The sequence below is a fragment of the Pyrus communis genome, chromosome 13, assembly GCF_963583255.1.
Source record: "Pyrus communis chromosome 13, drPyrComm1.1, whole genome shotgun sequence".
NCBI lineage: Eukaryota > Viridiplantae > Streptophyta > Magnoliopsida > Rosales > Rosaceae > Pyrus > Pyrus communis.
In genome coordinates this window covers 15454817-15524755 of record NC_084815.1, presented here as the reverse complement: position 1 = coordinate 15524755, position 69939 = coordinate 15454817, and the positions used below count along the sequence as shown (strand labels likewise).

At 37.1% G+C, this 69939-nt stretch overlaps 7 protein-coding genes across 8 annotated transcripts; 4 read left to right on the top strand and 3 right to left on the bottom strand.

Annotated features, from left to right (window-relative positions):
• The first annotated feature begins 19285 nt into the window (after nucleotides 1-19285).
• On the top strand, nucleotides 19286-21458 carry LOC137712977 (meiotic recombination protein SPO11-2). Of its 2 annotated transcripts, none has more exons than XM_068452195.1 (10): nucleotides 19286-19450; nucleotides 19552-19681; nucleotides 19779-19916; nucleotides 20016-20104; nucleotides 20199-20327; nucleotides 20430-20524; nucleotides 20732-20794; nucleotides 20879-20955; nucleotides 21049-21176; nucleotides 21284-21458. In XM_068452195.1, exons 1-10 carry the CDS (start codon nucleotides 19286-19288, stop codon nucleotides 21416-21418), a joined length of 1149 nt encoding a protein of 382 aa, XP_068308296.1. In that variant the 3' UTR covers nucleotides 21419-21458. The 2 variants fall into 2 exon arrangements, with proteins under 2 accessions (XP_068308296.1, XP_068308295.1); XM_068452194.1 differs by having other exon boundaries at nucleotides 21260-21458.
• Nucleotides 21459-21544: 86 nt separating this feature from the next.
• On the bottom strand, nucleotides 21545-25449 carry LOC137712976 (G-patch domain-containing protein 1). The gene is made up of 11 exons (XM_068452193.1): nucleotides 25204-25449; nucleotides 24990-25074; nucleotides 24718-24794; nucleotides 24578-24602; nucleotides 24386-24479; nucleotides 24230-24296; nucleotides 23988-24081; nucleotides 22965-23137; nucleotides 22638-22865; nucleotides 22453-22569; nucleotides 21545-21895 (listed from the first exon to the last, which is right to left on the bottom strand). Exons 1-11 carry the CDS (start codon nucleotides 25279-25281, stop codon nucleotides 21830-21832), a joined length of 1104 nt encoding a protein of 367 aa, XP_068308294.1. The 5' UTR covers nucleotides 25282-25449; the 3' UTR covers nucleotides 21545-21829.
• A 4115-nt stretch (nucleotides 25450-29564) lies between these two features.
• LOC137713576 (DET1- and DDB1-associated protein 1-like) lies at nucleotides 29565-32544 on the top strand. The gene is made up of 4 exons (XM_068452890.1): nucleotides 29565-29793; nucleotides 31675-31735; nucleotides 32007-32068; nucleotides 32202-32544. Exons 1-4 carry the CDS (start codon nucleotides 29710-29712, stop codon nucleotides 32286-32288), a joined length of 294 nt encoding a protein of 97 aa, XP_068308991.1. The 5' UTR covers nucleotides 29565-29709; the 3' UTR covers nucleotides 32289-32544.
• A 1266-nt stretch (nucleotides 32545-33810) lies between these two features.
• Nucleotides 33811-35927, top strand: LOC137712873 (2-C-methyl-D-erythritol 2,4-cyclodiphosphate synthase, chloroplastic). Its single transcript, XM_068452051.1, has 3 exons — nucleotides 33811-34266; nucleotides 34374-34504; nucleotides 35524-35927. Exons 1-3 carry the CDS (start codon nucleotides 33912-33914, stop codon nucleotides 35755-35757), a joined length of 720 nt encoding a protein of 239 aa, XP_068308152.1. The 5' UTR covers nucleotides 33811-33911; the 3' UTR covers nucleotides 35758-35927.
• Nucleotides 35928-41939: 6012 nt separating this feature from the next.
• Nucleotides 41940-44797, top strand: LOC137713441 (1-aminocyclopropane-1-carboxylate synthase-like). The gene is made up of 4 exons (XM_068452736.1): nucleotides 41940-42339; nucleotides 42446-42577; nucleotides 42673-42833; nucleotides 43417-44797. Exons 1-4 carry the CDS (start codon nucleotides 42169-42171, stop codon nucleotides 44414-44416), a joined length of 1464 nt encoding a protein of 487 aa, XP_068308837.1. The 5' UTR covers nucleotides 41940-42168; the 3' UTR covers nucleotides 44417-44797.
• A 6172-nt stretch (nucleotides 44798-50969) lies between these two features.
• LOC137713716 (heavy metal-associated isoprenylated plant protein 39-like) lies at nucleotides 50970-52331 on the bottom strand. Its single transcript, XM_068453058.1, has 3 exons — nucleotides 52126-52331; nucleotides 51699-51774; nucleotides 50970-51468 (listed from the first exon to the last, which is right to left on the bottom strand). Exons 1-3 carry the CDS (start codon nucleotides 52129-52131, stop codon nucleotides 51152-51154), a joined length of 399 nt encoding a protein of 132 aa, XP_068309159.1. The 5' UTR covers nucleotides 52132-52331; the 3' UTR covers nucleotides 50970-51151.
• A 1883-nt stretch (nucleotides 52332-54214) lies between these two features.
• Nucleotides 54215-58880, bottom strand: LOC137712941 (monodehydroascorbate reductase, chloroplastic/mitochondrial). Its single transcript, XM_068452147.1, has 17 exons — nucleotides 58705-58880; nucleotides 58424-58574; nucleotides 58223-58322; nucleotides 58037-58114; nucleotides 57875-57946; nucleotides 57646-57764; nucleotides 57448-57532; nucleotides 56718-56807; nucleotides 56468-56569; nucleotides 56251-56340; nucleotides 55980-56060; nucleotides 55559-55630; nucleotides 55386-55480; nucleotides 55173-55261; nucleotides 55000-55062; nucleotides 54850-54890; nucleotides 54215-54661 (listed from the first exon to the last, which is right to left on the bottom strand). Exons 1-17 carry the CDS (start codon nucleotides 58712-58714, stop codon nucleotides 54548-54550), a joined length of 1452 nt encoding a protein of 483 aa, XP_068308248.1. The 5' UTR covers nucleotides 58715-58880; the 3' UTR covers nucleotides 54215-54547.
• Between the last annotated feature and the right edge of the window lie 11059 nt (nucleotides 58881-69939).

Below are 69939 nucleotides of genomic sequence, written 5' to 3'. Positions count from 1 at the left end.
AAATATGATGAGAAGAAATCTGCAAGGCTTGCTCCTATATATTAAGGAGGAGACTCAGATTGTCTGAAACCCAAAGTGCTTTCTCACTGGGTTGACTTTTGGACAAAGTCAAAAAACAAATTTGTGCACGCTATTTAACCATTTGACAACTGGGCACCTTTGACTTTTGGCATCACCAGCAGCCAATAAGGAACTAATTAAGAAATTATAGATGTCAAAACTGAGCGAGTACGTACGTTTTGTGTGGGGCGTATGTGCGACTGCGTTTAGTAGTTATCATCTCATATTTTCAGGAGCAATAATTTGGATTTTTTTTGGGATATCTACAAGCTCGTCACTCTTTCGTCTGTCGGCCGCGAAGGCTGACAAATTGGCATAAAATTTTGTTAACTTGCCTGTTATAAAGTGGGAATTTTCCACAAATACGAAAATTAAGCTTTTCTTTATGTGCAAGTTGCTGCCAATGCACCTCTCATAATTGAGTGAAATTCTTTTGGTTTTTCCGGTGAGATTGGGTGAAGTTCTTAATAAGTTAGTTTGCGAACTTTGTGTCATATCCATTTAGTACTATGTGCATATAATACAGACGGTTCGAGTTTTGAAATACATTATGTAGTGAGCCTAAAAGAATATGTCAAAAATATTTTCCATGATTCTAACAGTGTATACTATATGGTATCATTAGTAGAAAAAACTATTTATGCGATAGAATTTTGCTCGACAAAGTAAAATCCGTCGCGCAAAGACATTTTACACAAAAAAAAAATCTTTGTTTTGCACAACGAGAACTTTGCAACGCAACAATGTTTGCACGACCGAAAAAAGATGTTCATCGTGCAAAGCCAGTAAGAACACCGAGGGTGATTTTTTTTTGGAGCGAAAATAAATGCGCGACGAAGATTTTCCCGGGAAACCTTTGCTTGACAAAGTCTTCATCGTGCAAAGCTCGTTCAATTTTTGGGGCAGAGCATTCAACGCATGGGAATTAGAGGAACATTTGCGCGACAAAGGCTTCATCACACAAGTTACAATCAGTTTTGAGTCAGACCATTCAGTGCATGTGAATCAAAGGAATCTACATTGTATATAGTGCGGGTCTTTGTGCGACAAAGCCTTCGTCGCGCAAAGGCTCTAACCTTCCTATAAATATGCGATTCTGTTCTCCTTGTTTTTCATAATTTTGTTCTCCTTATTATTCACAATTCTGTTCCTTTTAGGATGGAGGATAAAAATAAGGATCAGAGCATGCTTGCCAACCCGTATGATTTGAGGCAACATGTGGAATTCACGTATGCGATTGGTGTAGCCATGCGAAATAATTGTCCTACTGCTGAGTGGCGTTCTTGGAAATATATGCCCAAGAATGTGAAGAATGCGGTGATGGATAAATTATTAGTAAGTATACTGTTAATAGATCAATAATTAATTTTGTGAAATTTTTCGTTATATGTTGGAATTAATTATTTGCATATATGTGTAACAGTGTAAGTATACTCTTGATGACGATACGAACGAAGAGTTGATGAAGTTGATGGAGGTGGGGTTGAAGGGACGGTACAAGTGGTGTCGTTATGACGTCGAGCAGAATGGAGGACCATTGAAATAATAGTTTTAAATTTATGTTTTTTAGGACAATATTTAAATTTAAGGTTTTTTTGATAAGTTATGTATTTGGACTTAATTAGGCTTTAATTCATGTTTAGTTGTTTAAATAATTGAATAGAATATAATATTAATTTATTTAAGGTTTTAATTATTTTTAGAATAACTATTATAACTAAAAATTTGTTTGTAATTATGAAATTTACGTAAACATAGTTGTTTAAATAATTGAATGGAATATAATATCAATTGATTTAAGGTTTTAATTATTTTTAGAATAAATATTATAACTGAAAATTTGTTTGTAATTATGAACTTTACGTAAATATAGATATCCATGTTTACATAAACTTCATAATTACAATCGATCACATTTGTCGCTAAAACATTTGTGCGACAAAGGATGTCATTGTGCAAAACCTTGCGCGACAAAGCTTTCGTCGCACAAATGGCGTTCAGTTTTAGGTCAGCGTATTTGGTGCATCTGAATCAAAGAAATCAATACCTTATTTACTGCAAATGTTTGCACGACAAAGTCTTCGTCGCACAAAGTCCCTAACCTTCCTATAAATGTGCGCTTTTGTTCTCCTATTCTTCACAATTTGTTTAGGAAATGCTTACCAAGTCTGCAAATTATAATCAATTCGTTCTTTGATTGTTGGTACGATGGCCGACAGTGGTGCGCGTTCTTCAAAGACAACGGATGGCGAAGGTTACGGAAAAGATTTGTGTTGTAATTTTGCATTTTGTATAAATTTTTTATTTAGCTTTAGTATTATGAGAATATATTTTGTTGATAGACAAGAAGAAATTTATTGCGGTACGGGTCCGACACACTTATGGCCATAACCGTTACCGAATCACTGCTGACGAAGTAATAAGGGTTGTGAAGTCAGAACAACGTGCCAGCTTTTGGTCTGATGTTGGAGCATTGGTGCGCACCAAATGTGCTTCAGATTGGGAGTCTCGGAGAGCCATCCCCGAGGAGCTAAAGATGCACATGATTTATGAGTTAGCTGTATGCGTTAATTTTATTAGTTAAATAATAATGTTTGTTAAATATAATATAATAGTGAGCTTGTAATTTATTAATTTTTGCATGACAGCCTAATTGGGACATTGACAAAAGTGATCCAAATCTAATGAAGGCTATCGACAACATGTTCAAGTCGTTTTCCAGGAGTGGAAGTTTGACAATCAAAGCACGGTAGAACTACCGGCGGATGAGTAGAATGGGGTTTTTTATTTTTATTTTATTACTTATTTAATAATTATACCTGAATTTTAAGTTTTTTTAGGATGAAGAGCTTAATTAAATATGTACTTAATGTTTATTATGAATAAAATTAATGCATTTTAATAAAGGGAATTGTTATTAGCACTCCAAAAATCACATTCTACACTCCAAACTTTCTATATTAGGAAAGAAAAATATACTTGTGAGGAGTGTAGAATGAGATTTTTGGAGCGTCAATAACACTTCCCTTAATAAATATGTATATTAATTAATTATGCACAAATGGTATAATGAAATAAGTTCTTTATTTATTAAGTATTTATGTGGTTTGAAAAAAATTGAAGAGTGAATGGAAAAATAAAATGTTTTTTTCAAAAAACGAACGTTAAAAAAAAATAAAAAAAAGTAATGCGCGACGAACTATGGTTCATGTGACATCTCGTCCCGAAATTATTTAAAACGCACGTGTGAAATGACCCTTTTACCCCTAGCTTGTGTTCGTTATATTTTTGGTTGCTTGGTGTGGTGTTGGCAGGTGCTGGGCCACACACACACTCTCACTATCTCTATCTCTTTCTCTGTCTTTTTCCCTATCTCTCTCTCTCCCGAGCTCTCTTCTTTCTTCTTCTTCCTTCGAACTCGTACGGACACACACACAACTACACTAAATCATCACAGATCGAGGAAACTAAGGGCACAGTCGAGATCGTGAAGTTCGTGGAAGCACAATCGTACCATTTTCAGGTAAGAAATCCGTCGTTTTCACGTCGATTCGACAATGGCAGATTTGTGTACTGTTCATGCAAACATTAATCTAGCACATTTTTGGAATTTTGAAGCTCGTAGATGTCTTAGTGAGGTTCCCAGGAGTCCCGAAGTAACTCGTTGGACAAATTTGGACGTCGGAATAGCCTGGTTCAAAGTTGGCCGGTTTTGGTTTGTGTGGACAGGTATGATCTAGTGGTTTTTAGCCCTTAAAATTTGTTTGGACGTGTTCTACTAGTCTAGGGCTTCAATTTGGTGTTAAAATCGTGAAAAATGGTTGAGAATCGAGCGAGAAAACACGAGTTGTAGGTTTCCCAGTTTTTCGGCGCCGGCGACGGCACCGGAGGTTCGCCGGGGAAGGAGACGGAATATTCCGTCAGACTTGACAGAATATTCCTGACGCCGTTGACGGAATCTATTAGAAATAACGGAATATTCCTCACGGCGTCGATTGACGCCGTCAGCGTGCCAGGCACGTGCGTGCGCGTGGCCGGCGCGTGCGGTTGTGTAGAGCACGTTGGTATATTCAATTGTCCATTTTGAGCAATGTATGAGAAGTTATTACGAGAAGTTGCTTATGTGCTTTAAAGTTAACGTTTTTATAGTTATTTCGCATATAGGTGATACGTACCCCGAGGACGAGCGTGGTCACTTGAGGCAAGGGGGCTACGACCCTTCCACTTACCAGTGAGTGGGCTTTTGGTTTTCCGTATATACCTATATACATTTATATTCCCAGAAATGGTTTAAAAAGGGTTATTTGTGTTATGCCATGCACCATATTATCATCATCACATACATTAGTAGTTGCATATATATACACATATGCATATTGGGTGTTGTGGACGCACAGGTAAGTGCCAGGTAAGTGTTGTTCATATTTACATTCAGTAGAAGTTTGAGATGCTTAGAGAGCTCATAACCTGCACCCCCGGTGTTAGTGCTCCCGCTCAGAGTAGGGCACAGTCCTTCACGTGATGTTCACCTCCCGCACCACACGCTCAGCTTGGATCCAAGTTAGGTGCACAGTCTTGTCGTACAGACCACTTTAGGTGGTTCCGACTCGTAGGTGACCCGCGATTATTCGCACAGCCTTCACGTGATCGTAGCACTAGAGCGTACATATGTATTACACCCAGGCCTGTCGTACAGACCACTTTAGGTGGTTCCGACTCGTGGGAAGGTTCAGTTATTGAGTTTGAGATTTGAGCTCTATATGCAGCCGTACAGGTCACGTTAGGTGACTCCGGCTGCCAGATTATTTGTTATTGATATGATTTATACCTGAGCACTTGCATTTCATTATGAGGTTCCGACATGGCATATTTTTTTTAGCATGATTGGCATACCCTTGAGCATGTTTGGCACATCTATATACATACGTATATATGTTTATTTTCTAGGAAGTATACATGTTTTACGGCGAGGGGTTAGAATGTATTTTACTAATTGGTTTTCAAAGAGCTTTGTTTTTGCCCACTCACGCTTTTGTTTTGCGCCCCTCCAGGTTCTAGTTGCTTAGCAGTTTCGATGGTCTCCCAGAGGGTTCTTCCGACTTTTCTGACAGATACTCACCAGCGTAGGGTCACCTTCGGGTGTACTTTTATCGTAACTTTTCTTTTGGACTGCTGTAGTCTTGCTCTGAATTTGTATTACACTTACGCTAGCACTTGTTTTAGTACTTTGTATGCTAGTTTTTAATTATTCGTACTTTTATATTACTACTCTATTAGCTTCCGCACGTGCACATGGTTACGTCACCTTCGTGTGACGGCCAGCACGCCCTGATCTCGGTCGGGGTGTGTCAATTCATCACACAATGTGTTATAAAAACACAACAAAGCGTAGTTGGATGGCACCAAAAAGTTAAAGTGCAAAGTTTTTCACTTTACTGAACTTAACCCGAATGCAGAAGGGCAGAAGCTACAAAACAATTGCAGCAGCTGCCTTTCCTCTGCTGGAATTTCCAGCCGTCGAGATTGTCATTTGTCTTGGAGGTATAATTATTCTTAACTAACTTATTTAATTTCCATTCATTTAAATTGTGTTGTATGTAGTTTATAGGTATTGTGAGTTTACGTATTTGTATGCAAACATTTTTGTATGGATGTACAAAAAATGGTTTGCAATGTTCATATGAGCTTAGTTTCTTGTTTGAGAATTAGTTGGATTTCGCAAATGGATGTAAAAGCATGACTGTCATCCAATTAATTCTTGAATTGTCCCAAAATTTTGGGCAGTTGGAGAATGCATAGTTACATGTTTACAATTATTCTCAGTCTAAGGAATTGTTTATTCTATTTTTTCTTTAGGGATAAAAATGTTGTATGCCCAAAAGTGTTTGAAGATTATTGATTTGATAATATGTTGGTTTTAACCTTGTCATGGCATGCATTTGATAATTAGTTGGAATTAATTTCATCATGTCATTTTAAGAATGCTTTTGCTCTAAGTTCTCATTTTATTTGGTGGCTGGCAAATGAGCTTTGTGTTTAACCATAGTTATCCCATTCGCTCAGACATTGAGCAACTATATTACACATTCTAGCCTCATTCACATTTGCATTACACATGTTAGGTATGCAACAAGTTTTGTAACTGTCATGGTACTAGTTGCTATTAGTTTGTTCAAGTTTAGTAACTATCTTCCATTCATAATTTGTACAAGTTTTGTAACTTAGGAATGTATTTGGAACTTTGTTTACAATTTTATTTATTTATTTCCTATTTGATCATTAAGACCTTCAAGGATTTTTCATGACAAACGTGAGTTTTCTCTCAATTATTCTTAGTGGATTCTAGGGTTTGCTAATGGATTCTACCTTGAGGTTATCATTCGATTTCCCTTCAATATATTTGTTGCATCATATATGTCACTATAGATGGGTCAATTTGTATGTTTGTTTTTATGAATAAACTTGTTCCTTGCAATACTCTTTTTTATTCCTATCTCATGTTTTCATTCACCTTATCTGTGTGAAATGAAATGCATATAATAAGATGATATCTGAACAGATTCATGATTGTTTTTTTCTTTTTCGAACTTTGTCTACAATTGCTCAACAAAACTTGATTCATATGTGGAGATGTGGGTTGTCTGCCCCTCCATTTGTCCAAGTCATGAATATGATACATAAGTACACACACACGTATATTCATCCTACCTTCAGCTAGAATAAGTACATGCTTGCCCTCTTCCATCATTCATCGATTCCTTACAAGTTGCATTGTCTTGCAAACTGTTTTGTCCTTTTAAATTTTCTTTTTCATGTTTATCATATAGGTTTTCATAAGGCATGTAAATAGATTATAGATATAGGCATGTGGGATACTATAAATGCTCCTATAGTGCATGAATACATAGTTTGCGATTGTATGGGTAATTTGATAATTCGATTCCTTCTTTAATGGTATTAATGAAATTAAAGATATATCTTATTTTGCTTCAAGGTTAGGATATTTTTTAGTATATCCAAACCATACTAAAGTAGTGGAATGTAACTTTTCTATTAATTGTTTTTGTAGATGTCGAACTTAATATCAAACCGGTAGGCAGCTAGTAGGGGTAGTCAGACACCTTCTCCAAAAGATAGTGTTGTTGCCACCTCCACACCTGATATGGGCATGACAGGTGTCCCTCAGGTCATGCCTTTGGGGCCAACGGTGTCTACAACTTCTGCATCATCGACTTCTTCAGTGACGCATCCTGTACGTTAGCCTGGCGGACTCATCGACGGGCCCAGAGTTCTGAGGAAGCTCAACAGTCTGGTTAGGCTTCCTCTGTCCATAGAGAAGGGTCCCATACAGGTAAGCTTGCTTTGTCTATTGATAAGCTTGCTTTTGGTTTCATGATGGTCAAAGCAACATTGACATTAGTCTATAGGCATGCTTGAACCTTCAAAACTGTCACATTCCCATTAATTAGAACGAACTTACCCAGAACTTCACTTTGAGTGCTTTGCCTCTATTGTTGTCAGTTCGTGTAATCCCACAAACATATGTTTGCTATATTAGTAGAATCATTACTGTAAACAATTTAAGTTGGCACACTTGGCCTTGGAAGCCAAAACTTGTTGTAGACTCGTAGTGTGAAGTCGTATCAATAAGTTGTAAATTTTGTTTTAACGTCCCCAATTGGTATAAATTGTTTGAATTGTTGGGTGGATGTATTTTTTTTTTTTTGTTGTTATATTGTCAACAGGTTTTAGGAAATGTTATAGTTTTAGGGGAGGTTCTGCTGAATATTCAGTAGAAAATAGAATTCATCTAATGTTTACTTTGTTTGTTTGGTAGTTCAAAAAGAAAAAAAAACGAAAGGCCCTTGCAGACTACTTAAGACATCACAGACCACTCGCACCATGACCGAGAAGATTACCATTACATGGGATCCTTGACATCATGTGGCTACAACAAAGGAGCAGCACAGTGCGTTGGCCACCGACATTGGCTCGATTATCAAGAACCATTGCCCCCTCATGTGGGAGTCATGGAAAGTAATCCCACTTGAAGTCAAGGAAGTCGTTCTTCATGAATTATCGGTAAGTATTTTCAACCTTAAATACTAAATTTTTATTAAAGTATACAAAGATTTTAAATTTTAAATACTATTTATTTGTTGAGTTTTGTAGCATCACTATAAGCTCTCCAACCTCGATGCCAATCAAATGCAGTACATCAACGACCTTTGCTCTGATAGGTTCACTCAATGGAAGAGCAACCTCCACAAGCATTATGAGCTATATGACGGTCCGAAGGTCGCTCTAGCAGTTATGTGCCCAATAGAGTTGGCGGATCGCCGGGATGAATGGGAGTGGCTCTGTAGCCATTTTCAAGACGAGAAATACCTCGTACATATAAAATTTTCATTTTTTCATTCATTTGTTATAAATATCTAAACTAACACATTTTTTTTAATTCAACGGAAAAAAGTGAACGCAAACTCAATTAATCGGTTGAAGAAAAAACTTCACCGATTTGGCTCACAACACTTCTCTTATAGGTTGGAGGACTGACCTAAGGTAACCGTATATTTATTTTAAGTTTTCAATCTGTTTACTCTTTATTACACAATTGGTAATCTATGTTAACACTTCTTAAATTTTTTCAGGGGGTGTAAGTTTCTTGAAATTGACATGTTCAAGGAGGTGTACGTTTGGCCCAGGGATAAGATGACGGAGCAGCTTTATGTAAGTTATTTCAATTTTTTAATATTCAATTAGTATTAATATTAATTACATCTATATTCAAATTAATTAATTTATTTCATTTTTCTAGTCCACCATGCATGGTAGAGAAGGACTAGATCGTTCTGGAGGAGGTGGCTTCCCATCTTCCCCTAGAGACCCCAATCAAGGAGGTGTTTCCCCTTAAGGATGCTGGTTTTCAAATCATGACAAACACACTCGATCAGACCCTTGGTCATCGGCCTAGGAAAGTTCACCGGGGGCATGGGAAAGCCCGTCTTCAGGACCCGTCTACCTCATCCTCCAGGCAGAGAACAGAAGAGGTCGAAACGCTAACATTTGAAGTGGCAGACCTAAAGGAGTGGATTGCCGCCCAACAGTCTCAGATTGCGGCCCAAAACAATTGGATGAACCAAATTTGTCGCGCACTTCAAATCTCTGGCATTCAAATGTAGTTTGTTTAATTTTTTTTTTTTTTTTTTCAAGAGTGGCCATTGGAATTTCTGCCTCTTATCTTAATATTCACTCATCAGATGGATGTTATTTATTGGAATATAGTAAACTTTTCATAATAAATGTGCTACGAATAGCATCATTATTTTCTTACAAATTATTGTTCGATGAAACAAGATAAGCTACAGATTACTGTGTATAAAAAAAATTAAAATTTAAAAAAATTGTAGCTATTGTGCTTTAAAAATAATCAGTTGTAAAATAAAACAAATGAGCTTCTAATAAATTGTATTTTAAAAGTGTTTGGAGTATGAAAAGTTGTGCGAAAATGTTTGGTAAATCTTAATGTAAAAGTGATATAATTGTATATAATAATAAAAAGTAAGGGTGGTGATGACGACAGCGATGTCTTGGGCAGTGCTGGTAGCACCAATGGGGGGGGAGGTCCGTGGGTAGTACCAATAGTGGGATGTGGTGGTGGCGGTTGTGGTCGTGGTGACAGTGGAGCCAATGATGTCGGTGGTGGCAGTTGTGGTTGTGGTGGTAGTGGTGGGGTTGTGGTTAAGGCGGTGGTGGTATAAGGTTAAAATTTATGTAGAATGATAAATAATGTCATTTAAAAAAAAAAAACAAACAAACAAACAAATGAAGAGATTACATGAATTGAAAATATTCATTAAAGGCTCAACTCAGCTTTTTACAAAGGATAAATATTGATAAATTTTTCACTAAAAGGATTTACAGTAGACAAACTCATGGACTACTTTGCCGATTTTTATTGTCAATAACTAAAGTTGAGAGTTAAGATAATCTCAATAATCATTTTGGATAAAAAGTCCTCTCTTTTTTCAAAATTATTTAGGTCTAATGGGAAGTGAACACGCAGTACACGCAAACACGATACGTCCCGAAGTCATCAAAACAAGAAAATTAAGCCACTGCTCACAACTTGTAGCAGCACTGTGATACGTATACACGCGCCTTCCAGGCAACAGGCATGGGCGTTCGAGTATCAATCATACAAAAGATCTCCACAAAGTAACAAGAGACTGATGGACGACAGAAAAGAAATAGCATGCAGAAAGAGAGATAGTCTTATCACTAATTCATCAGTCAACAAAAAAGGCAATAAAACTGTATTTTAATTGCTTTAAAGAGCATCTCTCCAAGTGATATGGCTAGTAGCAACTGGCTAATATGACGTTAAGCGGAGGGAAGATAGCTCGAGAATATTGGCTACTTGTAATTTGGACCACCATCACCGATTCACTGTATATGACCACCGTCAGGATCATATCATTTCATTGTTACGAAATTCTACTTTTCGCTTTTATTATATATCATACAGGGTCATCCTTTTCCAACCAAACTACCAGCTACCCAGGAAGTTACGAATTTAGTTCGAAATACCGCTCTTGGTTTTGGGGTTCGTGGACTATATTTACGCGTATCACGCGGGATTGGAAGGACCAAAGGACGCTCGCTGGGATTTGAGAAACCCTAGTTTGAACTGGTCTTTGTTCTTATCTAATAATATGTACCACTATACTACTATATATAATAATGAATGATGATAAATTGTTATGAATGTAGTAAGATCTTTTCTTTGTTTGGATAATTTAAGATCGATAACAGCGGGTAATAATAAAACGGCTAAGCAATACAATGTCCTTGTATTGTATTGTATGGATCATATATATATATATATATATATATATATATATATATATTATTAAGGTTTCTTTTTTTATCTACACTTATTGAAACATCCAAGCATTATTGAATGCATCCACATATTAATGAATATACTTTACATCTACTTTTTAATTACAACTTATCTAAATACATCCCACATCCTTTCTTATATTGTCCTTACACTCCTCACTCTTAAGATACACCGTACATTGTTTACTTACACACCACATCAACCTTGCCTAATCCGTATTTGTCCGTCTGTTTCAAAACAAAAATAATAATAAAACTTAAAGAAAAATCCATAATATGGAGAACTACAAGTCGAAGAACTCCAGTCAATGAACATCATTCCTCACATATAAAACCGGAAGAGCTCGAAAGGGAATGAAGTATAGAAATTTCGACTTTACAGATAAAATTAGTTTGTAAGTAAAGAGTCTTTCCCGACGAAAAAAATCATCGGCCATTTCACCTTTCTAGACAATTTTTTATATTTCATCAGCTCAGTTTTAAGGCAACAAATCTCAACCATCAAACTGTACCGTCACCATGATAACTTTCGACAAAATAATTTGTCGACAAAGGTATTTGTCAGTAGAGGATGTTTCAAGCCTTCAAAATGCATCATTTTGCCAACAAGAGATGTTGCCGACAAAGATATTTCGTCAAGACAGTTGTCCTCTACCGACAAAATTAACTTCGTCGGCTGAGACTTTTAATTTATAGAAAATAATAATAAATTGAAAAATACAAAAATTGTTTCAAAAATAATGCTTCACTGATAGGTAATGAAAAAAATGTATCAGTACAATGGTTATACAAAAGTATTCTATTATACAATACAATTATCCTATCCTACTCTCATTCCTCAATAATATCCTGCAAAAGTTATACAATTGGTAATTATTATACATGAAACATAAGAAAAAGCATCATTAGCATGAAGAAAATGCATTAAATAGATTTGACACAAGAAGCTGTTAAAAATTAGAAAATGGGGAAGGACTGCAATAACACCATAATATTACAATAAACAATGACTGCTGAACCAATTTGTCAACAATAAACCGTGAAAGTTTGCAGCAATAAAGTACAAACTAAAAGTGAATGATTAGATTTTGACTTCTTTTTTTTTTCCTACTGCTGATGCCCAATATTAAAAAGGAAAATTTAAATGACTGAATATAGAAATGTTCAAGACACTGAGCATGAATGAATTATATCAAAGCCATTAGGCCGAAACGAATAAAATTAGTATAAAAACAAGACCGTACTCGTCCCGAAAGAAAATGCTAAATGTAAAGAGAAGAAAAGGACCCACACAAAAACACTCAGAAAGAAATACAATTTAAACAACGATGAAGATATTGGAGGGGGACTCGAGTCTCTGTGCCCACTGATCTATGCATCCTCTTACTTCCCCTGCCTTCTTCTTCCTCTTCCTCATCTCCCTCCACATTCACCATCCACTCTTCCTTTCCCTCTCATAGAAGCAGCAAAAGAGAGGCTATCTTGTAGTTGTTCAAAGGATATTGCACCCCATGAATAACTGTTGAACCTATCTATGACCTCTACAAGATGGGAGTAGCCTAGGTTCACAGCCACATTACTCTTCGCCCTTATCAAGACAATCTCGGCGAAGTATACCAGCCCCATCTGCAACGCATCATCCTCATTTCCGCATTCTTTAAAAGCCCTTTCAAGCTTAACAAAAGTCACCGAAATCTTTTTGCTCATTTTCTTGAAGACAGTCTTCACTTTACCTTTGCCCTTCCTACACTTACCCTTGCTACTCTCTCCAACGAAACCAAATTTCTCATGATCATGCTAAATCAAAAGCCTAATGTCGGAAGGCTCAACCTGATAGGAGCATATTTATGCAACTTTGTTAGTCTATTTCCTTGCATTTACTTGGTTAGTTTCTATTTATTATAGTGATTTAAGCTATTTTCGTGTGTTTGTAGGTCCAATTGACTAAAGTGGCAAGAAAGTGCAATTTGGAGCAGTTTTGGGCTTGGAATGGATAGCACATGCATGGAGCAAGGTGGATGGATGAAATTGAAGTTCAGGAAAGGCTAAGAATCTACTAAAGAGATGGAAGAAATTAATTCAAGACTTGGAAGAAAATGAATCAGCTACAAAGAAGGAAACATGAGTCAAACTTCCTTATGTTGACTTAGTCAATCCCAATCTTTTCCTACTTAAATTCCAGCTGTTGGGGGGTTCCTAATTAATTTAGGACACTTAAATATAAGTTCTAGAAACCCTAACCCCAGTCAAAGAGGGATGCCTCACCTTTACCTTCTTTTCCCTTTCCCTTGCCATGCAAGGCATCACCTTTCCTAGTTCCCATTCCTTGCCGCACCGTTCATTCCCTTTTCTCTCTTGGATTTTGATTTAATTACCCTTTTTCCTTGAGGATTTAGAGTCCAAATCTTTCCTAAAACATTTAATTAATGCCATGCCTTTTTCCTAAACTATATACACAATCTGCCACACAAAAAGGGAGAGATCCATTCACAACCATTCATTCATCCATCTTTCACCACCATCCAACCTATCCATCCATCCATCCATCCTTCACCAGATTTCATACACAACCACCTTGTGCCGCAGCAAAAAAGAAGAAGAGAGGATAGCTTGGAGTCGTGCCTGCCATTCAAGATTGTTGGATTGTTGGAGCGTTTCTAGGTGTATTCAATCTTTTGTTTTCAATGTTTAATTAAGTTTTCTTTGTTTTGCTATGAACATGAGGAGCTAAACTCATTTTGGCTAGAGGAGACATTGAAACCATGATTATATTTGCAATATTAGAATTGATTACTTCCAGTTGTGATGAATGCAATTTGCTTAACTGCTTCATTGATAACTTATTCTTGTATGTTGATTAAGGGTGCACACTTAGTTTGCATGCATGAATTTGATGCTAGAATATAAGAGAGTTTCACATAATCGTTATGAACTTATATTCATAAGTAGTGGAGGTTGCTAGTCACAATCGTGTTAAGTAAATTCCTGGCAGGAGTATCATGATGTTCATAGTTATGAATGCCTTGTCAATGCTTATGATTTTCACAAAGCTTAATGATCTTTGATTGTATCTCTATTATGTTGTTCATGTAGGGAACTATTGAAGAATAATTTGGTTGCCGATGCGTATTCCATCCAATTCAATGACGTAAGGAAAATCTGAGGGTTAATTAGTGCTATTCACGGTTAATCTAGGGTATTGAGGTTCATGGTTTATTGGAAAACCAACTGAAAATCAATTTGTATGCAAGTGTGTCATGTGTGGAGAAGGACCCTCTAGATAGCTGATCACCCATAAATTCACCTAATTTCGTCCAAAGTTGTTTAAGTCTTTAAATCTGTTTGTTTTACTTTAAGTTCGTCAAAATCAATCCCCCCCCCCTTTAATATTTCGTGTTTACTTAGTTAGAACCTGTTTATATTTGTTTCCTTTAGTGTTTTAAGTCAAAGTTAAGTTAGAATTCGTCTAAAGTCCTAGTGTCTGTTTTGAGTCTTTTTTATTGTTTTGTGCTGTTTTGAGTCTTTTTAGTTTGTTTTGAGTTCTTTGAGTCTAATTAAGTGTTCTTAAGCCTAGTTTTGTATTTTTAAGTCAGTTTAGAATGGATTAGCAATCCCTCCTAATCCCCGACTTAGAACGATTCATACTTACATATTTACTACAATTGTTAATAAGAGGGTTTATTTGAGTGCTAGTTGATATCACATCAAATTTTTGGCGCCGTTGCCAGGGATTAGCAACTTTGCTAATCCCCCGTTGTTTCTTTTTGTTTCTTTTTCGTGTCTTTTAATCTTAGTTTCTAACTTTGTTTTGTTTTCTTGTTTTTAGGTACTAGTTTATGACTCAAAGCTCTCAACCTGTTTGTGCAAATATCTTGGACTTGGACGATGATTTTGAGCGGACTTTGAGAAGGAAGAAGATCAACAAGAATTTAATCCACCTAGCCCTGAACCTGAGCTTGAAGAACAAGAACTAGAAGAGGAAGAGGAGGTCACGACAAGGGAATTAGAGAAGAATAAGACATGGTAGCAGATAATCGAACAATCAAGGAACTTTCAGCCTCGAGATTGGACAATGTCGTAACCCTATGCATTCAATATCCTAGAGCAGCTCAAGACAAGACCGATGAGTTCAAATTGAAGTCTAGCTTGTACATCACATTCCAAAGTACCATGGGCTGTCCATGGAGGATCCAAACAAGCATTTAAAGGAATTTGAAGTAGTATGCTCGAGTATGACACCCATTAATGTGGATGTGAATATTTTGAAGATGAAAGCTTTTCCATTCTCTCTTTTGGAAAAAGGCTAAAGATTGGCTCTATGAATTAGCACCTGGAACTGTCACATCTTGGGAAAACATGAAGAGAGCATTCTTAGCAAAATTCTTCCCCACTTCAAGAGTCATTCTTTTAAGGAAGAAAATTAGTGGCATTCAACAAAATGAAGGAGAGTCATTTCCAGCATATTATGAGCGTTTCAAGACTCTTGTTGCATCATGCCCTCAACATCAAATGAAAGAAGAGCTTCTAATTCAATATTTCTACGAAGGACTTCTTCCAATTGAGAGACAAATGCTAGATGCATCAGCAGGAGGAGCTTTGGTTGACAAAACACCAATTGATGCCAAGACTTTAATTGCAAACCGAGCCTTGAATGCACAACAATACGAATGAGTTGGACAAAGGGACACCCCACGGCAGCAACCACAAGTGAATGAAGTAAGTGCAATTTCTGAAATTCAATCTCAATTGGCTAATCTCACTGTTCTTATGTCACAGGTTGTTGATGGATCCAAAGTGCAAAAAGCAAGCGTATGTGGCATGTGCACTATGCAAGGACACCCCTTTGAGTAATGTCCTCAATTGATAGAGAATGGAGGATGGGAAAGTGCCCATGCCGTGGGCTTTCAAGGTTAAACTCAGCCAAAATATGTTCCATACGCCAACACTTACAATCCAGGATGGAGAGATCATCAAACCATGAATTGGAGGGAGCCTCAACAACCTCAACAACAAGGAGGATTTCGTCCACCACCCCCTGGGATATTTCAAAGGGATTCACACCAATGCAACCTCAACCACCTCCGATTCAACCAAATTCAGGTATGTCTTTGGATAATGATAAAGTTATTCAATTACTCACCTCTTTGACGCAAAGAGTACAAAATCAAGCCAAAGAGATGCAAAATCAAGCTAAAGAGGTGGATGAATTGAAGAAGCAAATGGGGCAGATCGTGGAGTTCATGGGTCAGTTTAAAGAACAAGGCAAACTGCCTAGTTCAACCATTGTGAATCCAAGAGAAGGATTTGAAACCGCCAATGCTATCACATTAAGAAGTGGCAAGGAAGTTGGAACCACCCCACAACCACCCAAATCAAGCCAAAATGAGGATGAAAAGCTGCTGCACAAAGAAGAGGAGAAAGGCAAGGCCACGGCAAGGGTGGAGCAACCCTTGCCGCATCCACTATTTGTTACAACGAAACTCATAATGAGGTGAAAATCCTTCTTCATAAACTAGGTCCCTTCACAGCCTATCAAATACGTGAGTCCCTCTAGGTCTTTCACCCCTTTATTATCCACTCTACGAAGCGACAATTCATGCACCAATTAGCCACTAAAGGCCAATCTATCGACATGCTCTAAGTGTCCAAAGCATGATGCCCTAAAGGCAGCAAGCTGTGCGTCATTAAACTTTTGACGCATGACTCCTAGCACATGACTTGGTTGAGAAAGGTTGTTAACCTTCCCCTATACGGTTCTTCCTCTTTTGTTGCTACTTGAAACCGCCCTAAGTTGCCATCTCCTGTACATAACAATACAAGTGTTCAACATAACCAAATTCTACAATATATACTCTAAACACAGCCAAGTTCAACAATGTATACTCTTAACACGACCTGTCAACAAGTTTGCATAACAATACATCTACCGTAAACAAAGCATCAGGACTTAAGCAATATCAAGTTAATTCAGAAAATTAACAAAGTTTTCATGAACACAAATCATTCCCAACTCAACAATAGAACTTCAACAAAACAAAAGTGAACAACCTAGCCCTTGTACACAACCTGTCAACAACATTTCATAAGCCCGCATCCGACCCAAAAATTCCAAAGATATCCACCAATTTCAACTAATTTCATCAACGAACATGCATAATTAACCTTAAACACTAGATTAATTAATCAAATTTACAGAAACAACAAATTTATATCTAAGGTTCCAAATTTCCAAACTCACCAAATTTCAAATTTACCTTGGGGTATGAAGTATGAGGAGTACTGAGGAAGTAATGTGTCACGCCCTGGACCCGGGGTCGGAGGAAAAATAACTCCGAATCCGAATCCAAAATGTGAGTTAAAAGCTCAAAAATAAAAAGGAAATTGACACGGGTTGAAAAAACAAACTCCTCTTATAAAAATAACTCCAAAATCCTTACACGGTGTACAAAAATATTAAATTAAAATCCTTAAACTTCTCCTCAATCCCAACCTTAGCTCTTCTAACACCTGTCTTGCCAAAAAACTCATCTATAAAATAATAGGTGAGGGGTGAGCAACAACCACCGTCGCTCAATGAGTAGAATATGTAATATGCTAGTCAAGTTTGCCATTTTAATCACACTATAAAATAGAATAATAATATCAATGCTTTAGCCACATAATTCCATATCACATCATCTCTTTACGTGTCCATTATATCCTTCATAAATTGTAACTCACCACATGACCCCTAATGGCCATCTGCCCTATTGTCCCCGTATGCAGTTTACATTTATCCCTCGGATTAATGCAACACTAAAGTTCTCATGCTCCATGAACATTTCCAAATAATCCACATATCACGATATATAATAACTCCAAAACATTTCAACAAATCCAACATGTTTGACTTGAAATAGATAGAGATTTATAAATAGATAAAACCCACAATACTTCGTGGTTTTCATTTATCGAAAATAAGAACTTTTAAACACATTACATAAACCACTCACCATGATAATCCAAGCTTTGGCAAGAGAACTATATACCGATTCCCACATAACCAACCCTAGCTAACTCCTTTTATTTCTTTTTCTCTCTAACAATTTGCATGCATGCAAACTCTAACATTCCTCAGTGTACTCACGTTTGGAAAAATGATACGGCACTACTCTTATTTATAGTAGGAAAAGTTGGCTCCAACACTTAGGGACCAAGGAAAATATACAATAAAATATATGAAATCCTATCCGTAATCTCTTACGTGTGTATGAAGGTATACTTTCCTCGCAATACCTATTGTAGTATCAAGATCTTACTCACTAGTTATGCAAGGTGTCAACCCAGTAAAGGATTAATGATACGGTGCAGCCACCTAAGGCTATTTGAAGCCACGTCCAAATTATAGCTTGGAACACTCAGCAACTAGATTGCTTATTCACTCCTAATACATCACATTACCTCATATTGCATGGCCTTGTTAAGCCACCTCCTGTAACCTACGTGGCTGCTAAGGAAAAAGATAATAATTTAAAATGGGACATATTATGTGATAATTGATCGCTACCTGCATAACGTCTAACTATAGTTCATTCTAATAACTCTAAATAATATATAAAATTATGGGATCTCACACAATGACTCTGAACCCAACTCCAATCAATCAAGCACCACGTCCTTTATGTGGAACCGACTGGACAACCTCGAATAAACTTGCCTGATTTTTCTAAACTTTTGTGTGGAACTACAGTGTGGTCAGAGACAACAAGCACAACACAAAATCGAGATGGTTTCGAACGACAAGGAAATTTTCAAATGGGAACAAAGTTTTCGACGAGAAAGAATTTGAAATGGCTCACGGGAGATGGGAGTGTTGCGTTAAAGTAACTGTTGTCGGGGAGAGGGAGAGTTTAAATTCCAAAATTTCAAAATAGTTGCAGGTACCGTTTTTAATTAATGATGGGTCATTTGGGACACGATTTCACCCTAAGCTCATTTTGATGGATTTGTTTTCAACCATTCAGATTTGATCCAACGGATCTATTCAGTCCACACCTAAAATCCACAACGTATGGTCCGCACCTAAAGTCCGTAAAGTGTAGTCCGCGTCTTAGAAAACGCGATCAAACATATTTTCTTTTTCAAAATGAGAGCAGTGAAACAGCCCGGAAACGCTACCGAAAAATAAAAAGATCTTTAGCCCAATGGGTCGTTACAAACAGGCTGGAGTATCCAACCGCGCAGCAAAACGACACCCCATCAATATCTATCGAACGCGCCAATAATTCAAATATCTGTGAAAGATCAAAGAGGGCACCTGCTTCCCCAAATTCCAAAAAAAATGGAAGACGATTGCAAATCCTCCTTGAATTTCTTCTCCGATCAACAGCTCTGCTACGCCGACATCCTCGCTCCGCCGGAGGCCATTGCCCGAATCCAAGTCGCCGTCCTCAACTTCCTCCGAATCCTCACCTCTCCGGCTCCCGCAATCTCCGACCTTCCTCTCGTAATCACCTATCTCAACTCCTCATTTCAATTTTCCGCAGCTTCAATTCCCATTTTCTCCCCTACCAAACAGAAAATAACTCAAAAACTGAAAATCCACAGGTCACCAGAAAATCAAGCAACCGCCGCTTCAATCAAGGCATGCTCACTCAGACTTCGTGGATTTTCCTGACGAACGCTCTCTGCACCAGGTCTCTCTCACGGCCGAACGCCGCCAGAGCTTTTATTAGAGGTTAATTAATTGATTGATTTACTAATTAATTGTATTTATTTGTGTATATTTAAGCTTTTTTGTGTTTGGATTTGTAATGTAGAATTTACTGTGACAGTATGGAAGTTGATGGCGATGTGCTCTCGGATTTTGGGGCTGGATAAGAAGGTCACGCAGAGGGAGCTCTTCTACAAGTTGCTCTGCGATTCACCGGATTATTTCTCGTCTCAATCGCAGGTGAATCGGACTATCCAAGGTGAAACCCTTCACCAATATCGACTTCAATTTTGTTTCAGTCTTTCAGTACTTTCCTCAAACACATGGAACGCCGAAAATTGAATTTATACGAGTGCAGATGTGGTGGCATTGCTGCGCTGCAGCCGTTACAGTCTCGGGATCATGGCATCTAGCCGAGGGCTTGTTGCTGGTCGCTTGCAGTTGCAGGTGAATCCACATTGCAATCTGTAAATGTTTACATGTCTGTGGAGAAATCGACTCTATTAACTCTTAATTAATTAGTAGATTAATCATGCAACAGGAGCCAAACCAAGAGGTTGTGGACTGCGCTGCCTGTCGGTTTTCGGGGCATAATATCTCTGGGGACTTGAATTCCTTGGAGAAGTTGATGATGAAAACGGATGCGAGGTACATCATTGTGGTGGAGAAGGTACTTTTCTATTGACTTTCTCCGATTTCTACTACGATTGTGATTGTTCCTCCCCAGTTTCTAAATTTTGCAATAGTTTTTCGCTTACTGGGATATTTTTAGCATGCAATTTTCCAGCGGTTGGTCGAGGACCGCGTGTTCAACCAAATTCCCAGCATTCTGATCACTGCCAGAGGGTACCCGGATATAGCAACAAGGTAAATTTCTACTTCCTGAAAGCAAATACTCAGAACTCAAGGCTTATAGCTTAAGCGGTTAAAAGATTTTCCCAAAGTGCTCGTCATTCAAGTACTTCGGCTGCAATTAAATTCGACTCCCTCTCCCCAATATCGCTTTCCTTTTTGGTTGAAATACCCAGTATCGCTTTTATGAACTAAGTAGGCCTTTGACACTGTTGAATGCAGGATTCTTCTTCACCGGATGAGCAGAGCATTTCCCGACTTGCCAATTTTAGCACTGGTTGACTGGTATGGATGCCCTTTTCTCCGTGTCACACTCCAGTTTTTAACATTTCGAGTTCTCAGCTTTGATGTGCTGGATACTTACTGAAGGAACCCAGCTGGGCTAGCTATTTTATGCACATTCAAGTTTGGAAGCATAGGGATGGGCCTGGAGGCTTACAGATATGGTAATCTGGTTCCTGTTTACCTGCTGCTGAATAACAATTTGTTCTTACGTAGAAAGAAACTTACAAGGTCGATCGGTTTATGGCGTGTTTTAGCTTGCAACGTGAAGTGGTTGGGGCTGCGAGGCGAAGACCTAGAGCTCATACCCGAACAAGCTTTAGTTCCATTGAAACCAAAGGACCTCCAGATTGCTAAGAGCTTGATCTCATCCGAGATCTTGCAGGTTAACTGTTTATCCTGCATCGCATAGAACTGTATTTTTACGTTACTGAATGATTCAAGTTTTTCGGTACTTCGCTGAAATAGGTTCCAAAAATATCTGGATTGCAGGAGAATTACAGGGCAGAGCTGACATTGATGGTTGAGAGTGGTCAGAGGGCAGAAATTGAAGCTCTGTATTCTCAAGGTTACGATAACCTGGGTAAGTTCATCGCAAGAAAAATTGTGCAAGCCAACTACATCTGAACAGAAGAAAACCCAGAATCATCACTGTTACTCGAGCTTCTAGCCATGTTAAGTGTAGGCTTTGGTTGCATTGTCGCATTGAGATGGCGAGAAAAGAACGAGAATGACGAAACCAAAGCGCTAATAGAAAACTGAAGTGCATCTTCTAATTTCAATCAACAATCATAACAATGTGAAAACAACTCTAGAAATAATGTATAAAATAGTCTTATCCTCTCACCGAAATAGAATCAACAGAACTAAAAATGACACTTTGATTTTCTTTCAACTGATTACTGCAACAGTACTAAGGGCGATCGTTATATGATATTGGTTATAAACTCAACTTATCTGCAATGTGCAGATCACGATGCTTAAGTCTCAAAATCGGCTAAGGAAAAGAATGACCTCTCAATATTTCTAACAAAATCTTCAGCCCCTCCTCGATGTGAGACTCACATTTTTCCCTTCCACCACAAAAGTTTTGCTGCCTTCCAGCTGCACACACAACCCACAAGTTCATGGCTTGCGTAGACAAGACGATACGAAAAATAAACTGGAAAAAAGAAAGACTCCAATTTCGGAAAGAGCATGCGTCCTTGCCATTTACTGGTGACTAAGCACCCCCTCAATAACAATGAGATAAACCTAACTTTACGAAGGTCTCAGTGCTCTAATAAAAGCATTATATGCCTCGTTTGCTGATTTGTATTGGATTGGACTAGCCTCTGTATTTAATGTATGTTGAAGCAAAATATGGATGTCAACTTTAAAATCTTGTCCGAGTGTACTTCCATCCGTAATCCATCTTCTACTTTCAATTTGGACAAGATTTGGAAGACGACATCCATTTCTTACTTCAAGATGCATTGACTCTAGTCAATTACCCAATCCAATTCAATCCAATACTAACCACCAAATGAGGCCATTCTTAGCTCAAACAATTAAAATAGAGGCCATATTGTGAGAATTTGGTAATGCAACATGGTTCAGATTAAGACAATTCATTTTGCACTAGGATGAGAATACTGCTTAAAAATTTTTGGGTGACGTACCTTTCGTCTCAAGTAAGCAAGAGCATCTCTCTTTGAAGAAAAATCGGAGAAAACAGAAGATGAATGTTCATCAATCAAAGCTTTCAACGTTTTCAGCTTCAATGACTCTCCAGATGCCTGGACAAGGAATAGAATTAGTGCCGGAGAAATTATGAGAATCACAAGTGCAATTTTGGAGGACTCACCTCACGAAGGAGCTGTTTACAGAGCTTTTTCAGCTTCAGTTTTGGTTCGTTGCTACTTTCCGTTTTCAAAGATTCATCTCCTTTTTGTTTCACAGAAGAACCAAGATCAGCAGAATCTTCATCATCACTATCATTAAATGAAGTCTTTTTTCCCTCAAAGTAGCAACCAGCTACTTTCTTTTTCCGGTCCTTGATGCCTAGTCCTTGTTTTCCAGTTGTGGATTTATCCTGGAAACATAAGACGCGCACATGGTGATCGTCTAACCGATAATGCAACTCTTTTCAGTAATGCACATTAATGAAGGATCCAGCCAGGAAAGTACATACCTGAACAAGATTGTAAAGATTTACTTGATCATCCTCGTGAAACATTTTTCTCTCATTACCATTTTGAGACATTTCTAATTTTCTTCTTTTCATCTCTGCTCCAAGCAAACCTCCGCGAATAAACCCATATTTATGGCCCCACCAATCTACAGGAATTTCTTTGCATACTTGTCCTGCAACAATGTGATAAGATCATTACACAAAACCATGGTTCAAGCAAGCAACCAAAGAGCACGAGCATGAAAAAAAAAGAGTAATTTCATAAAAACTTGTTACAAAAATTTACTTACTTTTTACACAGAAGAATCTACTTTAAAAAGGACAACCACATAAAATAAACTAATGATTGAACAGTAGAACGTGATAGTAAATTGTGGCCTTTTCATATGTAAGAAATTTATATCATCACACTTTGGCACAAAACACTTCAAACTCAAAACTTTAGAGGAAAACCCAACTTACTTTGTAACACCATAAGGAATTTCACAACTAAGAATAAATTTGCAGCATGAAAAGTAGATAGATGAGGGTTTTTCTACAATTAAATTGATCACTTGAAGTGTTTTTTTCTATAAAACTTATAGTTTCTGAGGTGTTCTATCAAATTTACCATTAAATTGTAGGCGCTCAACAAAATATTTATCATGGGGTCACCTTGAAGAGCATTCTCAAGTCTCAACAAAGGTCAATAGAGTAAGTCTGCCTAATGTAAGAGTTTCGGTGGTGTTGTTTCATCGATAACCCTAAACTTGATCGGGCCTTGGGTGTCTCCCTTCCTATTGGGACCCCTTAAACTTTTCATGAGTCAAGACTTAAATACATTAGGGAGCATAAATATGAAGACCTAAGAAGGAATGCAACAAAATTCAGAAAGAAAATGTCGACAACCAAGGAAAGTTAACTAAATGTGATGCTAAAAACAAAGAATCAGGTATTGGGTCCATTGATCTTAGGAGTCAAACTCGTGATTTGAAATACTAAATGGTTAATTTCCTACTATGTACATCTAGTCCAGGTTATTACCTTCAGGGAATATAACTTGAATTTCAGATGCCTTGTCTGACCCTACTTCTCCATCCAGATCGAAATTAATCTCTGGAGACGCCGCCCTTCTGACCTGCAGTATGCATGTAAAATCACGGTCAGTAATGACAAAACACGTGCCAATAATGAACTCGAAACCATGCATCCAAATTTCATAAACCACATACGGGTACATGTATACTCATTTTGCAAGATAATAATTTTCAAGGGTTAAATCTTACAAGAATTCCTTCAATATCCTTAGAAGAATAAGCATTGACAAGCTTTCCTCGTTCTCTTTTCTTATATCTGATATCCATAGACAACAGGTAGAAAAGGTTTAGCATCAATAAAACATCTAACGAAATATCAATAATTTAAAAGATTTAAAAACCAACCTTCCCTGTGGGCGAGTAGCCTTGGCAACAGGTTCCTTAACATCACTAGGCAATTCAGTATCACTTTCCTCTTGAGTGGCGTTCGGCTCAGCAACTATAAGATAAACAAACACAATACTCCTCAAACTACTACATCATAATTCCTCACATTCCTCATATACAACAACTAAATTAATCTCGGCATATACATACCTTCATCGCTGGGTTGCGCTGCTTGCTGCCAATCAAAAGCAAAACAAACAAATAAATACAATACACCACACGTCGGGAAAGCTTTAAGTATGCTTGAAATTGATTGAATTAATACGATAAAAAAAATGTAAAAAGCTTACAACTTTCAATCTTTTGAGGATACTATCGAATTGGGTCGTATCGAATGCCCATTGGTTAGGCTTCTCCACACCAACACCTATTCAACACAATCATAAAACCAAGACCTATAATTTTTCTGTTTCCATTCACCAAAAACCAAATAATAAAAAAATGGCATTTCCAAGTTGATTTTTACTTCAAACCAAACAACTAAACAATAAAAAAAACTTGATAAAAATTGAAATGCAAATATATATATATATATATATATAAAAGAAGGAGAAATCCAAACCAGTAGTGTCCTGCTTGTTCTTGACTCTGACATAACCTTTGATCCCCTGCTTGTCTTTCCCAAGACCTTCTCCTTCTTCCCATCCCTATATTTACAAAAAATAAAAATTAAATAAAAAAAAAATAAATAATTTACTTAATTAAAAAAGGAGCAATCACAATGGCAAAAAATTGAAAAGCATGTGGGATTATACAGAAGAGAGGCAGAGGAGCACCATTTGTTTCATAAGGCGGAAAGCGGCGGATTTTCTAGCGACGCCGACGTAACAGAGAGGGGCTTCGGGGGAGGCCATGGTTAGGGTTTTGCTCCTCTGACTCCGGCGACCTCCCAGACACGACCTGCAGCCGTCTCTGTTTTTGTTCCGGAGGTCGAGGAGTAAAGAAAAAAGGAAGCTGCAGAGCGGAGGCTCCAAACCTAATAGCGGGGCGAGGGGCCGTACAGTGTTTGGTACAAGATGCGACGTCGTTTTGGGTCACCGACTTCTTGTTTTTGTGGGTTTTTGGAGCCAGTGCTTGCTTTATCCCATTTTTTGTTTGTTCTAATTTTTGCTTACTTCGATTCTTAATTAGCAAACACGCCAGAATGTGACTGAACTTAAAATGTAAAAAAGGTGTATTTGAGTCAAAATGGTTAGAATTGAATCAGTTTGCACAAATAAATTGTATCTCAATCGGCTATAAACACTAAGAATGAACACATTCAAGATTAGATCGATTTTATCCCAAAACGTCAACTAAGCCAATCACAATATAACTTTTTGGTTCGATTTAGAATAGGCAAAAAAATTTTAAAAAATCTAACAGAACCAATTCAAATCAACAATTTAGTTTGGATGATTTGAGCCCAACCTAATCCTTTTATTTTGATTTCGTTTTTCCGACATTGTTAATCAAATTACAACTAAATAATTTCCTATATATTTTTCTTTTTCTAGTATGTCGAAATATACTAATATTTAATATGTCATCAAACTTCAAGATTTCGTAACTAATAATCTAATATAGTCATAACTCAAGGATCAATAACTCCATAATTTAATAAAGAAATTTTTTTTTAAATGTAATATGAATTTATACACATTTTTTTATTTTTCATATGAACTAATATTTTAAGCAATTTTTCATATTGATTTTCTTAAATCATTAATTTTTCATCTCATCCAAATTCCGTTAAATTTTCCATCCAAAAAAGATGTTTGTGTTTAAAAATAGAGCTTAAATGTATGAAATAAACTTAAAATGTCCATAAAAATCTTAAAGGGGATGGAGTGGAAGTTGAAATATCTTAAATAACCTTGAAAACAAGTAATGTGTCTTATGGGGAATGACAAATTAATGATTTTAGAAAATTGATATGACAAATTTGTCGTATCTCGACTCGGGCCCCCACCACATTCCGGGTCGGGGTGTGTCAGTGAGCTCCCAAAAGATCTCGTGCTAGGTAGAGATGAGAATATACATATAAGGCTTACAAGATCCCATAAGAACTCCGAAGTTAAACGAGATTGGGCTGGAGCAATCCCAGGATGGGTGACCCATTGGGAAGTTGCTCGTGAGTTCCCATAAACATAACCGTGAGGGCATGGTCGAAGCCCAAAGCGGATAATATCGTGCTACGGTGGAGTCGAGGCCGGGATGTGGTGGGGGCCCGGGTCGGGATGTGACAAATTGCTTAAAATATAAGTTCATATGACATTAAAAATAAAAAAAATAAAAAATCCTACTATAAAACTTAAAGGCCTATTTTTAGCTACACCCCCTATAACTCAAAAGTCGCTACTTTACTCTCTGAAACTCAAAAGTCGTCATTTTACTCACCGAAACTCAAAATTCATTTCACTTTGACTTATGGACTCTCTCCTCTTCTAAAACTTATAGGTCACGTCCTAAAACATATGTAGGACCCAACACTCAATAAGACTATGTCACTTTGCAATAAATTTGATTATAAATCTCTATTATGCATTAAAATTCAATAATCAAAGAATATTAAGTTTAAAAGAAATTAAAAAAAATTAAAAAAGAAATTGATTAGTTTGATGCAACCAAATCAAACCTACATAAGAAATTAGCATATCTAAGGCAATGTGGAGCGAATTTTGAGTTTTATAAAGACGACTTTCAAGATTCAGGGGCTAAAATGAGATCAAAATCGTGTTTCATGGGGCAAAGTGGAGCGAACTTTGATTTTTAAGGAGTAAAATTGTGACTTTTGAGTTACGGAAAACAAACAGAGATTAAAAAAAAAAAAGTTTCAGGGGGCGTAGTTAAAAATAAGCCAAACTTCAAATTTAACGCAATTATGTTGTTAGCATAAAGAACTACGACTTCGTTTGGCAGCTCAGACTATATTGATTTCAGTCTGATAGGATAAATAGTCATCGACTAATACTGATTAAATTCATCGGTCGTTTAGTGCAATATCAGACATGACCATGTTATTTATATTGTGTTTGGTATACAACATTACTCAAATACAGTTGATACAAAATTTCACCAATATAGAGATAAATTTTAGCATAATTCCAAAAATATTATAGTAATTTATGGAAAAATCCAACTTTTAGGATCCTTGTAAAACAAATCCACACACATACCAACTAAAAAAAAATATCCTAGAAATTAAATATTTTCAATGGTAATAAACCAACGTTTTATCAAACATCTAGCACAAATCCAAATTGCTATCACCCTCCTCGTCGGAGCCTAACTCCCTTTCGCGTTGTCCTTCTCCTCCTCTTCCTCACCGGAGCCCAGCTCCCTTCCTCATTGAACGCTTCCTCGTCGAAGCCCAGCCCCCTTCCTCATTGAACACCCCCTTGTCGCCTAGATCTGAATTGCTATCCCTCACCTCGTCGGATCCTCCTCCTCTGAAGAGCTCAAATCGGAAGAATTTGAATCATCGTCTTCCTCCTTCAACCCATGGAAAGTTTTGTTTCAGAGAATGAAGGAAAACGAAATAAGTGGGAGGGGTGTGTGTGTAAAGGAGAGAGAAAAAGAAGAAGACCACGAAGACAAACTTGGGATCTAGATGAGAGATAGCAGGCGATGTGAAAGAGTGGAAGGAGAGCACTGCGAAAGGTACAGAGTGAGCAAAAAAGTTCCTCCTCGACTAATAATACATAAGTTTTGGACAGGATAAATTAGCGGGTGTGAGGAGTATAAAATAAGTGGGGTTGGATTAAATTATCCAGTGCTTATTTAAATATGAATCTCACAAAACATCCTTTCGATATTATTAATACTATCCAACGGTCTTATACAGCCAAATGAGGCCTACATGCGTAAAGTAAATATGTATATTCAAGGCAATTTACATAAGCTCAAAATTGTAACCAAACTAAAGGATTACAAACCTTCAATACATTTTAGTTTTAGATGGTTTGCATTTTTTTCTTTGTCAAAAACAAACCAAACTGGCTACAGTTCATACACGACAATTTCATCAATTAAGTCAAATTATTCACATCTAAAAATGCATTTATCATTGCACTTGAGTCCCAATTCAAATCCATCCTCCCTGCTTGTAACAAAAAATGTGTGCATCATATATACTGAGTTCAAATGTACTGTACACATTTTTATTAGGGATGTTTTGATATAGGCGCCTCAGTTTTGAAATTCTTAGATTTAACATTCATAACTTTTAGACTTCTGATCAAACATTCTTATCTAATTTTTAATAACAAAAATTACATATATTTGGTTTACCAATCAAATAACAAATTAATATCACCTAAATCCTAAAATCTAGGAGATATATTATCCCATAATTCATTTCAAATGACACTTTTCATTACTCAATTAAAAAATATCATTAAAATTCTAAAAATACAACTAACATCCTATTAAACATAACATACCGATTATGGACATGGTATATGAATGCACATATGTATTAAACATAACTTACCAATAACTTGGTACATAATTGGTACATTATATAATCTTAGTTTTGGTATGTATTATTTTGGTACATTATAGATTACTAATTTTGGTACGTTATGTTATTCTTGTTTTAGTATGTACCATAGTATTGGTATAATGTGTTAACTTAACTTTGGTACGTACAATCTAGTGGTACGTTATGACCCTTAAAAAAAAGATAATTTTTCATATTAAAACTTTGTACTGAAAATTAATTATATCAAATTCTTAACAATTAATTATTGGGATAATGACTCAATCACAAATTCCAAACTTATTTTCTTTCCAAGAATTTAGGGATTTTAGATCTGGTCAGTTCAATATAAATAACTCTTATTTTCATTTCTTTTCTTTAAAATTTACTTAAAATGATGAGTTGGAATTAAAAAATGACATGGGTAAAGATAGAAGCACCTTAATTGAAATACAAAGCATTTTAATAAAAAGTTAAAAACCCACAAATGTTTAATTAATAAGGTGTAGAATTGGAGCGCTTTTATCTAATTTTGCCTTTTTACTATCTATCTATGCGAGTAGGTCACAAAAATTAAAAAAAAAAAAAAAAGAATTACCCAGACTAATAAAATGACAAATTCTACCAACAAATATATACATAACTCAGTTTTGTATCCTCTGTCGCAACTTACGACAGCGGACGGAGCGGTGGCACAAACACAACGAATTAGGGTCCTCCAAGCCCTTCCTACATAAACTGGCAAACAATCACCAGATGCAGCTCTGCTCTGCCAGCGTGTTCTAGAACCCGGGTGTCCCTAGATTGAGGTGCATTTTTTATGGGGTCTTTGTTCGGTGACTGGCCGTCGTATAACCCTCACAACTTCAGCCAGCTCCGACACTCTGATCATTCAAATCCTTCTGTGAGTTTTCACTTTCTGATATTCTGAATCGAACCCTTTTTTCCGCCTTCTTTTTGATGCTGAATTATCATGCAAAGGTTTTGTTTATTTGTGAAAGTTCTTGTTTTTTTTTTTTTTTTTTTTTCTGAATTGGGTAGTGCTTAATTAAAGTTTAGGAATTCTGGGTTTCTGCAGTAAATTTCTTATGGACCCCATTGGATTTCTATGTGAAATGCATTTTTATAATTAATCGTAAGTAGGAATATTTTTGTGCAGATTTTGGTTTTATATTTAATTATTTATGGTAATTGATGTTGCAGCAATGCCATTTTAATGATGAATTATGTGTGATTATAAATATAGAATTTCAGGTCATGAATTTACCACTTTTGTTGAATGTCCCCATCCTGAAATCGGCTTGATGATATTTGGTCAAGTTAGTGCAAGTGAGTGTGTGGAATTGGATGATCGTCTTGAATATTTTTCGTTTGCTTTCCTTTATGTCTCATATGAATGCATTAGCTATGCTATATGTTTGACTTGGTGATAAATGAATTGTTATTACATTGATCTTATATAAGTGTAATTATCAAGATTGGTGCTTTGTTCCAGTTACGATATACTGTTCTGTATTGCTCAATTCTTATAGAGTTTGAATGAATTTTGAAATCAGAAGCATTATTCATAGCTATGCAATATCTAATATTTTTTAACAATTGGATTGAAGTTACATGGTTAATTTACCATTTGCATGAAGCTGATTCACTGGCTTTCTTACTTAAGCTAGAAATACTAGCATTTAAAGAGTGTCCCACATTAGTTTCACCATCCTGAATACGGGCTATAGAGAATGTCCCCATAACCTGTCAGATATAAGGTGCTTGTTCGTGTCTTCTGATTGGCGAGTTCTTGAGAAGCTCTCGGAGTTGGAGCAACCAACCCAAAACCATTGGTAATGGGTGGAGAGACCTGATTCGAGTTTAAAATGCAAGACGTGTGCTCTTTAGATTACCATCGTGGCCCTTCACATATGGTGGAACTAACACCATTACATATGATTAGTTATCTTAGGGTACTTGAAGTGAGTGTGAAAAGTCGGGCCTGACACATAATGAATTGTCCACTACTATGTTTAATTTTCAACATAAGCATCTGGTGCTTGAGATTTTTTCCAGAAATGGTTGATATGTGCTATAGCTTGGAAACTGAATTCTGGATGTGTTTCAAACCAACTGAGCTGGCATTGTGAGCCAGTAGGACATAATCACTGAAAGACATTCCGATGAATTACCAACATAGATTCATAGTAAGTCAGAGAAAATTACACGTGCTCTTTACGTCTCATACTTTTTTTAGCATTTGTCAGAGCTCTAGTTCTGCCCACCTTATAGAGAGAAGTACAATTTTTGGTAGAAGGTTGCTTCATGATGATATTGAATCATGCATTCACACATTCTGGTGGGTATCAGCCATCGTTTGGCTTGAGTTAGTGTGGATGTGGTAAAACGGGCCTATGAAAATTCTCTCTCTGTTCCAACCACCAGACTAGTCTACATTTGAGCTTATATTCTGCTAAATGTATTATAAACAATTTAATTACAGCTGTATACTGCTTGCTGCTTTACTGTTGGACGTACCTTTGGTCACTGCCCCAGATTAGGATGGCAATTCATAGCTCAAATATTATTTATAGCCTGTCGTGTGCCTATGGTACTCGGAGATGTATCTTAAAAACTGAAGCGATATAATCAATCTAATTACTATTTTCTTGTTCTTTTAGCAGCCAAAAAAGAAAGAAAAAGAAAACGAGAAGATGTCATGAGTTATCTTTATGATATAAAGTGATCAAAATTAAATGCATTGTGTTTTCTTCTTTTAAGTGGTGCTTCCATTTATTTGTAGAAAATGACGCCTGCAACCTACCATCCTACCCACGACCGGACTCTTCCGCCACCTGATCAAGGTAATAATGTATTTCCCCAGTGTTTCATCCTCGATCTTTTTTGTCTCTTATCATTTTCCTATTTTCGCATTTTCTGTCGATTAATTTTCGTTTCCGTGTTGTATCATTGTGACTCTTTAAGAAAGGTCCATTCTAGCTAAGTTTTTTTAAATCAATCCTGAAAAGTGGAAGTTGATCTGTTGTGGACGTGGTTTTAACTCTTGATATTCGTAGGCATTTGCAAATCGTGTTGTTTGACAATGTGAAATTGACCTATCTAAACCCTGTGCAGTGATAACTAATGAAGCCAAGAATATCCTTTTGAGGCACATGTATCAGCATTCTGAAGAGAAGGTGAGTGATGGGCATTACATCCGCGCACTTTATGTCCCGTTTCCTCATTTCACATGAATGCGTACTTACACATAATTGAGAGAGAGGGTGAGAGAGGCCTTCTTCTAGTTTTTCATGGACTTTTTCATCGCAGTTGAGACAAAAGCGGGCAGCGCCGGAAAAACTTTCACCAGAGCCTGGATGCAAGCAACTTAGGTCTTCCGTTTCAGATAATGCCTAGTAAGCTACACTGCCTCTGGCACTTTCCAAATGGGCTCGACTGTCGTTTGTTGTATGAAAATTAGAAGCTCAACGTACCCATCAGTGTGAATAGTAGTATTGTTAGAGTGTCAAAAATGCGCGGTGTATGCCTCGGTCACAGAAACAAGGGTATTTGCTTGCGCATTGTTGTAAAAGGTACTTAGCCGGGAATGGAACATGGATAATTTGTGTGTGCTTAAAAAGGAATGAAATCGCTAGGGACATGCTTTGCTTTATGTTCCATTCCCTATATACCTTGTTTGGTATAGAGGATTTTGGGAAGGATTGGAATATACTTTTTCTTTTGAGTAATCCATCTTCTACCTTCGAGTGGCCACAAAATTTTCATTCCTTTTTTCAACGTACCTTGAAAGAAGTTGCTTATTCATTCCAATTCAATCCTCTCTACCAAACGAGACCATTGAGAGGAACCATTCTTCTCGCAGGAAATGAATGCACAAGGACTTTATTGTCTTCGTATTTGGCATTTTTATGTAGTAAAACTAATGAAAATGACTTGAAAACTTTGAGTTTTAATCAAAATGACAAAAATGTGTTGTAAGTGAATAATAGCAGGAATGACTTTTTTTCAGTAAAAATGTCATTTTCGTTAAAAGTGAACAATACCGGAAGTGTTTCGTTAAAACTCTCTTTTTTACATTGCCAAAGTTGTAAATACTATTGTGCATACCAAATAAGAATCTTTCTAGGGATGTGATATCTACACACATCTCTTTACTTCTCACACGCCTTTTTAATTTTCGGCCATCGGATCAGATGAATTAAAGAATATCAACAGACAGAAATTAACAAAGGATGTGTGAGAAGTAAACAATGGTGTGTGGATAACACACCCCTCTTTCTAATCAATCGTTTCGATTCATAATTTGTGAATGTATAAAGTGTCTGTTAATACTTACAATTGATTACAAACATTTGCGTATATCACATCCCTTATCTGAACTTTGTCAATTAAAGAAACAAACTCGGCCAAAAAATATACATTGGATTTGTTAATCCAAATAATCTTAAGGAAAATTAATGAGAAGAACTTGAAAACTTTGAGTTTTAACGATAAAAATAAAATAAAGAGTAAAGTAAATAGTATCAGGATTAACTTTTTAATGTAAAAATATGATTTTTCGTTAAAATAAATAGTACCGAAAACTTTTCGTTAAAGTTGTCATATCTTAATTCTTATTAATAATTTAATTACCAAGTTAGGATATTGAAGAATGTGCCACTGCCCACTCGAATTTCAGTTGAGACAAATAAGTGGGTCCCGCGAGTGAGTTGTGAACTTGAAATTAGGATTCTTGTCGGATTATTTTGAAGATCTGTGAATCATATCTATTTATCGTATAATACATGGTTAGGAATTATTTTAAATATTTTTTATTTAAAATTAAATACAATTGATAAAAACCGACCGCACGATGTACGATGAACACGATTTCCGAATGTTGATCAAATGGATCCGGCGAGGCTCCTGTTTGGCGAACTAGAACTCAGCCATACACCCAACAGGGCCAACACTAACAGAAACCAGATATACCACAACGCCGTCGTATCGAGTCCTGTGCCAGAGCATCAACCTTCAGCTATGGCCATGGCAGCTACTCCGGCGTGCGCCTTCTCAATCACTACCGCCACAATCACCAAGCCACTCTCCCGCCCTCTTCCTTGCTCCCACCTCCCCGCCCTAAACCCATACTATCTTCAACCCTCGGCTCCTCTGTCTCTCCGAACCCCCAAAACGCCACGCAGGCCAGTCTTTTGCGCCTCTGCGAGCACGGCCTTCGAGGTCGACCAAGCTCCGGTTTCCGCCACTCCGTCCAAGCTCTTGCCTTTTCGGGTCGGGCACGGGTTCGACCTGCACAGGCTGGAGCCCGGGTACCCTCTGATCATCGGCGGCATCGACATACCTCACGACAGAGGCTGCGAGGCGCATTCCGACGGTAATTGCTCCATTATTCTACCTTTTCTTCCCGTAATTTCACCTTTTTAATTTATTCTATCAAGTTTTCGATTTAATTTTTGGATTTTGGATTTGAATTTTGTGTAGGGGATGTGTTGCTTCATTGTGTGGTGGATGCGATATTGGGGGCTTTGGGGCTTCCGGATATCGGGCAGATATTTCCCGATTCGGATCCGAAGTGGAGGGGTGCAGCTTCATCCGTGTTCATCAAAGAAGCTGTAAGTTATCCTCCTCCTCGTCCTTGTTCTTACCGTTTTGATTTATTTGAGCTTTTTCGTCGAGTTTAAGGATTTATATAGCATGCAATTGTGAAAATTTTATGTCTTTGGTTCTCAATAACGGTTGTTTTTCATTAGTTGTGACGTTTGGGATGAAAAAACTCTGATTGTGTGTCGCTTATGGTGAGTGGAAGCTATAAAAGTTAGACTAAGCAATTTAGTTGAGGGCTTTTGGATTGTGATGTCGATACAATTGTTTTGTTTTTTGAGGTCTACAACGATTTGTCCAAAATCTGAAAACAAAATTCTCGCTTTTCAGTCTTTTCGATAAGATTGCATTCAGAAATTGAAAACCTTAAGAATGTATTACAACATTGAGCCATAAATCCGGGCACTGTCTGGAGAGAAAATCTCTGCAACCAATATATACTCCTAGTGTCATCCACCGATGCCATAGATGATTGCCACATGTTCAAACGTTACACCATCCGTCCAATAGATACTTGCCACATGGTGTCTCTGGTTACAAGAGTTTGTCTCCACTGCCAGGCCACACCACCCCGAACTTTGAGACACGGTGAAAAGCTCCTGTTCAAGTATTGGACCCCAGGGCACCAGGTCTGGACCTAGGTTCTGTCCAGTACTTCTGCCCTGAGTCCTGGATACCAGATCTCAATTTTCTGGCCTTGAGTTCCAAATCATGAGCCGTATGCCTTAGTCCAAATACCTGCTTAGAGTCTCGAGTATTGAGTGAGGTAGGAGCATGTGTGGGCATTAGGCTGAAAAGATGGATTGCCTGTTCATCTATAATACCCAGTTTCACATGCTCCCTTCAGCCTCGGGGACTCGAAATCCGAGTCTCAAGCCTCGGGGACTCAAAATCTGAGTCCTGGCTGCAAAACTTGTCATGGATCCTTGATTCTTCATACATTTTCATGGTTTTTTACATTAAAAAGCATTTTCCGAGTTTAATATGGAAAATTGTTTTTAGATATCAAATAATACTGAGAATATTCCAGGTGAGATTGATGCACGAGGCAGGTTATGAGATTGGAAACTTAGATGCTACTTTGATTCTTCAAAGACCAAAACTGAGCCCACACAAAGAGGTTATGAGGGCCAACTTGGCTAAGCTGCTTGGAGCAGACCCCTCCGTTGTGAATCTCAAAGCTAAAACTCATGAGAAGGTGGACAGTCTTGGCGAAAACCGAAGTATTGCAGCTCACACAGTGGTTCTTCTTATGAGAAAGTAGAAAGAGGCCTTCGATTGCAGGTCCCAAAATTGTGACTGATGTAGTTCATCTCATGACTTGTACGCGGCTGTTCCGCTTGCAGCTTATAGGTAATCAATTTACGTACTCCACACAACTGTGCATGTAGTTGGAATCACATATATGAAAAGTTATTTCTCCTTTGTGCTAGATTTCTTTGAAAAACGTCATAAGATTTATTCGTGATGGAAGCGTGACACTATAGAATCGGGACAGATGATGCCACGGAAACAGAATAATTTCTCCGTCGGGCGATTATTGGACTTGAAACCATGTGTTTGTTGCAAAAACATGCTACGCAGGTGGTTTCAAATTCCAAGCTAATGGTCATGTAGTTGGTTTTGACATTTTGTTTGACCATCAAAGTTACTAGTCAGTTTGCCAAATTTGAATGGAGTCCAAAGGATTGAAAAGCTTTGAGCCTGATTGTAAAAGTTCCAACTTTTTCGTGTTAATTAGTAGACTTTTAAGCCTGGAGTCGAAAACATTGAAAGCATTTAAGCTTCGCATAATGTCTAGGAAATTTGGTTTACTTTAGTAAACAATTTCATATTTCCGCAGTCAATGGTCATTTTATTTCATACCAACAGTGAACTGAAACGATTCCTTTTCAAAGTTTGTGTCCCTGATTAGGTGTAATTTTATTTATTTATTTAATAAAACTCCTTTCGCACCGTTGAGTCACGTGACGTGCTTAGACCAGGTAGTCACATCGATATTGTGTGAGTTTTGTCTTGTAAAACAGATGTAACAATTGGTGGTACAGGTGTATACAATACAACACTTACTCTCACAATAGTCTTTTGCATTCACATGCCACGGACTAGAGCAACTCCACCGGGCGTGCTAGCCCGATGGATAGGCGACTTCCAAGACCCAATAGCCCCAACAACAACCTCCAGCCCATGCAGGCGTGTGGGCAAAGGGAAGGGCCCGAGCAAGAGCCTCGGCACGAATTGGTGGTCCGCGAGCCTGAAACCTATGTGATGCATGGCTAACATCAAGGTGATGCAGCCACGATATAAAATTAATAAAAAATGTAAAAATTAATAAAAAAATGAAAAAAATTAATTTAAAAAAAGTAAAAAGTTAATAAAAAAATCCGAAAAAAAAAATTGATTTAATTTTTCTATAAATATGTTATCATTATCTTTCAACTTACACCATAATTTTATATTTTCTCAAATACTTTTGAGTTGTAATTTTTTATTTAATAACACGTGGTACAATGAGACCAATTAAAAATCCTATCCGAAATTACAAATAAAAATATTTTTTTATTATTTTATAAAATAAAAAATACTAATATTTTATTGCTTATTACCATGACTATTTAGTTTAGGGGTGAAGATGTAAAATGCAGTTACTGTTCACGGGAGGCTATTCAATAGTGAGTTGCCCTGGGGGCCTTTGCAATGCTGGAGTTGCTCTTACATCAATTGCATGCAAGATTTCTCCATCAATTTCCATAGGTGTTTAAGGTATGTTTTATAATGCAGACCTGAACGTAATAAGTTGTCCAAACTAATGTGTTTTTTCTTCTGTACATTACCAATATCCATTTATTTTATTTTTCTTTTCTTTTTTTTCGGCAATATGGCTTGAACCTTGGCGACATTGTGGAATTCTAACCAAGTTAGGAAAATGGTTTTCACACATTTCTCACATAAATTTATTGCTAGCTTTTTTTATTATTATTATTAAATCAAATATTAAGGTTCAGAAAAAGAAAAAAAAAATGTACATGAATCATTTCCCGTGAGTTAACTCATTAGTGTGCAGAATACCATCATTCGCTGCGACATTTAATCTTTCTTGGTCGAATCAATCTTTATAGCATGTGACATAAACATATGTATCTCATGTGTGGTTTTATTTTTCCAAGTGTTCTCATTTATTCCAAGTATTCAGAATTTAAAAGAAGAAACAAATAAAAACCATGTGGGAAGAGGAGAGGCATACAATCTTTGGATATCCATTGACTAAATTGGTTCCAAACCCGAGGGCAGAACAGTTACTTAAACCCGACTCGATCATTTCACAGCGATATAATGGTCTGCAATTTTCTGCTTAATTAATATTGTTTAGGGATCATTTCAAAGCGTTACGGCAATCCATTATTTCAGGATCCGAAAGACTTACACAGATATTTTAGTTTTGCCACAATCGTGTGATTTACCAACGCCAAGAATCGAACCTAAGATGTGTTGTGTAGAATACGAGTTTGAAATTCAACTCCAATCGCTGAACTACCCTGTGGTGGGTTTTTTTTACAAAGGTTTGAATTGGAATAAAATTTCAACGCACCGCGTGGAGGATGAACCATTCTAATTTCTATCATATGACCTTTGACAAAAAATAGGGAAAATTAATTTCCACGGCCAATAGAACATAACCAAAGGAAAGTCGGTTCGAATTCGATTATACACTCTGCTGCACTAACGGCAGTAGTCTCTGCTAGCATATGGAAATGCTGACCAAAAAAAGTAACATTGACCCATAATGTTAGCAATAGCCACCCTCTTTCGTTGACAAAAATACCAATAACAGCAGAGAGCCACCCATATTTTAAATTTTTTTCAAGTGAATCAATGAATGGAGTCCAGCTTAGAGCCCGTTTGTGTAACAATCCACTTTATTCAGGGGAGTGGATTCTGTAGGTCTTATATGTATATTCTCATCTCTACCGGCCTTTTGGGAGCTCATTGGCTTCAAATTTTATAGGAACTCCGAAGTTAAGCGAGTTCAGTCGAGAACATTCCCAGTATGGTTGACCCACTAGGAAGTTCTCGTGTGAGTTCCCAGAAACAAAACCGTAAGGATGTGGTCAGGATCCAAAGCAGACAATATCGTGCGACGGTGGAGTTGAGCCCGGAATGTGGTGAGGGCCCGGGCCGGGACGTGATAGTTTGGTTTGCGCGGAATGAACTTTTTTAGAAGAAGAAAGACTTTTTACGTTTGGTTTGCCCATTTTGTGTAATAAAATAATACCAAGTCGTTATGTAAAGGAGAATAACATTTTACGTGTAAAGAGTCAAATAGTATTCATTTAGAACTTATGACTAGGAAATACTATTTCTTTGGGTAAAGTACAAAAAACTACCTCAACTATTGGTGTCACGACACTTTCATACATCATCTTTTAAAATTGACAATGTCATACCTCATCTTACGAATTTGTGTCAATGTTATACCTTCCGTTATCTTAACCGTTTATTTTTTAGTTAAATGCTGATTTGGTTTGATCCGAGACCCATTTTTTATTAAAAACTAAAAAAAATCATTTAATATTTTTTAAATATTAAAAAAAAAATAAAGAAAAGTTATTAAAAAAAAAAAAAAAAAAACCAACGTCAGTTCGTCCCCTTCCCCCTTCTCTCTCTTCTCCCCATCTTCATCTTCTTCCCCCTTTCTACAACTGCAACCCAGAAAAAAAAAGAAGAGAAAAAAATAAAAAACCAATTTGTTTTCCTTGCTCCCCACCCCCTCTTCTCCCCGCACCCACTCTCCTCACCCAACCTCCCCACCCACCCTCTGCACCCAACCTTGCACCCATTACTTGCAACCCCAAAAAAAAAAAAAACCCAGATCTCGTTGAGGTGGAATTGGGAAACCTTCGCCAGGCCGATTCTGAAGGTTGAAAACCTGGGCACGGAGAAAATGGGGGGGGGGGGGGGACGGACGAACTGGGGTTATTTTATTTTTTTTCCTTCTCTCTTCTTCTTCTTGTTCTTCTTTTGCAGGTTGGTTGATTGGGTGGGTGGGGGAAAGGGGCGAGGGAGGACGAACTGGGTTTCCCATTTTTTTTTTTTTTCTCTTCTTCTTCTTCTTCCTCTTCTTCTTCCTCCTCTTCTTCTTCTTTCTGCGTTGTAGGAAGATGGGGAAGAGAGAGAGGGGGGAGGGACGAAAGGAGAGGTTTATTTTTTATTTTTTTTATGTACTTTTTTATTATTTTAATATTTAAATAATATTAAATGATTGTTTTTGTTTTTAATAATATTTTATTAATTTTTTAATAAAAAATAGGTCCCGTATCAAGTCATGTCAACATTTAACTGAAAAATAAACGGCCAAGCTAACGGAAGGTATAACGTTGAAATAAATTATAAAGATGAGGTATGACATTGTCAATTTTAAAAGATAAGGTATGAAAGTGTCGTGACACCAATAGTTGTGGTAATTTTTTGTACTTTACCCTATTTCTTTTATAATTTCCATGATTAAAATAACCATTGCGTTTAATGTTTTCAGGGAATCAATAGAACCAATGAACGGAGACGAACTTAAGGACCGTTTGGTTTGCATAATGAACTTCTTAAGATAGAACTCTCAAATTCATTCTCTATTTCTTTGTAAAATTCTCTCTTTTAATGCGCAGGACCCGGTTGGGTGGCGCTACAATGACACTGTAATATGGTTAAATTTGGATCAAGCGCAACATATGACATGTCGTTACAATGCTATTGAGTTGTTGCTAGATTGTTGGAGTATGGTTAAAATGTTGTTGTGGTGTCGTAGACTGTTATTATTGAAGTGTCGTTATGGAATCACTAGACCCAACCGGATCATGCCCAACCCATGCACACACAACTCAGTGCACAAGAGAGAAAAATCTGTTGATTTGTAAGTACAAAAACACTATTTATTTTTAGTAAAATACCGACTTACACTCCCAAACTGATATTAGGTGGGTTCCAACAAGACACTCATATAATTCTCAGTTTAAAAATACAAAATTGAGATTTAATTGTTAAGAATGAATCCTACATTGATGGGAGGAGTATCTTGCATGTGCTTATAAGTAGTTAAGTTACTCCTCATGTAGCTAATTGGTGAGTTTCACATTGACGAGAGGCAAACCTCTTGTTTCATGGGCTAAATGAGATAGGTTGTGATCAATTAAAATGGACTTGAGTCCAGTCCATTGTTCTCAAATCTGAGATAGACAAAACTGAACATGATAGATTATGAGTCTACAATAGAGTGAGTTATCTAACTCATTCTTATACATGGGTTACAAGTCATGTCTTACAAGTACTTGTCAATCCAATCATATCCTTAAGGCCCAATCTCCTACAGCCCACTAAACAGACTGATGCTTGTAAATAGTTAAGTTACTATTCATATTACCAATTGATTTTGTGGTGAAATTCCAACTTTCTTCACTAACAATTAAAAAATTAAGAATATTATATGTTTTAGAGCACCGTAGAATTTTAGTCATATTATATGGCTGAGATACCAAACTACTGCACTATAAAAAATCTGGTGCAAACGCAATTCTCAGTTGCATTATTGTTCCACCATAAAAAAAATAGTACAATTAAAATGTATGGGACCTAAAGTCAAACGTTCTAGATGGACCACCATTAAGTTCAGAGCTCTCTCTTTTGAATTCTTGAGCCATTACGGGATGAAAAGACAGCAAAATATACTAAGATGTTTTTATTTTTAATCCAGATTTTGATATGAATCCCAGTATATGAGTGTATCCCAGTCATACTACAAGACTGGAATTTTCTTGGCTACTACTACATATACAGTTACACTTGGAAATGTAAAATGTTTCATAATTTATAATCCACGACAACAAACCCTAAACTTAGATGGATCATCATACTACATCATTGTATGAAAGAATTTTGGTAGGATAGAATTGTGTGGAGGCATTCAGACCACGTCATTTGTATGAAAGTTCTCACCAAAGCACGAGATTTATTGTATTTTAATCACACCTGATATGAGAGCTGCCTTAATTGGCAACCCTACACAAGTTTTCATCGTAATCGCTTACTAAAGCATCCATCTCATATTTTATATAAAAGGAATTTAACTTTGAAGTCAATTCTCAACCTACCACATCAGCATCATATGGGCTAGTTTGACCATGTAATAGAGTTTTGTTTTTGCCACAAACTTCCCTATTATAGGATGGTTTGACTAAATGTAGAGACCAAATGAATACAGAATATTAAACTGGAAAGTTGATGATGGCTGACAGTACCCTTCACGACTAGCCTTGTCCTCACAAAAAGGAAGTGACCAAGTACGTGTTTGTTTTTTCCACCTCAGCTTCAAAGTCCTGGTAGTATCTCAGAGACATTGTTTAAGGAATAGCAACCATATTGCTCCTTCAAGGAAGTTTCAGATTCTCATTTTCCATAGCCATCTGAGACCAGACTTCCTATATAAATACCATCGAAGAACCTGCATTCCTCATCCAAATCACACATCGATCTGGTTTTGGTTTGTGCCTTGCCTAATAATCGTCGAAAGCGAAAACCGTTTAGCACAGTAAGACTACCTAAAACCCTAGAGATCTAGCTCCTCTACTCTCCATAGACTTTGATAGATTCCTCACTGCATTGCAAGGATTTTTTAGGCATTTAAAAAATGGGGTTTACTTTGAGCAACCAACAGCAACTGTTGTCTAAGATGGCAACAGGCAATGGCCACGGCGAAAACTCTCCATACTTTGATGGCTGGAAGGCTTATGACAGTGATCCTTTTCACGTCACCAAGAACCCTAATGGGGTTATCCAGATGGGTCTTGCAGAAAATGAAGTAAGATTTCCGGAATCCGAAAACTTTCTCAATTCTTTTTTATATATGTTCGGTAGCTTTTGATGAAGAGCATAGAATTAACTCTTGGTTCTTCTTCTTTGTGTAGATGTGTTTTGATTTGATCCAAGAGTGGGTTCTGAACAATCCAGAAGCCTCCATTTGCACAGCAGCAGGAGTAAATGAATTCAAGGACATAGCCATCTTTCAGGATTATCATGGATTGCCAGAATTCAGAAATGTATGCATTGAATTCATTTTATATTAATATTAGCAATATTTCATTAATATTTTGACTGCATATTGACTAAGTTGTTTTGGTGAAATAATCTACAGGCTGTTGCAAACTTTATGGGAAGAGTGAGAGGAAATCGTGTCACATTTGACGCCGACCGGATTGTTATGAGCGGAGGAGCTACCGGAGCTCATGAGACGATCGCTTTTTGCTTGGCTGATCCTGGGGATGCATTTCTGGTGCCTGTTCCTTATTATCCAGGGTATGTTTGGATATTGTTTTATGGTTAGTTTGATCGGATTAAGAAAGAAAATGAGTAAATAGACCTTTAATTTAATATCAACTGTTGACCATCTAGAGCTTAGGTGGGTCAACAGATTGCCTTAGAACCATTCAATAATTTGACTAACTGGAAAAAGATGCTTGGGAAAATGGGAGGTCCATTTTCCTTCGAAGGGACAGTTTACAACCGTTCAAACTTTGGACCTTTTTTTCTCGTCCAAAAAAAACTTTTTGACATATTTATTCGTAAAGGCACCCATCCCTTTCTCGGTACTAGCTAATTGGTTTATTCTATGATTCAATTCTTACCTACACACCATGTGACATCTAGCCAATAACACGGAGGTGATGACACACATGAGAATTAAAATATATTTTCATGAAAAAAAATTTCTAATGAAAACTGTTTAGGGCCTAAGGCATCAAGGTTTTAATTAAGGATATTGCTTTAAGGATACGGAAATAATATTTACAACGAAATTTACAACAAAAAGTTGAGCTTATTCACAACAATTACATCTATTCTCCAGCATTTTGCTAAATTTTCTGCTATTTTATTGCAGTTTTGACCGAGATTTGGGGTGGCGAACGGGAGTGCAACTGATACCAGTTGCCTGTGACAGCTCCAACAATTTCAAAGTCACCAGAGCAGCTTTGGAAGCTGCCTATGAGAAAGCTCAGAAGGCAAACATCAGAGTAAAGGGCTTGCTCATTACCAACCCCTCAAATCCCTTGGGCACTGTCCTTGACAGAGACACCCTCAGAAGTCTAGTGACATTCATCAACGAAAAGAAAATCCACCTAGTGTGCGATGAAATCTACGCTGCCACCGTGTTCAGCCAGCCAAGTTTCATAAGCATAGCCGAGATCATAGAGGAAGACATTGAATGCAACCGCAACCTTATTCACATTGTGTACAGTCTTTCTAAGGACATGGGGTTCCCTGGCTTCAGAGTTGGCATTGTATATTCCTACAATGATGATGTCGTTAATTGCGCGCGAAAGATGTCAAGTTTTGGATTGGTTTCGACACAAACTCAGCATCTGATTGCATCAATGTTGTCAGACAATGAATTTGTGGAGAGGTTTATAGCACAAAGTGCTAAAAGGCTAAAAGCAAGGCACATGCGCTTCACAATGGAGCTTGCTCAAGTCGGCACAAGCTGCTTGAAGAGCAATGGCGGTCTTTTCGTATGGATGGACTTGCGTAGGCTGCTCAAGGAGCAGACGTTCGAAGCTGAGATGGTGTTGTGGCACACGATAATCCATGAAGTTAAGCTCAATGTGTCACCAGGTTCGTCGTTTCATTGCCCCGAGCCAGGTTGGTTCAGAGTTTGCTTTGCCAACATGGATGACAAGACCATGGAAATTGCTTTGTCACGAATCCGAAACTTTGTGGCTCAATACAAGGAGCCAATTGCGCCGAGGAAGAACAACAGGTACTGGCAAAGCAACCTTAGGCTGAGCTTTCAGTCTCGGCGAATGGATGACATCATGATGTCTCCGTGCATGATGTCACCTCATTCACCGATACCTCAATCGCCTCTTGTTCGAGCCACTTAGAGAAGTGATTGATCTCTCAATTATAAAAGTTGATGCATTTTTTGGGAATTGTTAGTAGCACTCCTAAAAACTCATTTGGCACTTCAAATTTCTTATAATTAGAAAGAAAAATACACTTGTGAGGAGTGTAAAATGAAATATTTGAAGTGCTAATAACAGTTCCCCATTTTTTACCTTAGTTTCTGAATTTTTATGATAGCCAGGTTCTTAATTAGATAAAATATCATTAATTTGTTCTTGATATTTTCTCGTGGAGTTTTGAGAGTGGTGGATACATTCTTTCATAGGATTTAAAATTTTCATTTTACTCTGTTTAGTCCATTTTTCTTTTTTCAATTCAATGAAAAAAGTTTGTATCTGTTTGTAATAATTCCTCAAAGAAGAGAATTGAATTAATTTTTAATTGTTTTACATCAATATTTTTTGTGAAATCATTAATTTGATGAATCCTAATATTATGATCTTTACATCCCACATGATGATCTATAAATCAGATGAGAAGAACGTGGACTAAAAAAAAGGGTGTTCATTTTTCATCATTTTTCTCAAGAAACATGAAATATTTTTTGAAAGATAAGAAACATGAAATTGTTGATTTGTTCGTTGTTCCTATGACTCACGAGGTGGGTCTCTCATCGGTGTCTCTTTTCTGTATCTAAACATTTACTCGTTAGTTTTCAAAAAAAAAAAAAAAAAAAAAAACACACACACATTTACTTGTTTGCCATGGGCCTTTCCCTCTAAAGTGAAAGAGACATTAAACTTGAACCAAACCCGGTCCAAAAGCCGATCCATTTACATGTTTTCCATGGGCCAGCCCACCATATGGTCTATCACCCTTGCGATCAAGTAATCAACTACTTTCGTTTTCCTTTTTGGGTGAAAACATTAATTAACTTTATAAACAAATAGGGGCCAGATTAAAATAGGGAATTGTTATTCGTACTAAAAAAATCTCATTCTACACTCCAAACTTTTTATATTTGAAAAGAAAAATACACTTATGAGGAGCGTAGAATGAGATTTTTGAAATGTCAATAACACTTCCCATTAAAATATTTGAAATTAAATTCACCACCCTAACATAAGAAGCAACTTCAAACCTGAAGGAACGGGAATTAACAAATAGCATGACGACCAGAACAAACATTTAAATTCTAACATTGATCGAGAAATCGAGAAACACCAGAAGCATTGCCAATCTTGACCAAGAGATCGATGTCACAAAAGGGGACGGGCCTTTCTCTCAACATCCTCCACTACAGTATTAATATTGGAGATTTTAAAATTTATACAATGCTCAAAAGTAAATAAGAGGTTTTAGATTTGAATTTCGTAGATGGTGAATTTGATACAAAATTAGGTTGCTCATTGTGCGGTTTAGCCGCATTCTTCCCTTCTCTTCTCTTAGTATAAAATAGATCTTTGTACTAAAAAAAAATAAAAAAACTCTAAGGGATTATTATTATTATTATTATTGTCCTTTCTTTCACAAATACCTAGCTATTGGAAGAGGCTCCTCTCCGGATCCCCACATCCTAACCGTTCATCGTACATCGTGCGGCCAATTTTTGTCAAGTACTATTTGTGTTTAATTTTAAATAAAAAAAGGTTAAATGATTTGTGACCGCATGATACACGATGAATGGCTAAGATGTGAGAATATATAGGATCCTCACAATTTGGATCCGGATGAATCCAAATCCCTAGCTATTAGGGAACTACACACATATATTTATTTGTAGAAACCTTAATGTTACCCACCACTAATACATTATTTAATTATTGGGCGGAGGTATTGGGATTTTATCATTTATATATCCACTTTTTTTCTACGTGACAAAATGTCACATTCCGACGCGGGCGGGACCACTTCCCCGCCCCGACTCCACCGTAGCACGATATTGTTCGCTTTGGGTCCCGACCACGCCCTCACGGTTTTGTTTCTGAGAACTCACACGAGAACTTCCCAATGGGTTACCCATCCTAGGAATGCTCTCGCGCGCTACTCGCTTAACTTCAGAGTTCTCATGGAACCCGAAGCCAGTGAGCTCCCAAAAGGCATCGTGCTAGGTAAGGATGAAAATATACATATAAGGATCACTCCCCTGAACGATGTAGGATGTCACACAAAAAGTGTAAGCTACCTACCACAAAGGAGATGTTTTGTAAAGAATTTTGCTTGTATAAGCAATATTGCTTGTTATAATGTCACCATCTGTTTCACATTTATTAAATATTGAGTCATTATCTTTTGTTTTTCCCTCAGAAAAGATTAAAAAATTGATGGAGTTGGGATGTGTTTGCTTAAACAAGCCAAAGATTAGCTAGATTATTGGTAAACAAAAAGCATTAGAGATGACTTCATCTTGTACACTATTTAATATAAATCGAAGACCATGGCACTAGGTATCATGTCATGGCTTTCACCTTTTCCACACATGATGTTCTATTTCAATCTTTCTATGCACATATAAAATTGAGAATTTAGGAAACTTAAGGGGGCTATTTGGTATCGTATTAAAAAAATTCATAATTTCTCAAAATATTTTTTAAGAACAATTTTTTTTAAGATTTAAAAACTTGTTGGATATGAGATAAAAAATTAGTATTAAATTTTAATAATTCAAAAGAAAAGAAAAAAAAATATCCTACAACAACTCTCTGTCGATTTGGAAATTACTACACAATTCAATTGGACAAACAAAAATATTCAAGGGAGGGCCAGATAAAGGGGAGATTAGAGAGATTAGAGAGAAAGAGTAGAGAGATGAGAGAGATTGTGGGGAGGAGGGGAGGAGAGAGAGAATGAGCAGAGATGAGAGAAATAGGAGAGAGATTTGAGGAGGGGAGGAAAGAAAGAGAGAGATGAGAGAGAAAGAGCAAAAAGAGGAAAGAGAGATTTGGAGGGAAGGAGAAAGCAAGATAAGATAATGATAGAGAAAAATTGGGAGTAGGAGGAGAAGAGAGAGAAGTAGTTTGAAGTTTAAAAACTTTAAAAACTCACTTTTTGTGCTTTTTAGAAGTAGACTAATTTTCAAATTAGTTTTGAATTCAGTTTATGAAATAGCCATACCAAATATATGTATTCAATGTTGGAAACTTAGGTTTGATAGTATTCTTCTTCACTTAGAAGTGAGAGGTCTTAGGTTCGAATCTCGTGAATGACGAATTCGATACCAAATTAGGCTGCCCATTGTGTGGCTCAGCCGAACTCTCTTTCCCCTTAGTGTAAAAATATCAATGTACTAAAAAAAAAGTTAAATTTAAGTAGAGTACCAAGCATGCCTTAACTTTTTGAGTTAAGATCCCTCCAGCAACGCTTGAACCCTTCACAGTTGTTGTCACATCCCGGCCCGGGACAAATTACTTCCCGGGCCCGCTCCACCACCGTAGCACGATATTGTCTACTTTGGGCTTACCATTCCCTCATGGTTTTATTTTTGGGAACTCACGAGCAACTTCTTAGTGGGTCACCCATCATGGGATTGCTCTAGCCCCTTTCTCGCTTAACTTCAGAGTTCCTACGGAACCCGAAACCAGTGAGCTCCCAAAAGGCCTCGTGCTAGGTAGAGATGAGAATATACATTTAAGGATCACTCCCCTGGGTGATGTGGGATGTCACAATCCACCCCCCTTTGTCACATCTTGGCCGGGGCGGACCACTTCCCGAGCCTGCTCCACCACCGTAGCACGATATTGTCCGCTTTGGGCTTACCATTCTCTCACGGTTTTGTTTTTGGGAACTCACAAGAAACTTCCCAGTGGGTCACCCATCATGGGATTGCTCTAGCCCCTTTCTCGCGTAACTTTGGAGTTCCTACGGAACCCGAAGCCAGTGAGCTCCCAAAAGGTCTCGTGCTAGGTAGGGATGAGAATACATATACACGGATCACTCCCCTGGGCGATGTGGGATGTCACAATCCACCCCCCTTAGGGGCCCGACGTCCTCGTCGGCACACACGCAGTCAGGGTTAGGCTCTGATACCAATTTGACACGTCCCGGCCTTGGGCGGATCACTTCCCTGGCCTGCTCCATCACCGTAGCACAATATTGTCCGCTTTGGGCTTACCATTCCCTCATGGTTTTGTTTTTGGGAACTCACGAGCAACTTCCCAGTGGGTCACCCATCATGTGATTGCTCTAGCCCCTTTCTCGCTTAACTTCGGAGTTCCTACGGAACCCGAAACCAGTGAGCTCCCAAAAGGCCTCGTGCTAGGTAGAGATGAGAATATACATTTAAGGATCACTCCCTTGGGCGATGTGGGATGTCACAGTTGTTCTCGAGCAATGCTCCAACTCAGCTCAAACAATACTAGAATCCCTGCCGAATGATCAAGTAACGCTTTAACGTGTTCAATCTCACTTCATCTAAAGCCAAAATTTAGTCTTGGTTTAAAACATTATGGGTGCATTTGTTGCATCGGACTATCTCGGACTAGACTAACTTCAAGGATTAAGCTGGATTGGCTTAGACTAGATTAAGCCGGACTCACTTAATGAAACGTTTGGTGCAGTGTCAGACTAATTTACAGACTATAATTTTCTTGCCATTTTTAATTCACTTTTGCCTTAAAAATTAAACAAAAATTAATATAAAAGGGCAGTGAAGTCTGAAGATGAATGAACTCAAGCATATTTTCTTTCCCCTTCCTTCCTATACCCTTCCTCGTTTCTCTTCTCCATCATTTTCTCTCTACCAAATCATGCATCAATCTCTTAACTTTCTTCTTCGATTAAGAGATTTTGTTGGTTAACCATTCGCCAAGCCTTCAGAAATTCCAAAAAGAAAGGCAAGCCTTCTAGCAACGATTAAAACTTGCAAATCGATTTACAGAAATTCAAAACAAAAATCAATTGGGTTAATCACAATAAAAACCCATAAACCATTTAAACCTGCTGATCTATTTACAGAAATTCAGAACAAGAATCATACCACAGCCAAATCATTCCTCTAGTATCAAAAATCATATAAAGAAGATGACTGAGATTGCGAAGTAGCCATGGCGGAGATGACCAGTTGATGAGGAGGCAAGCCGAAGCTGAAGCTAAAGCCAAAGCCACAACCATGGCGATTGCGAAGGAGAAGAAGATGATGGAGATGACCCAGTCGATGAGGTCATCGTTGGAGATGAAGTAGTCGACGAGTTCGTCGTCGAAGATGAAGCCGCGCCCGAAGCTTGTGTTGTCGAAATCGAGGTCGAGGAGGTGATTCGAGCAGGATGAAAACGTTCTTAGCTAGTCCCATGGTTTTCAGGGGGACACGCTAAGAGCGGCTAGCGAGGTTGTTAGTGAAAGCGAATTCTGGTTAATCCCATTAAAATTAGTCTAGCCAGGGAATAAATATGGACTAGACTAATATTTAATCTAGTCTAGTCCTATCAAACGTAATGAAGGCAGACAAACGCCCTATGTTACTTTAGCACTACTAGTACCAGGGGCACTCATTGATTAATTGATTAACAATTTCGTCACGGCTCGTTTGCGGACTTTACCGTACATATATAATTTGCAGTTTGCAAGAGGGACGTTCCCAATCCAGTATGGAGACTTCACATCATCCCAAAGCAAAACCATCTATTTCAAATTACATATTTATAAGACATCTTAAAATAAATAAATATATAAGATGGTTAACATGTACATTGCTACATAGGAGCAACAGCACAGGGTCCCTATCTCAAAGGGGCACCGATTTTTATCTTATTCCTATATATCACTTAAGTTAAAATTTGAGAAATACAATATTATTTTCTGCTTTGAACTCTTACTATATTTATTTTATACTTTTTTTTACTTGGTTAAAAACATCATGTATTATTTTTTACATGGATCCTTTCTTATCAATTGTTCACTGCGATAATATGGTGCTACAAAGTTCTTTTAAATAAATGTCAAAACAACAAAGACACACAAGGAAAAAGAGTTTTTTCGGTCAACTGAAGAAAAAAAAAGGTCTTGTACATAAAGAGGGTCCATTTGAATTTTTCGCACACGGCCCTTCAAATCTCATAATTAATCTCAGATGACACTACAACTAAGAGCTATTAATATTCTAATTAAAACGCCCAAATTATTTATATATGCGGTTACAGAGCCACATGATTTGACTCCGTAGATTAAAAGATCTTCTAGGTCTAGAAATCAATGTCATTGCCTCTTTCTTTCTTTCTTTTTCTTGCATTGTTTGCCACTTACTATTTTTTTATTAAACGATGGTCGTTTGCATCTAACAAATTTCCACAACCTATTCCAATATAATACGTACTTGTTGGCATCATAGTCCTTTTGGGTTTCGAAAAAAATATTTATGTACTTGTCAAAGAAAAACTAAATTAATTCCCACCTTTTATTTAACTGGCCCAGATGATGAAAAATCATGTAATTTTTTAGTGCAGTCCAAAAATTTTCATCCACAAGTAATCGTGTTAAATAATAAATAAATTATTGATAGACGCTGGGCAAGTAATTAACTGTGCTTTTAACTTTAATCTAAAATAAAAATCAAATTGCAGCAAACTTGAAAACCCCAATTGAATTTTACTACCAAAATGCTTGAAATCTCAAAGTTCAGACACTTATTTTTTCAAGCCACTTGCACTGTACATACATACCACAAACGTTTATTTGGCTGGCCTCCAACTGGTTCCAAAACATGATTAAAAATTAAAATTCAGATGGCCTTACCAAAAATACATGATCAAACCGCTAATCATCTCACAATCCTCACTTAATTAACAGATAACACAGGAATTCGGGTTTTCTTCAGCACTTTGGACATAGTAGTACTTGGTCATGTGGGGATTGTATGCTTGGTAGGCTTTGACAAGCTCAGCAACTGGATCAGTTTTCTTCTTATCATCTTCTTTCTTGTCATCTTTTTTGGCACCCCCTCCGTCTTTCTTATCATCTTTCTTTTCTTCCTTTGCCGGCCCGACTGTCAGGATCTCTGTGTGCCACTTTCTCAGTTTGGCCACCACATGGACCGGGTCAACGTCGCCGATCACCGTTAGTTTCTTCTCCTTCATGTCCACAGCAATTGAGTCAATGCCTGTAAAAATTTACACAACACAGGAAAAACGAAGTCAATAAGTGCATGGAATAGTTTGACATTTCAACAAAGACTACGATTGCAACTTTATTTTAATTTCCAGTGACAATATCCCAGATGAATGCCTCAATAGGTGCTGATAAATGAAAGAATTCAGAACATTTTTTTTCCATTGTTTTCCAAGTTTTTCACGAAGCCAAATCAAACTGATATGCTTAAAAAGCTCATACCTGTAAGGCTGGAGACTGCTTTCAAGGCCTTTTGCTTTTGCTTGTCATCATGTAAATCCAATTTCAGTACCACCTTCTGCAGAAAGAAAATAATTTTCAATTAAATTTTTCTTTTTAATTTTTGGCAGAGAAAATGGCAATTCATTAGTTTTCAATTAACAATTTAAACCAAGGGAACAATTCAATTATTCATGGACCAAAAATCATAATTTCTGAAACCCGTCACCATGATCAGAAGTACAAGAAGGATCACAAAAAAGAGGGAATAAAAGCAGAAATCATTGAGAATATCATGTTCTTTATTTCTTTGTGAAATGAAAAGGCAAAGGTCTCCGAAACTTAATCTAAACTACCTAATAATATTCTTATCAACCCGATAATCTTTGAAAGAAAATAAATTAATGAGTAGCTGAGTGGGAAACTACACCTTCATTTCAATTGGGTCTGAAGCTCTGACCAAGAAGTATAAAATACGAACAAAAATTAATCGAAAAAAGCTCGAAAAGCAGAGGGTTTTCGAGAAGGAGGAAGAAGAAAGAGAGAGGAAATTGCAGAGAGTTTTCCTTGAAGGGGACTAGTCTTTGTGGAAGACGGACAGACTTATAAGCTAAAGCCTGCCAAGGGGTTTTATTTACAAATCCAACGGTAAAAAAAAAAAATAAAATACGCTTGAGGTTAAAGGTTGAAGGGCTTGCCTTGTTGGACAAGGAATGGACAAGGAACCAATCAGTCATGGACCATGGAGATATATATCACAAAGCCTTGGTGGGATTCACTCGTTTTCACTTTATTTATTGTCTGTGCCTGAAAGGCTTGTACATTTCTACCTACGTGTTTGGTTTACGTGGTTTGTGATCTTTTGGTGTGACTTTGATGTTTAAACACTGATTGATTTTTTACATGCAAATTACAGCTTAAAATATGTGTAAACTTAATGATTTGGTATTATAAAAGGAGTTTTTGCATACGTATTAAACTGTGTTTTCCAAATACGTAAAAATCCTTAGTTCCAACGGAAGCATCTAGGTATTTTCTTTTAGGAATTTACAGTCTATAGGTCGTTATCACTACGTAACTTCCTATTACCACTTTTTGAATTCAACATTGCTCGTCTTCGTTACTTACAATTTGTAGTTTAACATACATACATACATACATATATATATATATATATATATCCAATTCATTAAAACCACAAAAAAAGAAGATTTTTGTTACCACTCATCAAATTGTGATTAGTATGTAGATCAACTTTGCAGGGGACTTGAGATTTTCAAGGAAGAATCCAATTGTAACAAGTAATTCAATTTGGGAACTCCCTAAAGTATACGTGGTCCTCATCAATATCATGGTTATTTTGTTTTTGTTTTTTTCCTTTAATTTTATGCTTATATATAAAAGTAACTATTTAGGAAGGGCGGCAAGAACCTCACAAGTTTGATTACATAAAAAACTCTCAATAATTCCAAGTAGATGGTCCTTTCTTTTCTTGCATGTGATGTGAAGTAGGCTTCAATGCCCTTAGTAGTGAGGGATTGTGAAATAGCTGTTAAGATTATGATAGGTTTAAAGTTCGATTATTTTAATGTAAAGTCTTGCTTGTTAAGTTCAACGCTAACATCATTCATTTGCTTCAATATTTTTTTTGTTTAGTATAATTAATATTGTATGCGCCACACTAATCGATTGAATCACATTTCTTTTAAGAAGGATGCTCACTTGCATGGTCAATTTCAGCACAAGTGAGATGTCCAATCTCATTAAAAAAAAAAAAAAAAAGTTCAATATATGACAATAGAGATATTAGTGCCAGTCGTCAATACAAAGGTGGCTCACAGTTGTTGATTGCTATATATCTTAATAAGTTATACGACGAATACTAATGTTCAAATCATAAACTTGTTTAGTTCATATCATGTGGTATAAAGTCTAATGATATTTTATATGTTTAAAAAATGGGCAAAACTTCAAATACATTAGGGTATGACTAATTCATAATTGATAAGTTCATGAGCCATTTGAAGCAAATTTTAAAGCCAACTTGGTTGACAGTGAAATGATGAAAAAGAAAAGAGGGGGAAGAACAAGTCTCTTCTGCCACAACTTTAATAAAATAAAACCACCAATGAAATTTCCCCGTCAAATACTTAATCATCACAAAATTATATTGAATTTGTCGATTAAATCAGCAATTGGGATATCGATGGCGAGTGTCATCTACTCCACAATTTCTTTTATATTTTTCAATAATTTAACATAATTTCTTTTAATTATGTCTTAATCTCAGACCCCCAGAAAAAAACAAAAAAAAAAAAAAAAAAAAAATTATGTCCCATTCTAATCCAGTAGAAAAATCAGAACGCCAACGTCACCACATCCATCATAAGCACTGATGTCATCTGCCAGACCAGTTTCATCAATATTGTGAATTATAGTTGTGATTAAACTTTAATAACTTCATTTCAATTAAATTTAGCGGCTATAGTCTAATTGATTGTAGTTGCGGTAAGTTTTTTGGTCCAACGGTTGAGATTTTATTAAAATTGAATAGAAACGTTTACATGAGTAATTCGATCAAGCTACATAACTTGCAGCAAACGACTGTTGATAAAGAACACGGACTGACAAGTAGCCCCATAACAATGGAAAACTACACCTCTCTCTATCTGTGTTCTTCGATATGCATCGCTGCACCAACTACTGTAAATTTCACCAAAGTTAAAAGAAGCTTGAGGCCATGGAAGAAGCTTTTATTCCCTGCTGAAACATTGGCATGTACAGATGTGAAACTCCGCGTTATGATTGACATAAACAAGCTGCACTCTTCTTTACTAAACCGCAACTTCAACCTATAACGATGACTGAACGATGTCCAGTGCCTCCTCAACCGAAGATGCATTCTGAAGCTTGGCTTTATCGACAATGGGCTGGCTCCTTGCAAGTTTTGGAAGGAGTTGAAATTCCTATACAACATAACATGAGATGTTGCGAGTCTTAGGACAATGCTGGCAAAATACGTCACACCAAAATATAAACCTTAACATTTCTCCTTTTGGACGACTAAACCATAAACCTTGATAGTCAGTTGAATTTGTTTCCTATTTTCATAAACCTTGGGGAAAGCCAAGAAGTAAAACAAAACAAAAGGTACCTCGGGATTTCCGCTCTCAAGAAGAACACCTTTCAATTTGCCTGAAGCGCAACAAGAATAAACTTACCATGTCAGCTGTAATTAAATAAACCAATACATATGCAGAGAATGAGAGATGGAATATGTGCGTGTATGAAACGGAATCTTTACCAGAATCTATCCAGAAAGTGGCAATCTTAGGATTAAAATTCCCAATTTCAATCGTCTCTCCAACTGTTCAATAAAATGATAACAGTGTGAACTACGAGAAGGGACTAACAGAGATGTAGCAAAAAATAAACTCAAAAATTATAGATAAAAGATGCAATGTTAGAGATTCGTACCATTGTCCCCAAAAAATTGCCACCATATTTTTCTGGGGCTTCCTTCATATTCAAACACCCTCGAGTAAAAAGATGGGAGGTAATCATATCTGGATTTGTTCAGATATAAAAATCATCAATAAGGAAGTGTCAACACAAACGAATCAGGAAGAGCAAAATTCATCTACTACTCTATCTAGAGAATAAGCTACACATGTGGAGAGTCTAACTTACGTGTCAGTTTGTGCACTCACTAAAGCCTTAACGCAATGCTGTGCAGATCGACGAGCATGATCTACATGTTCAACTCGTGCTATACGGTTATACATCTGCTCATTGCAAAACATATTTTTCTTTCAGAATTTTGATTACGAAAGAATTTTCTGCTTGATTTAACAAAAACATACCTTCAATGGAAATGCTGCAACATCTCCAACTGCGAAGATTCCAGGTATCCTCGTCCGGAACAGACCATCAACCTTGGTTTAAAGTACAAAGATATAAGTAATACAAAATAGCAAATGCACATTCAACTTGAACTAATCCTGGCAATCAAATTTTGAATATATTGTTACTCCAAGATAAATTGCTAAATGCAGGATTTTTTTATCCTGATCAAAATTCAGTTTATCAGGACATTAATTGTAAAACGTGTTACCCATATATGGTCATGAGTCCATCCATTGTCCAAGATGGTTATTGCAATTGATAAAAAGAAAATAATTTGTCCATGATTTTCATAATACATCACACAGTAGATATTTATACGCTCAAAAAACAAAACGCAAAGTGTCAGTTCTAAGTCTTGTGACAGCATCAGAATTGCACCTGTATACCACCAACACTGGAATCCAAACCGACACTTTCAAAAGGACCAACAGCAGGTTTTGCTCCAATACCAATAACTACCTGCAAAAATGAAAGAATTAGAAGCAAAACTACTCCAATTTCATGAACTTCCTCATATACTTTATTTTATTAGTTTTAATCAACATGAAAATCCTTGAAAAACTTCACTTGTTATCCAAGATGTAAGGCGCAAGGTGACACAATAATAAAAAAGCCAGATATCAAAAGATGTGTGGGAACGGAAACTCACTGTGTCTGCTTCTATAGTAGTTCCATCTTCAAGCTTAACATAATTTACACGTCCATCAGCACCAGCTTCTAAATTTTTAATTGAGGCACCCTGGTCCATCATAAAATGAGCTTTAAAGGCCAGGCCGAATGACAATTACTACATAAAGGATAGGTACCAAATTACAAAAAGTGGGGAGAGAGAGAGAGAGAGAGAGAGAGAGAGAGAGAGAGAGTACCTTTATGAATTTAACACCATTCTCTTGGTAGAATTCCTCATATCTCTGGGCAAGTGAAGCAGTAAACAATCTTTGCAACAGATGGTTTTCTGGAAATATGATCTTCATAAAGGGAAAAAAAATATATAAGAGAAGGAAAATCGAAAATGTAGGTCAAGAATTTACATACTTGAAATTTATATTACTTCATCTGATTTTGTTACTTCAACCCAACAAATATAAAAGGCACCAAGTTAAATTTAACACATACTGTTGTATCAAGTTTCCAACCAATAGTGGCTGCAGCAACCTCCATACCAATATAACCACCACCAACAACAACCACCTTCCATGCTTTCTCCTGGAAAAGAAGATAGGAAATTTTACTGAAACGAACAAGCCATACGATTCCAAACAACAAAGCAAACCTCAATAAAACATAGTTCAAATTCCAAACAACAAAGCAAACCTCAATAAAACATAGTTCAAGAATAGACCACGTGATCAGATAACAATTAACAAAAGAAAATTGCTGAACAATTAAACTTTGTAAAACTAGTTACAAGGTTTGCACTTAATTTGTGTAGGGTTTCTCCCTCGTAAATGAATAAATTGCAGGGAACAACAATCTTCACACTCCTAAAGCAGATGGAATGCCCAAACATGCAGGCTTTAAAGTCATACAAGTAGTAAGGAAACACTCCAACTCTACAAGATAGGAACAAAAGCAAACTAGTCTGCCTTATTTGAATAAAGTATGTTCAAAGCGCCACACGAAACTCAACAAGGGCTGTTCAACTAAGCTTCAAATAGCATATGGTTGTGAAAGTTATGAGGGACTTCACCTTAATCTCAGGTAATGTTCATAACGTTGTGCCAAAATTTAATGAGCTGGATGCATTTCAATATTTATATAGCCATTTCAGTTATTAATTGTAACATGGAAAGAAACAATCATAATAATTAGTATGACAGAAAAAACAAATTAATATCAAATTTACCAATGATGATACTAGTGCATCAGCATCTGCAACATCCCGAATATAATGAACACCAGGTAGGTTTCCTCCAATTTTCTCAGGAAATCTGAATGCATAACAGGCAAGGAAGCAGATTTGCTTCAGTTTAGATTCGTACAATCTAGCAGCACTTACAATACATCCAACTAATCAGAAATTTACAAAGTTGATTGAAATAACCTTGAGGCTGTACACCCTGTTGCAATTATAAGTGATCCAAACTTGAGCAGTTTGCCTGAATTTGTAGTCAGTGTCTGCTTTTCAATATCAACATTTGTAACGGGATCTTCATAGAACATCTGAACAGAATTTCAGAAAAGCAACAACATCTTAGAATTACAGTTGCAAATATGCGTAAAAATGAACTTTTTAGCAGTTTCAGGAGTTGCGAAAAAGTTATAAAATTTACCTCTATCCCTTTTTCTTTATACCAGTCAGGTGTTTGCCTATCACCGCCGGATCCAACACAAGTATGAAACCCCTACAATAATAATGTTTCGAATTCTAAACTCCAAAACATATTCGTAAATATATTCAAAATTCATAACTCAAAAGTGTGATTGCAGCTTACAGGCAATCGTGCTGGCTTCTTATCCGAAGGGAACAAATAGCCTTTTGTCAAAGCAGGACGCTCATAAGGCGCAACGGCCTGTTCACAGAACCCACCAAAACTTAACTTCAATTTCACATTCTAACAAAAAAAATCAAACAAAATTTACAAAAGAAAAAGAAAATGGAAAAATTTGATTTGATTTACCTCTTTGGACACGATTGCAAGGCGTCCATCGGCCATTCCGTGTTCGACGAAAGTCCTAGCTGCATAGCCAGCCGCATTGCCGCCACCAACAATCACAAACCTGCAAACACACACATTCCAGAGAACCCAAAACTAAAAATTCAAATATTGATGCAAAAACCAAATTTAAAGCTGAAAAGATTGGATTTTTGAACGACTGACTCTCGGTTTTCGTTGGCGAAATCTGATGACGAAACAACGTAGCTTCGGCGGAAGCTCCTGAATCCGATTGGAGAAGAACGGCGATCAGGCCGCAGAGCAACAGAGTGCTTGAAGCACACGGAATTGGCCAGGTTCGCCATTCGCCTGCGAACTGTAGCTTGCGAGACAAGAAAGAGAAACGGAATTAGAGAAAATTAGGGTTTATGCAACGAGGATCAAGATTGAAGAAGGCGAAAGGGAAATGGGAGTGAGAGTGGGAGTTGAATTTGTGGAGCTCGGACCTGAAGACATTGGGAGCTGAGAGTGGGGATTGGCCTTTCTAATAATTTATTAGATAAATAAATCAATTAAATTACTGGTTTGGGGTGGCTCTTGACTCTTGAGGAAGTCGAAAGGTCAGTGAAGGAGGCGGATGGCGGTGAATGTGCTGGGCGTTTGCCATTGGAAGCTGTTTCCAAATGCCTGGGAAGGGATGTTGTTATTGGGCCTCACCCATTTAGTATAGTTTTAGCCCATTTACATATTTCGGGTTGTAGTTTGCACCGGGAGCACCTGTGCAGACGGTTGTTACCACCACCGTGGTGGAGGCCAACTACACTGCCGCCACCGAGGGGCTTACTTCGTTGCCCTTTGGCCATACTAGTCTGCCTTCTCATGTGGTGCCGCCGCTGGTGGTCTCTATTTCTATCAACTCCGATGATTCACCACCCTATCTGAATGGTTGCAATGGCATAGACAAAGGTACGAGTTTCTCGCTCCTGCAGTTAGAAGACAAAGGTACGAGTTTCTGTAAGCAGTTGTTCTCTAATGGCAAGAAAAGTGGATATGAAAATTTTGATTATGTTTAAACCACTTTTTTACTTCATCGTTACATCTGATTTGATGAGGAGCAACTTTGATGCTTTTGGGGTTGATCTACATGCGGCATTCGTCCATTTTTGCAGTATTATACTTGAATTTCGGCATGTATGGGATCCGGGAGATGCATCAGGTAAAGCTATGCTCTATTTCCGATGAGAGGAGAAGCATATGGATCATGGACTGGGCAGGCGAATCATGGTGGCTGGCATCATGTAGCTATGCTATTACTAGTCTCTTGGCTTGATGGTTGAGTCCAATTGATGTTTGGCAACAGAGAGACATTGCGATACGAGACTGAGCGGTATAAAGTGAACTCTCTCAAGCATCTTGTTCTATTACTGTTGCTTCAGGTTATTCGGTTATGTTACCACTTGAGTTTTAGTGTGAACTTGACAAGATCATACTACTTGGTATAATTGAGTACGTAACCAATAAAAACCTTGTGGACAAACAAGAGAAAATGTTAGCAGCTGCTCCGTTGGTTCGATTTTGCCATTATGAAGCCTTTCAACTGATTTTAAGAGCTCCAAAAACTTTCAAGTTTGTGATAGATAAGATCTGAGGAGTTTTCCCTTTTGATTTATAGTTTTCACATTGGGAGGTCAATCATAAACAGGAATAAGTGTCTGCAACCACGTCCAGATTAAGGCTACATTTGAGTTCACGGCTGCAGTATGGAACCTAGAGGCGATAATGCTAGAGTAAGGAAATAAATCAGTACACTGTGAGCTATGAGGTACTGTTTGGTACGTGGGACGAGGTATTCCGTTCCACGTTTGGTGCGCCAAAAACAATGGAATGCGCTGTTCCGCGGAACGAAATTTGGTTACTTTTTCGTTCCACCTTCCCCCCTAGAACGACTCGTTCCACACCCGTCGAACACAAAATTATAATTTTTTTGGACAACAATACCCCTCCTCTTTTTCATTAATTCCACTATCTACCCTCCTTCTCTCTCCTGTAGCCTCCTCCTCTTTCTACCCTCCCTCTCTCCTGTAGCCTCCTCCTCCTCCACCACAAACCCAGCTGCATCTTCCTCGACCTTAACGCTCCCTCCACCACAGACCCACGCTCTGGGGAGTTCGCGGTGGTTCTTCTTCATCGAATTTTTTCTACAAAAATTGGAATTAAAAACGTTAAATAGGAAAAAAAATAAATAATTAGTTGGAAGGGATCGATGTAGGAGGAGTTGTGGTTGTGATTGCCTTGGCAATGCCAATAGCTCCAGCCCACCACCATCTCATGATCTTTGATTTGGAATTCTCTGAGAAATTGTAAATTACTTTCACAAAATTCTAACTTGGAGTCTTCAATTTACGACATTTCTGCGCCATATCCCCAGAAAACAAAATCTCAATTTGAAGGACAAAAAGATCTTTGCTTATTTGCTGTTGGGTTTGAAAACCATAGTGAGATAGAGATTTTGGGAAACTTTTGTTTTGATGGGGGTTTGCTAGAGCAACAAAATCAAGATTGAAAGTATTTTCATAACAAGAAATGGGGAAGAAGGTGGGGTAGGGAAGAAGAAGATGAACAATTCATCTTCTTCTTTTTCTTTTTTCTTTTTTAAGTTTTAATTATATAAAAATAAAAATGATTTTTATTATTAAATATTTTAAATCTACATGGAAATATTTAATTAGATTTATGGGATCTACTTAGATTTTGGATTGGTGCTTTTGACGTAGTTTTGAACCGATGAATATTTATTCAAAAAATTGATGCTTCACTTTGTTTTACTATTTAATCATACCCTTAGATTGAATATGAACAAATTAAAAAAAACAAACCGTTTCGTTCCGTTCCACTCATAAACATTGTACCAAACAACAGGCGGAACATGGGTAAGTTAGTTATTTAATCTTTTGGTTCCGGGTCGTCATGTGCTTACCAAATGTAGAACTGAACAATCGTTCCATTCTACCATGCGCGTGCCAAACATAAGGTTCCATTCTGTCCCGTTCCGCCCTGTCCCGTCCCATCCCGTTTGCGTACCAAACGGTACCTGACTGCACAGATTCACAAAGAATTTAGAAGAATTCCAGTACAAAGATGGAAGACGATGACGTGAGAGAGAAGAGAGGAGAGAAGCAACAGAGAATGTGACTCTGATTCTTTCATTCACACACACATATTCACCATGACATCCGTTAAAGAGAGAGAATGGGAATATTACCCCCAAATTCTAACGGTTATAATCTTTTGGTAGTATTCAAAATACAATAAGGACAATCTCAGCCTTCCATCTTACACCATATGAGATGTAGAAACTTGGCAACTTCCTTACTTAAGGCCTACAAGACTCAAATAAGAAAGATACAACCAAATCAACATTTAGCTAATTATTCTAGCAATATGAGCAAGAACTACCACTTCCATATTAGATCACAATTTACACATAATAGCCCCTTTTAAATTGTGAACTGACTTCACTCCAAGAAGTTCTTTGAGATAGGTGAATTGCTCATTTGCTAATGCCTTTGTAAAGATATCATAAACTCACTCCTGTGTAGGATAGTGAACCAAATCGATCACTCCTTGCTGCAATGCCTCCTTTATGAAGTGGTACCTTTTGTTTATATGCTTGGTTTTCTGATGAAAGATAGGATTCTTAGTGATAGCTATGGCTAAAGTATTCTCACAGTTCATTGGTGTTGCAACAGATTGCACTTCACCAAAGTCTTTAAGAACAAAGCTTAGCCAAGTAGCATGTGTTGCTACCTCAGATGCATTAATATACTCTGCTTTAGCTGTGGATAAAGCAACACATTGTTGTTTAACTGAAGCCCAAGAGAAAACTCCACTATCAAAGGTAAAAGCATACCCAGATGTGTTTTTCATGTCTTTTTCTAAATCATCCCTGAGTCTCCTTTACAGTTGGTATACAATGTTGCCTCACTAGTGCCCCTTTTGAAACCACATAGTGCAAAGTATGAATTTATCTCTCCATGGCCTTAGGTGCCTGCTTTAAACCATACAAGGCTTTGTGCAATTTGTAAACCATATCATCCTCTCCTTTCACAATGAACCCATCTGGCTGATCTACATACACCTCATCTTCTAGCACACTATTTAAGAAGACTGATTTCACATCCAGTTGAAATAGCTTCCACTTGTTTTTTGCAGCCAGTGCAATCAAAGTCCTTATTGTGTTTAACCTTGCAACAGGTGCAAAGGTTTCATTATAATATACTCTAAACTTTTGTGCATATCCTTTTACAACAAGCCTAGCTTTATTCTTTTGAACCGAGCCATCTAAATTCAACTTTGTTTTATACACCCATTTCATCCCAATCATAGGCTTATCAGATGGCATTCTTGCCAGTTTCCAAGTTTGATTATTCTAAATCATACCAATTTCATCTTCCATTGCCTTTTTCTATGCTTTGATAGGAGCATATTTATGCTACTTAGTTATGTTGTTTCCTTGCATTTAGTTACTTAATTACTATCTATTTTAGTCTTTTAAGCTATTTTCGTATGTTTTTAGGTCCTAATGGCAAAAGGAGCAAGAAAGTGCATTTTGAGGCTATTTGGAGTAGTTTTGGGCATGGATTGGATAACTTAACTATGGAGCAATGTGGATGGACGAAATTGAAGTCAAGAGATGCTAGGAAAGGCTAAAAATCTGGAAAAAGAAGTCCAAATGCAAAGAAGATAAGGAAAGAGCAAGAAATAAGGAAACTTATCCAAATTTCCTTATCTTATCCAAACCTTATCCAACCTTATCTTATCTTATCCTATCCTAATCTTTTCCTACCTTAATTCCAACTTCAAAGAGGACTCCTTTTCACATTAAATCACCTAAATATCAAGTCTTAGAAGCCCTATTTTCGTGCATTAAGTTTATGCCACATGTAACCCTTCTAGAAGTTCTAGAATTTGCCACAAGGACCATTCCTTGTCCTCCTTGGAATCTAATTGAAAGTATCCTTGTTCTTTGGTGATTTGGAGTCCTAATTCCTCTCATTTTCAACCCAAATTCATGCCTCCCCTTCACCCTATAAATACTTGATGCCACAACACTCAAAAACCACCACCCTCTACCACAAATTCACACCACACCATCCACCACACCTCAAGAGCCTAAATTCACGCAAATCCCCATTGTTGGCAGCAAGGAAGGAAGGAGGAGCCACCTGGAGTGTTTCTAGGTGTATTCTATCTTTGTTTTTAATGTTGAAGTTTAATTATCTTTGTTTTGCGAACATGTGGAACTAACTTCTTTTTAGTTAGAGGTGAATTCGAAGCCATGATTATATGTTTTATATGAATTGATTACGTCCAGTTATTGTTTCTTAAGGCATGAATGTGATTTGCTTATCTAGGTTATTAAAACTTGTTTTTGTATGTGGGTTGGGGGTCGACACTTAATTTGCATGCATGAATTTGATGCTAGAGTATAAGGGGGTTTCACGTAATAGTTATTCACTTATATTCACAAGTAGTGGAGGTTGCTAGTCACAATCGCGTTAAGTAAATCCTTGGTATGAGTCTCTTGCGTTTCATAGTGATGAATGCCTTGTCAATGCTTATGATTTTCACAAAACTTAATGACTTTTGATATGTATCTTTATCATGCGTTTCATATAGGGAACTTGAGAAAGATAATTTGGTTTAGATGCGTATTCCATCTAATTCAATGAAATAAGGAAAATCTGATGGTTAGTTGTGCGATGCAACTAACTTGGGGCGTTGTCATTCATAGTCTAAAGGAATAATAATTGGAAATTGGTTCATATGCATATATCATGTGTGGAGAAGGACCCTCTAACTAGCCTTTTACCCATTGATTTCACTTAAATTCGTTTTTCCAAAGTATTTTCTACAAAGTTTTTGTTTTAAGTTTTAAATTCGTCAAAAACAATCCCCCTTTCATTTAGTCTTGTTATTTAAGTCAAAATCTGTTTTCTTTGAGTCTTTTGAGTCAAGTTAAGGTTTATTTTCGTCCAAAACACTTGTTAGGTCTAAAATTGAATCTTTTTAAGTGTTTGTTGCTGTTTTGAGTGTTTTAAGTTAGTTTAGAGTCTATAGAGTCTATTTTAGTGTTTTTTTGAGTCTTAATTGTCTTGATTAGCATCCCTTCTAATCCCCGGCCTAAAACGATCCCTACTTTCATATACTACAATCATAGGGTTTTAATTTGAGTGTTAGAATATTTCACATCATGCTTCATCTTGTGCAGCTTCAGTATAACACCCTGGTTCAATGATACACACCTGATATATCTCATAAATCTCACTCAAGTTTCTATATCTCAGTGGAGTATCATCAAACTGAGGTGTAGAAATTGAACTACTTGATTAACCAGAAATAGTAATTGGAGAGCCATTAATTTGAATTTGAGAACCTCTAGATATAACATGTTCCCATGGAGTATAGATCTTCATTAACTTCATTCATTTCTAGGGATTCATTTTTAGAAAATGGAATGCACACTTCCTTGACTTTATGTTTCTCCTAGTCCAATTTGCCGTTCTCATAAAAAATCACATCCTTTGAGAGTATCACCTTTTGTGTTTCAGGATTAAGCACTCTACACCCTTTCTCACAAGTGCCATATCCAATGAAGATGCCAATGACACTAGTATCTTCCGGTTTATTTCTCAGATTTCCTGGAATAAGAGAACAACACACTGAGCCAAACATTCTCAGGTGTTTGATTCCAAGTATTCATCCACTGAACTTCTCAAAGAATGAAATATTTTACAATGCTTTTGTGGGGCATCTGTTTAGTAAATACACAGATGTGTTCACTGCTTCACCCCAGAGATTATATGGAAGACCTTTATCATGAAGCTTGCATTTAGCCATCTCCACTATAGTTTTGTTTTTACTTTCTGCAACTCCATTCTGTTGTGGAGAATATGCAACAGTAAGTTGCCTCCTCAACCCCAAAGATTCACATAACTTTTCAAACTTATTTGAACTGAACTCTCCTCCCCTATATGTTCTCAATTTCTTCACAGAATAGCCACTTTGGAGTTCTACCATAGCTTTAAATTTCTTGAACACATGGAAGACTTCTGACTTGTGTCTTAAGAAATAAATCTAGCACATCCTCGACTAGCCATCAATGAATGTGATGAAGTACCTATTTCCACTCACTGTTGATGTTTGCATAGGGCCACACACATCTGAGTGTATTAGCTCTAATAGCATTTTTGCTCTCCAAGTTGATTCTTTTGGAAAATATTCCATGTGATTCGTCCCCAATGCACATCCTTGACACACACCTTCACTGTCATGCATCACAGGTAATCCAAGAATCATATCATGTTCCTGCAATTGCTTCAAACTCCTATAATTCAGGTGTTCAAACCTTTTATGCCACATTGTAGCACACTAATGCACATTAGCCTTTAATACCAATTGATCATTGGATTTGAACACAAGTGGAAAGCTCCTGTTCCCCTTTTTCTTCGCACTAAGCACCAAGTTTGTCAGTGTTCTGTCATAAAAAATATCCACCTTCTAGTCACCAAGCACCAGAAAATACCCATGTTCTGTCATCTGTCCAATGCTGAGTAAATTCTCTGCAAGTCCATGTACTAGCATAACTTCTCTTATATACCTCTTTCCCTTCTCAGTGTCAATAACAAGAGTTCCTTTGCCTTTCACATCAACTAGAACCCCTGTGCCAACTTGCACTTTTGCTTTTATACTTCTGTCAATGTCCATAAGTAGATCCTCTTTGGAGATCATATGATTGCTACATCCACTATCTATATACCAAATGTCACTCATAGCTTTCATTTCAGTTGTTTGTTTAACCATGAAAAGGTTTCCAAGTTCCTCCGCTTTGTTTGCAAAATTTCCTTGCTGAACATTCTTATTGAGATTGTAGACTCTTGCAATATGGCCAAGTTTGCCACACTTATGACATTTGATCTTCCATTTCAAATTTTCAACCAACACTCTCCACAGTGTAGCTTATCATAGTATCTGCAAGCACTATCAATGCTACTAGTTTCATTTCTTACACCTGGAGTGGACTTGTTATTCCACTGTTTCCCTTTGGACTTTAAGTTCTTCTGAAATTTTGTTCCATCAACATTGGTATTTTGATCACCAAATTTACCATTCTTGGATGAGATATTCAGACTAGCAAATGCACGCTCAGTACTACTTTCTCCATGTCTAGCTAGCCTCAGTTCATGCCCTTTCAATACAACAACCACATCTTGAGCATCAATCACTTCAATATCTTTAGTATTCTATATAACAGAAGCTATACTATCATATATTTTAGGTAAACTGACCAACAACTTTTGCACAATTCTCTGATTACTAAGATTTTCTCCATAACTTTTCATCTGGTTTATCAAATCAAACAACCTAGCTAAATATACAACTAGAGATTCACCTTCACTCATACGAGTATACTCAAAATCACGACGAAGACCCTGTAATTTCATAAATTGTACTTGTTTGTCTCCTACGAACTCTTGCTTCAAAATATCCCATGTTGCTTTTGCAGTTTCTAGAGTTGCAATGCGTAGAAAAATTTGATTCGATACGGCTCCTTGAATGATTCCAAGAGCCCTTGCATCCTTGACCAAATTTTCACGATACAACTTCATCTCCGCCTCTGTATCTCTTCATCCCCCTTCGCTGGAGAAGAAAAACCGATCTCAACAATACTTCATAACTCATGAGATTGGAAAATTGTTTTCATTCAAATTTTCTAGAAATCGAAGTTATCTCCGTTGAATATCGGAGCTCAAAGCTCCCCTCCGTTAGACCTAGCAATGTTAGACTAAGATCGCACCTTTCACTCTCCCTAATTTTTTTGCAATGAGATGTTGTGAGAATGAACACTTATGGAATTAAAGCCCAGAGTTTTCAAACCGAACCTGGCTTTGATGCCATATTAGAGTAAGGAAATAAATCAGTACACTATGAGCTATGACTGCATAGATTCACAAGGAATTTAGAAGAATTCCAATACAAAGATGGAAAATGATGATGTGAGAGAGAAAAGAGATGAGAGAAGCAACAGAGAATGTGACTTTGATTCTTTTATTCACACATATTCACCATTACATCTGCTAGAGAGAGAGTGGGAATATTACCCCCAAATTCCAATGGTTATACACTTTTGGTAATATTCAAAATACAATAAGGACAATCTCAGCCCTCCATCTTACACCTTATGAGATGTAGACACTTGACAACTTACTTAAGACCTATGAGACTTAAATAAGAAAGATACAACCAAACCAACATTTAGCTAATTATTCTAGCAATATGAGCTAGAACTACCACTGCCATATCAGATCATAATTAACACACTAACAGATACGTTCAGGTCAACATGTTGTTAACCTTACTCACACAAGTAGATTAACACATATTGTTTCAATGGTTACTGATTTCATTGCATCAATTTGGAAATGTGAGTCTGTTGCTATACCCATGGAAGCACTTGATAACACACTTTCAAAGAATGTTGGTTTTGGGGGAATGAGTTTGCATCTAGTATACGTGGTTGTGAAAAATATTGACAATGTTGAGAAAATGTTGAGCTAGGAGGATAAAGAAGATCACATAAACCACAAATAGCCTAGTTAATTGGCATTGCTCACCAAGGTGGATTTAGTTGTTCCTTATGTCCATGACTTATCTTTTACAAAAGAATATTGGTACCAAGCCACAATCTCCTCACTTCCAATGCTTGCAGGTGAGGAAATTGAGTGGATGGCTGCACTCCATGGTACTATTAATGATTGTATTGGAACTATTCTTTTGGCTTAGGCTATGGAATTATTGGCTATTTTTCCACGGAGTTTTGGAGTGAATTGAACTAGTCAATTATGTTGGTACCATTCTTGTTTTCTACACGAATTTAATAGCAGACAAACAAATTGGAAACATCAGGGGCGGGGCGGGTGCCTCAGTTCTTCTCAATTACCCTTAAAGCTTGAGGTCAAGCCTATTTTCAGGGTAGGATGGAGTTGTTAGGTTCCTAATCCTATTGGGCCTAACGCCTTTAGTATAGTTAGCCAATTTCCATACTTCAGGTTATAGTTTGCTCATCGTTTGTATTTAGTTTCCTTTTATGGAGGATTACGAATGAAAATATTGAATGATTTAGTTTATCTTCATTGCCTTTTCTCTAGTTTTCTCTTTTTTTCTCCCTTTTTTTCTTCCTTTACGATTATGGATCCCAGAGATGTCCCTTGTACCAGCATGTCATGTGGTTTGTGTTTCATGTCTTTAAGTAGTGGCGGATCCATAAACCTTTCTTTTAGTGGACAAAGTATAAAAACTACTAAATTTTATTGGATGTTCCTGAATGGGGCATATAAAAGCTTCCAAATAGATGACAAAGACATTTTGAAAGTTAAACAATACAATTATCATTCAAGACAAACATATACGATTAGTTTTCGTTTTCATATCATGGAAATGTCACATGGTAGTTTTATTATCAATATAAGCAAAAACAACTTTCTCAATATAAACAAGCAAGCTATCACTCAACCATTGATCTCCCATTTTATTGTGAAGAAAACTTTGTAGAATTATCAGAGAGACAGGCCAAAGGCCCACTTCCAACAACATCGATAATATCCCCAACTTGGTAATTACCACCTACATAATTCGTCAGGTGTGAGGTTTATCACAAAAGGTGGGTAATCCTATTTAAATTGGGTTTTTCCTTTTTGTATGACCGATGTGGGATTCAACATGCCCCGCACATGAAACATTTTGTGAGTTACATATAGAGATCTACATATCAGCAACCACGTGGAGCCAAGGGGACTCACCCTACACACGCGGCCGGCCAAAGGACCCACCATCATTGCACTGGGCCAGAAGGACCCACCCATCATGTGGCAGTACAGTGCGGGCCCATTCTTTAGCTCTGACACCAAGTTGAAAATAAAAGGTTTAGAATTCTCTACAATTTCACAATTCTTGAATAACAACTTCAATAATTATTCTTCTCTGTAATGAGGTATTTATTCGATTACAAAGGAGCAATACTAGAAAATAAATCGTATCAAACCTAATTAAATCATATAAAATCACTAATTAAATTATATCCCTAAAATACGTTCCCTTTTTATTTTCCAACACCACCCCCCTCCGCCCGCGGCCCCGCACCCTCACCTCAAACTCATGCTGTGAAATTATGAGTTTGCCAAGAAGGAAATCTTCATTGATACGTTGCCTTAATTGATACATTGAAACTGATGCCAATCTTTTCGAAAGCTCAGCAAATCGAATCTGTCAGAACTAACGCCTATTTTCGAATGTCCAGCTAGAACTAGCGCCAATATTTTCGAAAGCCCAACTAGAACAAACATCTCTTTTCGAAAGCCCGACTAACAAATCATAATTCTCGGAACTAATGCCTCTTTTTGAAAGCTCAATAAATAAATTTTTTGGAACTAACTCCTCTTTTTCGAAAGTCCAGTTGAAACAAACGCTAATCTTTTTCGAAAACCCAATTGAAACTAACACCTCTTTTTGGAAGCCCTAATCACCAAATCCTTTTTTTTTCCTTCAATTTTTTGTTTCATCCTTTTTTCTTTTTGTTCCTCAAACTCATATCTAACTAAATTAAAAAAATAAAACAAAACCCAAAAGCCTTCATGATAGGAAATGTATCCTACCTTGACAAAACTTTTTTTCTTCTTCTAATC

What these genes read in the sequence shown, in the direction of transcription:
- LOC137712977 (XM_068452194.1), top strand. Translation starts at nt 19,286, where the DNA reads ATGGAAGACGATTGCAAATCCTCCTTGAATTTCTTCTCCGATCAACAG. An exon ending in CAATCTCCGACCTTCCTCTC is followed by an intron (nt 19,451 to 19,551) that starts GTAATCACCTAT and finishes GAAAATCCACAG; the next exon opens with GTCACCAGAAAATCAAGCAA. An exon ending in ATTTTAGCACTGGTTGACTG is followed by an intron (nt 20,795 to 20,878) that starts GTATGGATGCCC and finishes TACTTACTGAAG; the next exon opens with GAACCCAGCTGGGCTAGCTA.
- LOC137712976 (XM_068452193.1), bottom strand. Translation starts at nt 25,281, where the DNA reads ATGGCCTCCCCCGAAGCCCCTCTCTGTTACGTCGGCGTCGCTAGAAAA. An exon ending in AGGATATTGAAGGAATTCTT is followed by an intron (nt 24,082 to 24,229) that starts GTAAGATTTAAC and finishes TGCATACTGCAG; the next exon opens with GTCAGAAGGGCGGCGTCTCC. An exon ending in TCAAGTTATATTCCCTGAAG is followed by an intron (nt 23,138 to 23,987) that starts GTAATAACCTGG and finishes ACATTGTTGCAG; the next exon opens with GACAAGTATGCAAAGAAATT.
- LOC137713576 (XM_068452890.1), top strand. Translation starts at nt 29,710, where the DNA reads ATGGGGTCTTTGTTCGGTGACTGGCCGTCGTATAACCCTCACAACTTC. An exon ending in CTGATCATTCAAATCCTTCT is followed by an intron (nt 29,794 to 31,674) that starts GTGAGTTTTCAC and finishes ATTTATTTGTAG; the next exon opens with AAAATGACGCCTGCAACCTA. An exon ending in ATCAGCATTCTGAAGAGAAG is followed by an intron (nt 32,069 to 32,201) that starts GTGAGTGATGGG and finishes TTTTCATCGCAG; the next exon opens with TTGAGACAAAAGCGGGCAGC.
- LOC137712873 (XM_068452051.1), top strand. Translation starts at nt 33,912, where the DNA reads ATGGCCATGGCAGCTACTCCGGCGTGCGCCTTCTCAATCACTACCGCC. An exon ending in CTGCGAGGCGCATTCCGACG is followed by an intron (nt 34,267 to 34,373) that starts GTAATTGCTCCA and finishes AATTTTGTGTAG; the next exon opens with GGGATGTGTTGCTTCATTGT. An exon ending in CCGTGTTCATCAAAGAAGCT is followed by an intron (nt 34,505 to 35,523) that starts GTAAGTTATCCT and finishes AGAATATTCCAG; the next exon opens with GTGAGATTGATGCACGAGGC.
- LOC137713441 (XM_068452736.1), top strand. Translation starts at nt 42,169, where the DNA reads ATGGGGTTTACTTTGAGCAACCAACAGCAACTGTTGTCTAAGATGGCA. An exon ending in GATTGCCAGAATTCAGAAAT is followed by an intron (nt 42,578 to 42,672) that starts GTATGCATTGAA and finishes AATAATCTACAG; the next exon opens with GCTGTTGCAAACTTTATGGG. An exon ending in CCTGTTCCTTATTATCCAGG is followed by an intron (nt 42,834 to 43,416) that starts GTATGTTTGGAT and finishes ATTTTATTGCAG; the next exon opens with TTTTGACCGAGATTTGGGGT.
- LOC137713716 (XM_068453058.1), bottom strand. An exon ending in AGCAGTCTCCAGCCTTACAG is followed by an intron (nt 51,469 to 51,698) that starts GTATGAGCTTTT and finishes AAATTTTTACAG; the next exon opens with GCATTGACTCAATTGCTGTG.
- LOC137712941 (XM_068452147.1), bottom strand. An exon ending in ATGCACTAGTATCATCATTG is followed by an intron (nt 56,808 to 57,447) that starts GTAAATTTGATA and finishes CTTCTTTTCCAG; the next exon opens with GAGAAAGCATGGAAGGTGGT. An exon ending in CCAGTGTTGGTGGTATACAG is followed by an intron (nt 55,631 to 55,979) that starts GTGCAATTCTGA and finishes CTTTAAACCAAG; the next exon opens with GTTGATGGTCTGTTCCGGAC.